The sequence below is a fragment of the Hibiscus syriacus genome, unplaced genomic scaffold, assembly GCF_006381635.1.
Source record: "Hibiscus syriacus cultivar Baekdansim isolate YM2019G1 unplaced genomic scaffold, ASM638163v2 tig00110652_pilon, whole genome shotgun sequence".
Lineage (NCBI taxonomy): Eukaryota > Viridiplantae > Streptophyta > Magnoliopsida > Malvales > Malvaceae > Hibiscus > Hibiscus syriacus.
Genome location: NW_024062812.1, coordinates 375,775 through 447,863, shown reverse-complemented (window position 1 = coordinate 447,863; position 72,089 = coordinate 375,775). Strand labels below are relative to the sequence as shown.

Genomic DNA, 72,089 nt, shown 5'->3' with positions numbered 1-72,089 from the left:
CTGCCCAACCTTTACCCAACCTGAAGTAACTCTCCCTAACAATACTTGTTATTGGGAGATATCGAGTCCCTTTTAGCATAGAGTTGATACATTCGTCAAGGTTGGTAGTCATATGATCGTAACGTCGACCCTCAACATCATATACTTGTGACCATCTCTCCCTAGGGATTTCAGCAGTAAAGTTATACACATCATCTTCGTATATTCTCAAATTTTCTAGCCGTGCATAGAAGTATGGTCGTAGTAAAGTATACCCTAAAAAATAGTAAAAATTGTTATTGAAAAATACAAAAAGAAGAACAAAAATGAAGCAGAAATAATTAATGTGAAATGACATATTAGTTACCCACGTTGATAATCTCTTTTTTGATCTTTTTTTGTTTAAACCTATTTATAGCATTAGATACAATATGACATATACAATATGTTGGATATACATGGGGAGACTTTCATATACTTTTCGGTCTAAAAATTATGCTTAATAACTAAGGCGGTCGATCTAAGATAATGCAAACCCCATCTTGAGTGACAACATGGGAATGCAAGTTGGAGAGAAAGAAATTCCAAGTTTCCTCTGATTCATTTTTAACGATGGCGAAGGCAATGAGGAAAATATTTCTGTCACCATTTTGTGCAACGACTATCATCAAGACGTATATGTAGAGCCCAAATAGAAAAGTCCCATCGACTTGAATCATTCGTTTGCAAAATTGAAAGCCTTTAATAGCCTAATTAAAAGCCACGAACCAACCACCAAAAATTCTCTTTCTAGGGATAACTTCTCCTGAAGCATGATTATAGGAAGAGTATAGTATCTAACAATGGTTCTAAGGATGAAAAATTTCATTGCTTGCAGTAAACGTGATAGCTCATTATATGATTGATCCCAATAACCATACAACAAGACCCTTGCTTTCTTTTTAGCCATCCATGTCTTGTAGTAAGTTATAATATAACAAAATGTATTACAAATGGATGTCATTAACACTGAAATGGGTACTCTTCGATTGTTTTGACCAAAATCTTGACATACGAGCATATGACATCTAAATGTAATTATTTGTGGGCTTGTGTCAATGAGCTCATTGTACATGCTTGTTGTGCATTGAACCTTGTGACTTCCCACAATATCTTCATTTGTAGGTATGATATTCATATCCTCAAGTTACAACCAACATCATGGTGTATACACCTTACGAAATATGTCTTTTGATCAGACTTCGCGACATAGAATTGAAGATGAGCTTTGATGCAGCACTCATTGATTGCTAGTTGTGCCTCCTTTTTTGTTTCAAATTGAGACCCAATTGTTAGCTCAGATAATCATTCATATGAAGAACCCCAGTGGGCAACACATATCTCTGGAATATCATAGATTTCAAGATTTCACATAGCATCGTAGTTAATGTCATGCATTGCAACTGGATGATGATGCCGATGCAAATCATGTTGAGGCATTTTAGGTTTAGGGTATGTTTGTGCCCAAACATTTGGAGCATTCTGTAATCTTTGACATCGTGAAATATCTGTCTCTCATACATCAGGCTCAATATCCAAACATTGTCCCTATGAAGCAGCGTCAAAAAGATCGGAATCACCAACTAATGGTTTGTCGTCATCTTCTATCACTAGAATAAGATCTTCATCATCCTCATTAAACTTAGCAAGGCTTTTATCGAACCGTCCAATAATGCTTTCATTAGCCGATGTCGATGAGTGGTAAAATTGTATTGACGTAGTGCTCTTCGATTTCATCATGGTCGTCCATCTTCGTCTACATTTTGTTATTCTTGATCCGATGTACTAAACATCACTCCATCACTTTGGTTTCCAAATTCGGGTGAAAATAATGGAGTATTCAAGGTATTTGACGCCATCATTAATATCATTGACTCAAATTACACACCGAAATCACCACAAGATTAACCGTATAGAACAAGATCCCATGGACCACTTACACTGTTATCTTGTGTCAAAAATTATTATGAAGGTGGCACTTCATCCCACGAACCTCCTACCTACTCCACTCGACTCTCCATCGAAGCTTAATATGTAGGATATCCACCATAACTTGCTTGAGATGGAAAATAAACCCCGAAAGCATAAGATAAAGATGCTAATGAAGATGATGATTTCTTGGCATATTTTGCCTTCATTTCCTCTAATTCTACCCTCTTAGTGTTGTTAAGTATAGTTTCCCATTTACTTCGTAATTTTGGAGGTAGGAAGAAACTGTGAAATCAAAATCTTCAGGTTGAATCTCTGAACTATTAGGCAAATGCAAATGCCTCTAATTCCATTGTGTTTTGTATAGAGCATGCTTTGTCGGTCAATTTTCCCTATGCTTCGTATCAAATTTATGGAATTCGTCCATGTTATATATCAACATTTTCATCGGTTAATGAAACCCAAATTGTAACACTCATTTCTCGTATATGTTTCTGTACACAAGTCACATATGTCACATAACTTTTAAAACATTCCGCTTTTGAAAACCAGTAAAATTTTGTTTTTATTCAGAAAAATTTTAATTTAATAATAATAAAACGTTCATTAACTTTTAATATATTCACAAAACTTAAAGTTTGAGCATATTAAATTTTACATCATCATAAGTCAAATACATTTCAGAGAATTATCATAAGTCTATTACATGCCAACTAATGACATCAAAAGTAGACATAATTGTCGTACAGTTACTGATGAGATGACTTGATTGGCGATGTCAGCTTCACTCCTTACTCAGCTCGTACTAATACCTAACCGTGAAATCAACATATGCTAAGTAATCACTTAGTGAGGCCTAATAATAATGAGGTGAATTTTAAAACATAAGTATATTATAACTATCAAAATACGAATTGAATATTACAACTCATTATAAATTCTGTGGTTTTTCACATATAGTGCCTATACAGTAATTCACAAACTCATTATGAATTACGTAGGTTGCACACATAGTATCGATACGGTAATTCACAAACTCATTATGAATTACTTAGGTTGCACACATAGTATCGATACGGTAATTCACAAACTCATTATGAATTATTTGGGTTGGACACATAGTGCCGATATGGTAATTCACAAACTCAGTATGAATTACGTGGGTTGCACACATAGTGCTGATACGGTAATTCACAAACTCATTATGAATTACGTGGATTGCACACATAGTGTCGATACGGTAAATACTACATATTCTTTAAACAAAATGCATCTATGACTATCATAACATATAAGCACATAATAATGCCTCACTATTATGCCCAAAATGTAGTCCGACTATTTGACGACTTTATCCTTGCCTTTCTGTTTGCTTGACTCAGTAGCTTGATTACGATCTACACAATCATCCATAATCACACATTCAAATATGATGTTAGTATACTTACTAACATTTATCCAAATTAATAATTCTTAAAAGTAATATAAATTTCTAATTCTATTAAAATTCACCCTAACTTAACATTTCAGACTGAATAGTATCGATACCCCTCCTATGGTATCAATACTTCTATTCTATGTTATTGATACCCACTTCGGTATCAATACCATTTTAGCAATTTGGAATTTTATTTCTGATTACGGTATCGATACCTTCCTATTGGTATCGATACCTACACTTCAGTATCGATACTTCTTTAAATCGGTATCGATAATGTTCATCTTAATCATCAAATTTAACCTTATAGTATCGATACTGTTCTTCCAGTATTGATACCCTTCCCCAGATTTTACCTCTTTTACTTCAAATTTTACACAAATTTCACCTAAATCTCTTACTCTTATTTCCAACCATACCATTAAACTCATTATCACTTGTCCCAACTAACTTACTTCCATAAATTTCTTTATAACATCCAAAATCTCCAAAGCACACTCAAAACTAAGAATCGCACCCAAATTTCAAACACGTTTTCAAACACTTCTAAGGTTCCAAATCTCTTATTTACCTCTTTGACAACCCAAATATGCCTTTAAACTCCAATAACTGACCTTATTTCATCAAATCACTTAAAAACCTATTTTATTAAATCTCTAATAATTCACTAATCTCTTGGTTTTATTCACTCTTAAGCTTTCCTTAAGCTTCTCAGCTTTACCATTTTCCCCTTATCCCCTTAATAAATATCCCAAATAAAAAATGAATATTAAATTCATTTCCTTCTGAAAGACCATAATGCCCCTCCATTTCTTCCATTTTTATTAATAGGTCTTAAACATAATTTCTTAAATAAATCCTTGTACTTTTCAATTTATTCAAATTAACCCACCAAATTTTAAATCATTTCACTATAGTCACTGACCTGATGTTTGAAGTATTACAATTCTCCCCCTTAAGGAAATTCGTCCTCAAATTTTAAAATATACCTGATACAAAGAAGTGTGGATATTGCCTCCTCATGTCCTCATCTCTTTCCCAAGTAGCTTTCTCTACTTTATTATTTTTCCAAATTACTTTAACTAGCGGAATCTTCTTGTTACGTAGTTATTTGATTTCTTTAGCCAAGATCCGCATTGGATCTTCTTCGTAAGTCAATTTTAGTCGGATCTCTATTTTCTCTGGTGTGATGATATGTGATGGATCTGATCGGTACTTCCTAAGCATTAACACATGAAAAACATTATGGATTTTGTCCATATCGGGAGACAAAGCTAACTTATAAGTTACTGGTCCGACCCTTTTTAAAATCTCATAAGGTCCAATAAATCTCGGACTCAGTTTCCTTTTGCGCCCAAACTACTTTCTTCCAAGGCGATACTTTCAGAAATACTTTATCTCCCTCTTGATATTCAATCTCTTTTCTCTTTAAATCAACATAAGACTTTTGTCGATCGGAAGTTATCTTAAGATTATCCTGGATAACTTTCACTTTATCTTCTATTTCTTTCATTAAATCAGGCCCAATTAGATCTCAATCTTTTAACTCAAACCAATTTAATGGTGTTCTACACTTCCTCCCATACAAGGCTTCATACGGGGCCATCTTAATACTCGATTGGTAATTGTTATTATAAGCAAATTCCGCTAAAAGCAAATATTTTCCAAGATCATTTGAATTCTATCATGCATGCCCTTAGCATATCCTCTAATACCTATATAGTTCGCTCTAAATGCCCATCTGTCTGCGGATGAAAAGCCGTGATAAAATTCAATCGTACCCAATGCCTTGTGTAAGGACTTTCAGAATCTTGAAGTAAACCTTGGGTCTCAATCAGGTACTATCGATACAGACACTCCATGCAACCAAACTATCTCTTTTATATACAATTCCACATATTTATCCATCGAGTAATCTACTTGAACTGGAATAAAATGAGCTATCTTGGTTAATCTGTCCACAATTACTCATATTAAGTCATTTTTATTGGGTGTCAAAGCTAGTCCTGAAACAAAATCTATAGTAATTGCTTCTACTCAGGAATGAACATCAGTTGTAGTAATCCGAAAGGCACTTGATGTTCAGCTTTCACTTGCTGACATGTCAGGCATTTTGTAATAAACTCTTATATAACTCTTTTCATGCAGACCACCAATAATGACTCTTCATATCCTGATACATCTTATTTCCGCCTGGATGCATAGTCAAAGGACTATAATGCACCTTAGAGAGAATGTCTTTCCTCAGTTCTTCATTATCTGGAATACAAAGTCTTTCACGATAATATAAACATCCATCGGTCCTGATTTCAAAATCTTTGCTCTCATTTTTTTTACTTGTGCAATTTTTGCCAAACATTTTCCATCTTTTCCTTGCAATTCTGTTATCCAATCCAACAACATCGGCTTTAAATTAAGCTCAACAATCAAGGTACCATCTTATTTTAGTGATATACGTGCATCCAAAGCTCGTAAAACTGTAAAAGTCTTTCAGCTAATTGCATCAGCTACCACATTAGCCTTCCCTGGATGATAATCGATGATCACATCATAATCTTTAAAAGCTCGATCCATCTTCTCTGCCTCAAGTTCAATTATTTTTGAGTCAACAAGTACTTTAGACTTTTGTGATATGTACAAATATGTCACTGCTCACCATACAAATAATGACTCTAAGTATTCAAAGCAAACACGACCGCTGCCAATTATAATTCATGTGTCGAGTAATTTTTCTCGTGAGACTTTAACTATCTCGAGGAATAGTCCAACTCTTTCTCTTATTGCATAAGCACACATCCCAATCCATTATGAGATGCATACTAAAAACTACAAAATCGTTACCTGACTCAGGTTTTACAAGTATTGGTGCCTCTGTTACAATCCTCTTTAACATTTCAAAACTTTCTTGACATTTCTCCGACCAAACAAAAGACACATATTTCCTCAGCAATTTAGTTAGCGGTGAAGCTAACATCGAAAAGTTCTTCACGAACCTTTGATAATAGCCAGCAAGCCCCAAGAAACTCCAAACTTCAGAAACATTCATTGGAGTTCTCCAATCCACTATAGCCTAAATCTTTTTAGAATATACTATTATGCCTTCTGCGGAGGCTATATAGACAAGAAAAGCAATATCTGCTAACCAGAATTCACATTTGGATAGTTTGGCATACAACTTCTCCTCTCGAAGAGTCTAAAGAACAATACAAAGATGAGCATCATGCTCATCTCTTGACTTTGAATACACCAAAATATTATCGATAAACACTCATTTCTTGTATATGTTTCCGTACACAAGTCATATATGTCACATAACTTTTAAAACATTTTGCTTTTAAAAAACCAGTAAAATTTTGTTTCTATTCAGAAAAATTTTAATTTAATAATAATAAAATGTTCATTAACTTTTAGTATATAAACAAAACTTAAAGTTCGAACATATAAAATTTTACATCATCATAAGTCAAATACTTTTCGGAGCATTATCATAAGTCTATTACATGCCAACTAATGACATCAAAAGTATACATAGTTGTCTTATAGTTACTGATGAGGTGTAAGCTGTAATCCTTACTCAGCTCATACTAATACCTACATGTGAAATCAACACATGCTAAGTAATCACTTAGTGAGGCATAATAATAATGAGGTGAATTTTAAAACGTAAGTATATCATAACTATCAAAAATACGAATTGAATATTACAACTCATTATAAATTCTGTGGTTTTTCACACATAGTGTTAATACAGTAATTCACAAAATGATTGTGAATTACATAGGTTGCACACATAGTGACGATATGGTAATTCATAAACTCATTATGAATTACTTAGGTTGTACACATAGTATCGATACGGTAATTCACAAACTCATTATAAATTATTTGGGTTGCATACATAGTGTTGATATGGTAATTCATAAACTCATTATGAATTATGTGTGTAACACCCACAACCCGTATCCAAGCCCGATGTGTCACATTGGCTTTTCAAAACATTACTTTTACAAAAGAATGAAGAATTTCAAATTTATTAAAATAATGGATTTACAAAACATATCAGAGTGTATACTATTCAAATATCTTAATTACATGCCAACTATATACATTAAACAAAATACACACTAATCATTTCTTTTCTGATATGATCTTCGGAAATGAGAGTTTAACATGTCTTGCTCCATTTCGCTTATCTTCTCGCTTTCCGAAACCAACGTGTGAAACACTCACACGCTAAGTCTATGACTTAGTGAGGCATATCAAACATATAATATTAACTATAACCTCTAACAATGAATGCATGTTTCATACTATCATATCATACAACCTCATATCCACTTTCATAAAATAAATACATACATACACAAATATCATCATATCATATATGAGTGTTTACTATTTCATATTCTTATAATCATTTAATTGTACACCACCTAGGTTATATCACATTCTTCTGTCATCAATTAAGTCGTTTATTTACATAATTCCTAATCATATAATTATGTTCACAATTTCACATATATTATCTCTTATTTTCCTTATGTATCTATTTAAAGTTTAACCCATAACTTCTCGTTACATATTCTATATCATATTCTTGTATACTAATTTCTTATATTCTATTACTTCGTTTTTCACATAAATTTGTTACATAAACATATATTTGCATAACTTATTGTTATTTAATTCCCCTAACATTCTCATACGATTTCTTAGATCCTTATACTAAATTTCATATCACTTAATAATTTAACAAGGTTAGATCATAGTTCTATTTAAACATATAAACCTTCCTACACAACTTATCTATTATACTCTTATACTTATTTATATACATGTTTCCTAGTTAATATACTATTTACTTTATCTCAATTTTCATTAATCATATAGTCCACCACCTTATTGCCTATATATATATATATACATACTTATAGAGTTCACTATATTTTTAATGTAATTACTTATAACATATCATATAAGTTTATTATATTCTCTTATGTTTAAATATATCACACCAATATACTTCACATAGAAACTATAACATTTGTAATAAATGAAACTCATACGGTTATATCCAAGTACTTAATCACATATAATAATCATATTAAGTTTATTTATTTTATCTCTTTATTATCCCATGTACACTTTGGAGAACTAAAGATACGTGAGTTCACTGAGGTTGTGCACTTATGCTGTCACCACATATCGTATAATTCCCACTAGGGGCACTTAGAATTTGTCCCGAATGACCACTATATCCCGAATGACCACATATCATATATGTCCCGAAGGACCACTCCTTAAGAACCATATACATAATACAATGGACCAAATAAGTGTACTGAAGTACCACATATATGTTCCACGGAATTACATATATGTCCTGAAGGACCACGTAGAACCCTTGACTCTTGGCATGTCAACTATACATCTAGCTCTTAATTCTCATACATGGACATTATCTTTTATGATAGTTCATTTCACTTGTTTCACATAACATTTTCATATGCACATGAAATCACTTAGCTTATTTTTCACACGACTCATGTCACATATTCACATCACATAGGCACATAGTCTCTTACACATAATACATTTCCATTTAATTTACATTTCTCATATAATCACATAGCCCATTTCACATAATTTCTTATGTTCATATCATATAACTTATATAATCACATGAATTATTTATATTAATTCACATGATTTATTACACTAATATGTATGCACACATATCATATAGCGTAGGCAATAACCAAATGCACACATATATCATGTCAAATATATGCTCATATTAATGCATTCATGCATTCTACTATAGAAAATAGACTTGTCACAAGTCTTATTTCCATTATACTTCATATACTAACTAGTATGCACTCACCTGGCCTCACTAGTTAATATTGTTCTCTTATTTTTTTTTCCTTGATGCCTAATACTTGTCGATTAATCTGGACTTTGCTCTCGATTGATATCTACACAATCATACATATAATATACATATCAATATTCCAAATGACATACTCTAATCTTTCATTTCTTAACTAAAAGGAAAGACAAATTTCATTTCTTGTTTAAAGTAGGTATTGGTACACTCTATAGGGTATCAGTACATCCCTTAACTGAGGTATCGGTACCCTACCTAGATATCGATACCCATATTGCATTCTGTAAATTTTTCATTTTAGATGGTATCGATACCTTCCTTAAGGTATCAGTACCCCTTGGTATCGATACAGTTCTTCATGTATCGATACCCTTTGAATGTCTTCATAAATTTTACTCTTGAGGTATCGGTACATGTTGAATGGGTACCGATACCCCTTGCCCAGAAATCACTTCCTAAGCCCGAAAATTACTTCATTTCAACTCAAATGCTTCATATTTCATCCCCTTTTATATTCTTAACTTACCTACACATCCTTAAACTCATTATACTCATTTTCACATCTCTAACCTCAAAATCCTATCATCTACATGGAATTCAAGAATCGTACCAATTTCTCCACTTGTTCTAAATTTAATTATATCACTTCATATCTCTTAATTTAACCATGGACAAGTCAAATTTAGCCTTCAATTTAACTTATCAACTATTCTTCAGATTTCATTTAAAACTCTTTAACTTAATCTCTCATAACTCTTTCATTCTTTATTTTAAAGCTAACTTAAGCCTTCCTTAGTCTTAATTAGCACTTAAGAATCATAAACCCAATTTAAATTCAATGAATAATTAACCAATAAGAGAACTCACCTTATCAAGCTTGGTTCCACGTTTGGAAGAAAGAAGAATATGAAGAGAATTCTGGAACTCCCCTTTTTCTCTTGTCCTCACCCCAGATGTAATATATATATCCTATCCAAAAAAATTATCTTGGTGGTCAAATGACCATTTTGCCCTTCAATATTTTCATATCTACCAATCAATCCTCATAAATAAAAAATCTAATTAAATCCTTAACTTTCAATTTTCATACTTTGATCACGAACAAAACTTCCATTTTAGTCCCTAACCTGGTTTTTGGGATGTTACAATGTGGGTTGCACACATAGTGTCAATACGGTAATTCACAAACTCATTATGAATTACGTGGGTTGCACACAAAGTGCCGATACGGTAAATACAACATATTCATTAAACAAAATGCATCTATGACTATCATAACATATAAGCACATAATAATGCACTCACCTGGTTTGCCTCACTATTATGCCCAAAATGTAGTCCGACTATTCGGCGACTATCATTTCCTTTCTGTTTGCTTGACTCAGGAGCTTGATTACGATTTACACAATCATCCATAATCACACATTCAAATATGATGTTAGTATACTTAATATTTATCCAAAGTAATAATACTCAAAAGTACTATAAATTTCAAATTCTATTAAAATTCACCCTAACTTAACATTTAGATTGAATTATCGATACCCCTCCTATGGTATCGATGTTTCTATTCTATGGTACCGATACCCACTTCGGTATTGATACCATTTTAGCATTATAGAATTTCATTTTTGATTACGGTATCGATACCTTCCTCTTGGTATCGATACCTATACCTCAGTATCGATACTTTTTTAAATCAGTATCGATATTGTTTATCATAATCTTCAAATTTAATCTTATAGTATCGGTACTGTTCTTCCAATACCGATACCCTTGCCCATATTTTACCTCTTTTACTTCGAATTTTACACAAATTTCACCTAAATCTCTTACTTTTATCTCCAACCATACCATTAAACTCATTATCACTTATCCCAACTAACTTACTTCCACAAATTTCTTTATAACATCCAAAATCTCCAAAGCACACTCAAAACTAAGAATCACAACCAATTTCAAACATGTTTTCAAACACTTCTAAGGTTCCAAATCTCTTATTTACCTCTTTGACAAGTCAAATATGCCTTTAAACTCCAATGACTGACCTTATTTCTTCAAATCACTTAAAAACCCATTTTATTAAATCTCTAACACTTCACTAATCTCTTGGCTTTATTCACTCTTAAGCTTTCCTTAAGCTTCTATATCACTTAAGGTTTCAAAACCAAACCATAGCCGAAAGGAAAAACCAACTTGAAGGAAATCTTATCTTTGCTATAGAGGGCACGGGGACAACGGGAAGAAGAAAAGAACAAAGTTTCAGCTTTTACCATTTTCCCTTATCCCCTTAATAAATATCCGAAATAAAAATGAATATTAAATTTATTTCCTTCTAAAATACCATAATGCCCATTCATTTCTTCCATTATTACTAATAGGTCTTAAACACAATTTCATAAATAATTCTTGTATTTTTCAATTTATTCAAATTAACCCACCAAATTTTAAATCCTTTCACTATAGTCATTGACCCGATGTTTAGGGTATTACACAAATTATTGCAAAACTCGATCGACGGCATGGATCTCAACAATTGTGAAATAGAGCAACGGTGTTACGGCATATCACGCCTCTTCTCCTTGAAAAAAGAATTGTGGTAAACACTGTTGGATCTCCGATTCAAAATACGAAAACCAATTAAACTGTAAAAATATTATGTTGGTATAGTTAAAGAATCAATATTATAAATATCAATGTTAATGGAAAAATTAATAATATTTACCGCATGTCTATTGGCGATATCGATCCTCATCCGAATATCTAATTTGGTTACACCCAACAACTTTGTATCCATTATTCGGTGTCGCTATCTAAACAACATAATAAATACAAATTAACAACTACATTATTTATTGTAATTTTTAAAATATTTTAATAAATACTATAAAATTTCAATACTTTAAATATAGAAATTTACCTTGCGGTGAGAGGAAACTCAATAAAAGCGAATGTAATAGGCGTAAAAAAGGGAGACGATACCACGCTCATGATTTGAGTAAAACTAAACAACCCGCTACATTCGTTTTTTTGTCCTCTAACCACTATGGTCGTCTTGCAAAGTTGACAATACAAAAAAAGCCAAAATCACAAAACCATGACTATATTGGCGACATATAAGGAAATCTTCCAATACCAGAAGATATTGGGTGTGCACCAAATTCCCCAATTTATCTGGTAACAAGATCCCTCCAATAAACGTCATAAGATATGTTCGGGGCTGCATATTTCATCTCTTGCTTGGTTGATTGTTTATCTACTCTAAATTCTTTTTCTAGTCACGTCATCCATATCCGCATCCCATTGATGACATTGATTGAATTCCCATTTCCCAATAAATCATAAATAAGCCTATCTCACGCATAATTTTTGCGAAGAACCAATGGCATACCATTAATCGGAATGCCAAGTTGATACGCGGCATCTTCTAATGTTATGGTCACTTCACTACAAGGAAAATGATACATATAAGTTTTAGGCCTCCAACGTTCAATCAACGCCGATATCAATGCCAGTATCACCTTAAAACCATAAAGAAATGTCATTAGATACAATCTAAATTGTTGAAGATAAATCACAATCCATTCATGTAGCTCTTTATTCGTCATTCGTCATTCCTCGATGATGAATGCCTCGTTCTTCTTGCTACAAATATAAAATTATAAAAATAATTAATAAAATTATATAATAATTAATATTATAATTATAATTATAATTTTTACAAAAAAATAAAATAAATAAATTTTATCGTAATCAACTTAGTCGAGGAAATATGAGTATCATCGAGACGTAACATTTCTTTTATAGAGGTAATTTCAACACAAAATCCTCAACAACAAAGTTTTTAATCTCAATAGAATTTTTCTCAAGTAAATAATCAAAACAACCCAAACATCTATTTATATTACACCACCCAACGGCTATAAACAACTAGTTTTTTCAAAATTCAAATATAGTCGTTGGAACTCGTCACAATGGCTATAAACATCTATTTATATTACTTTTTTAAATCTGTTTTATTAAGTAAAAACATTTTTTATTGGGACTCTATAATACCCCAAATTTTGACTAGTGACTAAAATGAAATTTTTGAAAGTTTAGTACCTAAAGTATATTGTTTAAAAAGTTTAGGGACCTAAAATTTAATTTTAAAAAAGTTATAGATTTTAGTTTGTAAATGAATGGTTTGGCTTAAAACGAGGATTTTTGTGAGAATTATATTTTCGGTACAGAATTTGTGTTGAAAGCTATAAAGCGATAAAGTTCGGTATTGAAATCGGATAATCGGATCAAACCAGAGTTTTATGAAAATTTGAAGGATGTTAGAAAATGGTTCGAAATATTATTTCCATATTTTAGATCAAATAAATTTAGCTTAGAACAATGTACTTTTTTAGATTTGATCGAATAGTGGAATTTTAGTGACTAAAATGCAATTTTTAAAAATTTTATGGCCAAATTAGAAATTCAAAACCAAGTTGGTTCATCTTTGACCAAAGAATATTTTAATGGAGAATATGGTAATGAATTTTGGTAAATTTTAAGATTCATTAATGGCAAAAATTGAAATTATCAATAATTGAATTTTAAAATTCAATTAAATTGGTTATATTGTCATGTGTATTAGAAAATGTCTAGAAAATTTTAGAATTCTTCTTCCTCCATCAGCTGCTTCCGTGAACCCCTTCAAGGTAAGAAAAATTTTCTTTTCATTTTTTGAGCTATTTTAGTAAGATTTTGAAAAAAGTTGTGAAATAGAAAATATTCTACATCAAATTCTCTATTATTTTGTACCAATATTTCATGGTGAATATGCTTATATGTTGAGATTGACATTTAGGATTTATGTAAGGTTTTGTGGTTTTGAAGAATTGATTAAGGATTTTTATGTTTTCGATGTTGAAGATTAATTTTCAAGCATGTGTGTGATGTTTAAAATCATGTGTAGAGCTTTGTATAGGATTCAACCATACCTATGGTTTTAGGATATTGGTTGAATTTTGTTTAATTTGATGTTATTATGGTTATAATAGCATGAATTTGATGTAAGGAAGTTGTATTCATGCTTGAAATTGAATGGAAATCAAGTCCTAGTCTACTAAGGGTATTCAGTCATAAGAAAGAAATTAAGGGGAAAATATTGAAAATTTTCCTATGATTTAGAATTGATATTGGAAGTTTTCTATGTGATTTGGAGATCAATTTGGATTAATTTGGAAGCTTGAAATAGAAAAAGGGGCCAATTTATAAGTATTGAGAATTGTGGGACATTATAGCATGAATGTGAGATTTGGAGTATTCAATGATAATATTTAGTATTAAGAATGTTGGAAAATTAAGTCGTAAAGTTGGTTGGAACCAAATTGCAAGTCCAAGAAATATAGGGACTTGATTTCAAGTTTTTAAATGTTAAAGTACATTTTGAGTAAAATAATACTATTTATATGTTGATTTTTAAGTTTAAATGTTGAGTTGGGATCGAATTCCAAGTTTATCAAATTGGGTGGTTGAAATTGAAAAGTTTAAGAAAGTTTAGGATATAAATTTGCAAGCTTTTAAATATTTAAGTGTTGATTTGAATATTTTATTAAGGTGTTGGAAATTTTATGTGATTAATGTGACAAGACCATAATAATGATAGCCTATTATGAATTTAATGGGAAGTTACGGTGAATTATAGAAAGAATTCATAATTAATGGATTGATTGTGCAATTAGTAAAAGTTGAAGGGTTGATAACAGAAATATATATTTTTGGAATTTAAGGAAATATTTTGAGAAGTTTGAAATTTTGATGGGAGTACGACTTAGTTTTATATTGATTCAAGTATCGATTTTATTTTTATCGAATTTTATATTTATGCTTAGATTATGTTAGTTTAATACTAACATATACTTTGAATATTTTATGTTATTATATGACATCGTCAGACCTCAATAAATATAGTGATTCAAGTAACCCGAAAAGAAGCAAAAAGTGTGGAAAATTGAGAAGATTATCAAGGAGGATATTCGACAGGAAGGCAAAGGTGAGTGCATTCAATTCGTGTTTGTGTTATTATACAATATTGGCTTGTGATGAGCCAGTGAATGAGTTACGAAGGTAAGAAGTGACTCCTAAGATTATATGAACTGTGATTCTAGCCGAAAGGTTCATTTATTAAGCTTACAAAATTATGAAATTAAGCTAAGGATGCTAATTAAGGAAAATTGTCTAGAAATTAGAATTTGAACAACGAGTTTAAAAATTCACCACAAATTATACAGAATATATTAGAGGATGCTCTCCATACCGTTAGATTTGTATATTAGTCTATCTTTGTTTAAAATAGACAGTGCCTAATTTCGAGGTGTACATAAAAAGATATGAATTTTTATTCAGTGATAGGTCATAAAACAGGGCAGAAGATTCTGCTGAAACAACTTCTATCAGTCAACTTTGAAAATTTGTTATAAATTTTACAAGTAAAACTAGACAGAGTGCCTTATATGGTTAGATTCTTATTCGAGTCTAGTTTTCATTAGTGCAAATAGAATAATTTTTCAGTATATTTATTAATACATAATAATATTTGTTTGAAGGTAGTGCAAGCTGCCATAACATAGAGTTTCGATAAATTACATATTGAAAGTAGTGGAAGGTAAAAGATATAAATCTAAAGTTTAGTGAGACTTATATTTTGATTTAATAATAATAATAATAAAGTGTTAAAGTGGGCACAATTTGTTTGTTTGATTATTATAGTCGAGGACGACCTGCGATAAGTCAACGTCATTTTATTTTCTAATTTGATTTATAAATTTTAGTATGAAATATTTCTATAAATTTATTTTCAAGTTTTATGAATGATTTTGGGTATGAATTGCCCAAATATGATATTTATGATGATGAATTCTAAATATTTATAGTTATAAGATGATTTTCAGTTATCAGATGATTTTCAGTTATCAGATGATTTTCAGTTATCAGATATTTTACAATTATCGTATACAAATTAATAAATTATTTTATGATGATAAATATAAACCCATTGTATGTTACATTGAGAGACATAGGTACATTTGGCATGCCATTAAGTGAGTACTTATCAGTTCAGCTTTGATACATTCGTGTATCAATGTTCAGTTATCAATTTAGCTTTGGTACATTCGTGTATCAATGTTCAGCACCGTTGGTTCTCATTCAGGTTATGATAGCACTGAAGTGCATTATATCTCAGTTTCAGTTATAATTTGGCACCGTGTTGTGCCTAGTGCGTACCTTAAACTCAAGTACCTTATATTCTTTTACATATATATTGGGCTATAACAATAAATGTGAAAGTTATGATAGTAAATGTGAAAGTTAATAGAATTGGAAAGAAAATATTGAAATATGTTCGAATGAAACGAACAAAAGTTATTTATGATATTCGATGTTGACTTGAATTTTGATAAAATAATGAGATGATGATTTTTCAGGTTTTCAGAAGGAAAAATGACTTGATTAGCCGGGTTTGAAGTTTTAGTGTTTTTATTTAAATTATAGTTGATTACTTATATTTTATGTTTTAGTTATATTTCTACCTCACTATGTTTTACATAGTGTGTGATGATTTTCATTCGTAGGCTCGAATAAAGTAAAGGTCGTGAAGTGAGGAGCTTGCCAGCATCTTATGCAAAATCAAACCCACCGACAGTATTAGTAAGACATCATAACTTTGACTTATTATTGGCATGTACATTATATTTGTTGGGTTACTTTATCAAATTTATTTTAAAAAGGGTTTGTAATAGTAATTAGAGTTATTTTTTTTTAGTTTTATCTAATTTTATTATTAATCGTATTTATGAGGGAATAAGAAAAATGTTATATTTTAAATGGTTTAAAATCAATCGGTATTAGGCGGTTGTATTTGGGTATAAAACAACATTGTAATGTCTAATTACTGATTGAAATCATGTTAATTTTCAATGATCAAACAATATTTTATAAATTTATATGATTAAGGAAAAAGTTTTTAAACTTAAAATGGAAATTATAAAATGAAACAAAATTTTTAAATATTTAAGTTCAACAAATGTAAGTTGAATTGATGTGACATATGTGACTCGTATTACGAGATATATATAGGCTAAGAATGTTACAGACTCGTAACGTGGGGATATATTAAATAAATTTGACCCGCGAGACCCACACCTGAGAATATTACAAAATAATATCTCATGAAACTTGTCAGACTGACGTGACGAGTTCCATGAACACTATAATAAATTATTGTAGTACCCACAATAAAAATATAGTTGTCCTATAGGGTTAAATAATGGACCCACTTGCATTATTTCAATAATTCTGCCCGATAATGATACATTTTTACTATTTAAAAATAATGAAAATTGGAAATATATTTTTGTATTAATGCTATATATACTTTTTAATTAAATTTAAATAAAATCATCATTTAATTATTTTTAAACTTAACCCACATTACAAACTTAAAACATAAATCAATCAGGATTGATTAATCGAGTTAGACGAAGTACTCAAATAAAAAAAAATGAGTGACAATATAAGAATTCCCTACAAACAATTTTTTATACAAATAAAAGTCATTAGTTTTATCGGAGAAAAATTAAAATTATAATAATAGTTTACAACTATAAGTGTAAATTAAACGCATAATTAAAATATTTCCTATAATAATTGACACAAAATTATCAACTTAAGATCATATAATGACCATATAAGAAAAATGTTGAAAACACATTTAAAAAAATTCGAACAAAATAAAGATACGAATAAATTTGACTACATCGGCAAACAAACCACAATAGGAGATCAAGTTATTGAAAAACCACCGATAATCGTGAATCAGAGTCGAGTGTCATGAAAAAAACTATCTCCAAACACAAACCGCATATCCAAATTCATCCAAGGGTCCAAAACAGTGCAGATCAACAAGATAACAGAAAACACCACTTTGATCAATCGAGACGATGTCAAATCCAACCCTAAAAAAATTAAACAAAAAAAAAGACCAAACGACCCATAGAAAAGATTGAAAACGTGTCAACATATAGAGAAGATCATGCCATAAAAGTAGATAGAATTGTACAATGAAACCAGAGTTATTAGAAATAAAAAAATAGACTGATATCAATCGAAAATCTTATTGATCCAAGCGGTAAGGACTAAGGAATCAGCCCTCAAATTTTGTTTCCATTAAGTAAATTCACAGTGACTGAGAGTAAAACTAACAAATTTTCATATTTCTCGGCAAAGGCACTTGTATATATATGGAGAGAATTTCCTTTAATAACAAATGCACCCAAAAATATTGAATGGTTCAAACATCTTACCATTTTCCCGAAGCCTCAAAATTCCTTCCCAAGCAAATCCCTTTAATGACTTTCCAGATTCTTTCATCCCATTATTTTTATTCTGTATATGCACATATATGAATAAAACAACATTTGCATTAATCATATTATTAGTATGAGCACTGAAACGTTAATGGAGAAACCGACGACTGGAAAATGTCGATGCAGAACCCAATCCTGGTACACTGTTTTCATCTCTTTCCTTTTATGGTTCACGCTCTACATGATTTACTTGTATTCTTCGTCTGTGACATATAGCAAGAGGGAATATAGTTTAACAATCAACAATGATACGGATGTTTTAGATTCTTCCGAGTCTTTTCGCCATGTTCTTAGAGATGACGAAACTGAGGATTCTTCTCGTGTTGGAGGTATTAATCTTGAAGATATTGTTGATGATGAGGACGAGACAGATTCCGAAACGGAGGAAAAACCTGTCGAGGACTTGTCTGAGGATGATGAAGTTTATCAGGTGATTCAGTCGTTGTTGACTGAAGAACAAAGTGAAACTGAACCTGTTGAGACCGAGATGAATTCCGGTAATGAAAACGAAGATGTAGCTGGTAATGAAGGGGTTAAAAACATGGATGAAGATGATAAATCGATGAAAGGCAAAAGAAAGGAAAAACATGCGACCACCGAACAAAAGAAAGGGAAAGCAAATGTTGCAGAAAGAAGAAGGGAAGACAATGCCGAGGATCGGGAGAAAGGGAAGGATGATCGTGTGGCGAAACGGAAAGTGGCTGCAAATCATTCAGAAAGACAGATGGGAGAGAATGTTGAAAATCGAGGCGCTAAAGGAAAAGGGGCTGCAAATGTTTTGGAACAGCAAAAGAAAGATAGTGCTGAGGATCAAGAGAAAAGGAACGAGGCAAAACGAAAAGAGACTGCAAATGTTTCGGATCGACAGAAGAGAGACAATGTCGAACATCGAGCGGCTACAGGAAAAGGGACTGCAAATGTTCTGAAACAGCACAGGGAAGACAATCCTGAGGATCAAGGGAAAAGGAACGAGACAAAACGAAAAGAGACTGCAAATGTTGAAACATTATCGGTTGTTAAGAACAAAACCGAGAGGACAGGGCATCCGAGGAGAGAAACCAGGAATAAACCTGTGGATTCATCTGACCCTGTCATGGAGAAAAGGAACGAGAAAGTTGTTGTGTTGCTGAGAATACCACAAGCTCGGTCGGATCCATGTTTAGGACGGTACATATACATTCATAATCTTCCCAGGAAATTTAACCAAGATTTACTTGAAACTTGCCAGTCGCTTAGTTTCTGGACAGATATATGCAAATGTGCATCAAATCTCGGCCTAGGTGCCTCTCTTCCTAGGGATGACAAGCTTTATTCAGGAACAGGCTGGTTTAATACAAACCAGTTCTTGTTAGAAGTCATTTTCCGTAACAGGATGAAGCAGTACAAGTGCTTAACTAAAGATCCATCGTTTGCTTCAGCGATCTATGTTCCGTATTATGCTGGCCTCGATGTCGGTCATTACCTTTGGGATCCTGATGGGTTTATGAGAGACTATGATGCATTTAATCTTGTCAAGTGGCTTGCATCAAGACCTGAATGGAAAAGAATGTGGGTGTAGAGATCATTTCCTTGTTGCAGGAAAGATTAATTGGGATTTCAGGAGAGACCCCAAAAACGAATCTGATTGGGGCAACGAGCTTCTGAATTTCGATAAATCGAGGAACATGCCAACATTGGTACTCGAGTCATGTCCATGGAACTACAATGACTTTGCGATACCTTATCCGACGTATTTCCATCCTTCAAGAGACAGTGAAGTGTTTCAATGGTAGGACAGGATGAGGAGACAGAAAAGACGATTCTTGTTCTCTTTTGCGGGTGCACGAATGTTGAAAATATTGGCAGTCGATGGCTGTTAAAATTGAATTCAAATGGGGTTGTTATTGAATTCAAATGGGGCTGCTTAGAATTCAAAGGTAGGTTGTCTAATTGTGTTGAAAATGGTAATGGTTAAATCATACAATTAGTCATTGTATTTTAGGGTAATTTCAAGATTAGTCCCTAAGTTTCAACTATAAATACCCTTACCCATTTAGCTTCAAAATCATCCCAAAATCATTTTCTTTCTCCCAATACTAGAGAGCTTTCTTGTGAGTAGTGAGTGTTTTGTAAACACCTGTAAATTTTCTCTCTTAGAAAAAGATATGCAGTAGTCCGGAGACATAAGCAAAATTGGCTGAACTCCGTTATCAATTTCGGGTATTATTTTTCCGCTTTTATTTCGCATTCTCACAAATCTGGTTATAGGGAAATTATTTGTACTCGTTTATTTCCCAACAACTGATAATCAGAGCTTTTGGTTGTGAATTTTGTACTTATTTTATTGAATTAACATTGGCTTGTGATGAGCCAGTGATGGAGTTACTATGGTAAGAAGTAACTTCTAAATTGTTATGTGATTACCATGTATGCATTAATACATAGAAATAGATGGATGCTATGTTATATGATTTATATGCTTAAGTGAAAATGCAACATATGATATATGTTATTTGACATGACATGCATGGTTACATGAAAGAAAGCTATGTGACTACATGTATATGTGAAAGAAGCTATAAGCTTATATGCACATGTGATATATGTGATATGAATTACATGAAATGATTTACATGAATACATGTATATATATATAATACATGTGATATGATATGAGATATATGATTACACATACATGTGGTATGTGACAGAAGAGAAAGAACAAGTGATACGAAATGTATAAATAAATGCCCATAGTATATGATACGAGAGCTATAGGTATAGTTGGCATGCCAAGAGTCGAGGGTTTTACCTATGTCTTTCGAGACATATGGACAGTATACCTATGTTCTAAGGAACATATGAACAGTTTACCTAGGTTCTTTGGGACCTATGGACAGTTGCCGAGGTTCTTTATGACCTCTGGATAGTTACCGGGGTCTGTGTGACCTCTGGATATGTCCTTCGGGACATTTATACGAGCTGTGGTGACAGCATTAGTGCACAACCTCAATGTACTCACATACCTCTATTCTCAATAATATACATGGGCAATGAAATTGAAAGACAAATGAAAGTGAAAGTGATAAAAGAAGGTAAGTTGCATGTGTGCATGACCTGATTGTATATTGTTATCATACCATAGATTCATGCATATTGATATGTAGTGATTCAATGATATGAATGCACATACATGAATTATATGTGTTATATGATGAGTATATGGTAAGTGGAAAGGAGTATTGATAGTGTTTGTATATGTATGTCTTTTATTTATATGAAATGATATATGGTTATATTATATGTTTTATATGCCTCACTTAGTCTATGACTTAGCGTGTAAGTGATTTACACGTAGGTACCAAGAACGAGAAGTGAAAGAATAGAAGTGGCAAAGACAGTATCACTACTAAAAGATCAGATCAGAAGTATTTGACAAAGTATGTATTTGGTTATGTATAAAGTGTTGGCATGTAATAAGTCATTAAGTACGAGCACTCTGATCAAGTCTTTATTTTGTTTTAAATAAAGTTTTAAATTTCCCGGGATTTTTCTTAAGAGTCAAGATTTGAAAAGTCAATGTGACACGTCGGACTCGTATCCGGGTCGGGTACGGGTTGGGCGTGTTACATTTAATGGTATCAGAGCTACGGTTTAGCCGATTCTAGGCTAAAAACGAAGTCAAAAGTGTTTTAAAAAGTATACATGCCAACGAAATAGTGAAAACTTCTGATCTGATAGAAAGTAAGTATACTGTTTTGCTAATAGAATGATATGATTGTATTTTATTAGATGTCTGGACAAGACAACTCCCGAGACGTAGCGGGAAATGATAGATTAGCTGAAGGTAGTAATTCACCTGCCCTGGCCAGGCAAGGTGAAGGACAGACACTTTCTGGAGTGCCTGTGCAAGACCAAGACGTTTTCTTTAGAACGTTAGACGCGGTGTTGATGCGTTTCCAATCTCCTGCTCCTTCCACTCCGAGAAGGAATATAGCAAAAGATTTAAAAGGATTAGGAGCTCCTGAATTCAAAGGTGAAGTTGAGGAGAGTCCTGTTGAAGCGGACTTTTGGCTCAATTACGTAAAGATTATGCTAGATGGACTTCATTGTTCTGATATGGAAAAGTTAGACGGAGTAGCTCCTTGCTTCGTGGACAAGCGAGAATATGGTGGACGAACGTTACTCTAAGAATGACAAGTGACCAAGTGACCTGGTTCTTGTTTTTAGAAGAGTTCAAACACAAGTATATAGGAGACCAGTTCATCAAGCAAATGAAATAAGAATTCTTGAATCTGAAGCAATTGGATCACACTATATATGAATATGAGTGTGAATTCAATAAGTTGAGTCGTTTTGCGGCTGAGTTAGTTCCAACAGAAAAAGATACATGCGAATGGTTTGTGGAGGGCTTACGCCCGAGATTAAAGGAGATGTTGATTGTGTTAAATCTGTCCTCGTTTCAAGAGGTAGTGAATCATGCAAAAGCTCTTGAAAGAGCTCAGAATGAACGTTATGGGGATCAAAGAGTTCAATCTTTTAAAAGAACGGGGCCTTCATCGAGTTTAGTATCACCCAAAAGAAGTAGAGATTCTGATTTTCGATCTCAAGCACGGTCAGAGTCGATGACATCCTCCGCTAGAGGATCAAGTCAGATGAGAGATAGACAGACTCAATTTGTAGAGTCTGGTGATGGAAGAGCACAATTGAGACATTGTCAGAATTGTGGAAGATATCATGGTGGGATATGTAGAATTAAATCTGGAGCTTGTTTCCGATGTGGGGAAATAGGACATTTCATGAGAGATTGTCCATTGAATGACAGAGAGCTTGCACAATCAGAACGATCTGTTTTGATGTCTCAAAGAGGTAGGGGTAGAGGTAGAGAAAGAAATCAAACAGAATCTTCTACTCAACAGGAGATGCGCTCCACTGCTAGAATATATAATCTTAATGATAATGAAGACTGTGAGGACCCAGAATTATTAGCAGGTATTTTTCGGTTGTATAGTAAATACGTTATGATATTGGTTGATTTAGGCTAGCATAATTACATTTGAACAGTAAATTGATGAGAGAAGTACTAATTTTAGTTATAAGTTAATTGTAGTAGTTTTATTGATATAAACCCATTAAGGTATAATGTTCAGGTATATAAGATTTGTGGTTACTTGAGTGGATTAAATAGCGTATGAGAACATGAGAAAATATATGGTTTAGTTATGCTATAAGGAAATCTTGATAATGAGGAATAAATAGAGAAAGATATGAGAATGATAGAGTTTAAAGAATCAAGTAGGATAAGTGTTATAAGTGGTGTTAGATTATTTATAGCATGAGTGAAAGAGATATGTATTGAGTAATTAAAGAGGACTGCATATAAGGATTGCTTCATATTGTTATAAAGTGAAAATTCGAGGACGAATTTTCTTAAGGAGGGGAGAATTGTAACATCCCAAACTAGGGGTTAGTGGCTAAATTGTAAAGTTTAAGAATTTGATGAATTAAGTAGAAGAATGGAATAATTCAATGATTTATTTGTAAATAATTCCTAAAAGTTGTTAGTAATTATTAAAGTAGATGAAGGGCAAAATGGTCATTGAACAATGATAATATTAAATATTAATAAATGGGTATTATAATATATGAGAGGTATGATTGAAGAGATAAGTTTTAGACTTATCTTCTTCATCTTCATCTTCTCTCAAACGTGAAGAGCCAGCTTGCAAAGGTGAGTTTCTTTGTTAGTTGATTATTTGCTAAATTTATGGTTGGGTTTTGATCATTAGATAATAACTAAGCTTAAGGAAAGCTTAGGTTATCTTAAGATTGAAAGATAAAGAAGTTATGAAAGATTAAAGAAAATGGGTTTTTAAAGGAAATTTTGGAAAAGAGTTAATAAGAGATTTTTAAGATGGAATTTGACTTGTCATCAAGAAGAATAAGAGATTTATGAAGTTAGAAAAGATTTATAACAAATTTGAAAGTTTAGTAAGATTCTTAATTTTAAGAATCTTGATGAAATATGGAAGATAAATATGATTTATATGGACATAAGTTGGTTTCAATAATGATAGTTGAGTTTAAAGTCATAATAGGGGATTAAAATAGAAGAATTGAATGAAGAATTGATGAATTTCGGGCTTGAAATGCAATTTCTGGACAAGGTGCATCGATGCACATTCATAAGTGCATCGATGCATTCCTTTAAAAGAAGAACATCGAATGCCTTTGATGCATCGATGCATAGATAATACATCGATGCATCCTTTTAAAATAAAAACATCGAATGCATTTTATGCACCGATGCACAAGTAGTGCATCGATGCATACCTTCATTGAAAGAGGAAATGGGCTTTTCTCTTAGCCTAAGAAGTGACAGTTTAGAATATATCAATTGGAATATTGATATGAATCTGTGTATTGTTATGTAGAGATAGAAAGTGATCCGTTTCAGGACAATTGAGGAATTAGAATCGAATTAAAGCAAAGCTAAGGTGAGTGCAATTTATTTTGTACTTATTTTATTGAATTAACATTGGCTTGTGATGAGCCAGTGATGGAGTTACTATGGTAAGAAGTAACTTCTAAATTGTTATGTGATTACCATGTATGCATTAATACATAGAAATAGATGGATGCTATGTTATATGATTTATATGCTTAAGTGAAAATGCAACATATGATATATGTTATTTGACATGACATGCATGGTTACATGAAAGAAAGCTATGTGACTACATGTATATGTGAAAGAAGCTATAAGCTTATATGCACATGTGATATATGTGATATGAATTACATGAAATGATTTACATGAATACATGTATATATATATAATAATACATGTGATATGATATGAGATATATGGTTACACATACATGTGGTATGTGACAGAAGAGAAAGAACAAGTGATACGAAATGTATAAATAAATGCCCATAGTATATGATACGAGAGCTATAGGTATAGTTGGCATGCCAAGAGTCGAGGGTTTTACCTATGTCTTTCGAGACATATGGACAGTATACCTATGTTCTAAGGAACATATGGACAGTTTACCTAGGTTCTTTGGGACCTATGGACAGTTGCCGAGGTTCTTTATGACCTCTGGATAGTTACCGGGGTCTGTATGACCTCTGGATAGGTCCTTCGGGACATTTATACGAGCTGTGGTGACAGCATTAGTGCACAACCTCAATGTACTCACATGCCTCTATTTTCAATAATATACATGGACAATGAAATTGAAAGACAAATGAAAGTGAAAGTGATAAAAGAAGGTAAGTTGCATGTGTGCATGACCTGATTGTATATTGTTATCATACCATATATTCATGCATATTGATATGTAGTGATTCAATGATATGAATGCACATAAATGAATTATATGTGTTATATGATGAGTATATGGTAAGTGGAAAGGATTATTGATAGTGTTTGTATATGTATGTCTTTTATTTATATGAAATGATATATGGTTATATTATATGTTTTATATGCCTCACTAAGTCTATGACTTAGCGTGTAAGTGATTTACACGTAGGTACCAAGAACGAGAAGTGAAAGAATAGAAGTGGCAAAGACAGTATCACTACTAAAAGATCAGATCAGAAGTATTTGACAAAGTATGTATTTGGTTATGTATAAAGTGTTGGCATGTAATAAGTCATTAAGTACGAGCACTCTGATCAAGTCTGTATTTTGTTTTAAATAAAGTTTTAAATTTCCCGGGATTTTTCTTAAGAGTCAAGATTTGAAAAGTCAATATGACACGTCGACTCGTATCCGGGTCGAGTACGGGTTGGGGGTGTTACAGTCGACCTCAAACAAAGTTCATTTGATGAGGCGATTATTCAATTTGCGGATGACGGAAGGGGCGTCAGTGGCTCAACACCTAAATGAACTCAACGCAATCACAACCCAATTGAGTTTAATGGAAATTGAATTCGATGATGAAGTTTGAGCTTTAATTCTCTTATCATCTCTACCAGACAGTTGGAATGCTACTGTTACAGCAGTCAGCAGTTCGTCGGGAAACAACAAATTAAAATTCGACGATGTTCGGGATCTGGTACTGAGCGAAGAAATTCGAAGAAGAGAATCGGATGAATCATCAACCTCCTCAACCTCCTGCATTGATCGAGGTGTGAAGACAGATTAAAATCAGTCTTCAAGTGAGAGATTGTTGAAAATATTGGCAGTCGGTGGCTGTTAAAATTGAATTCAAATGGTAGGCTACCTAATTGTGTTGAAAATGGTAATGGTTAAATCATACAATTAGTCATTGTATTTTAGGGTAATTTCAAGATTAGTCCCTAAGTTTCAACTATAAATACCCTTACCCATTTAGCTTCAAAATCATCCCAAAATCATTTTCTTTCTCCCAATACTAGAGAGCTTTCTTGTGAGTAGTGAGTGTTTTGTAAACACCTGTAAATTTTCTCTCTTAGTAAAAGATCTACAGCAGTCCGAAGACGTAAGTAAAATTGGCTGAACTCCGTTATCAATTTCGGGTATTATTTTTCCGCTTTTATTTCGCATTCTCACTAATCTGGTTATAGGGAAATTACTTGTACTCGTTTATTTCCCAACAACGAAGACCTGGTTTCCATGAATCATTCCGCAATGAACTCATTGATCAATGTCTTGCTACGAGAAGGAGATGCAAGTTCCTGGAATATGATAAAACACAGAAGTTCCACAAGGCAGCATACTTGTTAAAATTATTTCAAAGTTCCATCTTTTGCTTACAACCTTCAGGGGATTCTTACACCAGGAGATCGATATCTGATTCAATTGTAGCTGGTTGCATCCCAGTTTTCTTCCATCCAGGTTCAGCTTACGTTCAGTATATATGGCATTTCCCCAAAGATTCCAGTAAATACTCTGTGTTTATACCGGAAAGAGACGTAAAGTCCGGGAAAGCCAACATCGAAAGAATATTGCAAAGAGTTTCTAGAGAAAGAAGAGCAACTATGAGGGATGAAGTCATAAACATGATTCCATCGGTGATATATGCAAATCCATCTTCAAGATTGAGGAAAACTGAAGATGCATTTGATCTAACAGTTAAGGGTGTTCTTGACAGAATTGAGACAGTGAGGAATCAAATGAAGGAGGGGAAAATAGTGAATTATGAATTTGATGAAGAAGAGTCTTGGAAGTATTTTGCATTTGGGAAACTTGGGCCACATGAATGGGATATTTACTTTTCCAGAAAAAACGGTCAACATGGACCATAACTTTGATCCAAATTACCCTTTTGCTTAAATTTTTTTTTGAAGGATGAATGTCGAGTAGGAATAGCAAATGAAACTAGAGGAAGAAACATAAGGGTAATTTTGTTTATATTATTGTAAATTGTAGTAGTACCAATTTAGATTATGTGCCTATTGGAGATAATTATGGTCTATGGAGTCCAAGAAGTCTTTATCCTTCCATTGATTAGAGTTACGAAAATTTACATTATCATTAAAGCTTGTTTAATGTGTAAAGTACATGGAAAGTGGCCAAGAGGAACTCTTACAAGGTAAAATCGTTTGAATTCGGAGTCTAGCTCAAATGATTCATACAAGCTTTCTCAAACAACTATGAAAATAAATAGAATCTTCAATCAACGGTGGGTTTGGAGGGAAATGGGAAGAGCACTTTAATTCTGATTAAAAGTTTGACAAAATATAGGGCAATTCGGACATTATCCACATTTACCTAAGTTTCATGCATTATTAAAGAGTTTATCAGCAACAGATAGTTTGAAGCAAAGAAAAAAGTTTTGATTTAACATCAGATGCTTTGTACCCCAAACTGCTACATTCTGTGGGATATTTCATGAAAGTAAAACTTTAATCAAACATGTACATAACATGATAAAGGGGAAAAAGATAAGCTTCATGTTCTGTGAAATCGGAATGTCACACGGTGAAAAGTGAAAGGCAATTATAGGCAATTCTCAAGTAAGAGAGTTTTTCATTGTTTATCAAATCTAAAAGTTTCTCATTGTTTTCCGGAATAATGAATTGTTCCTCATCTAAAGAGTTGAATCCTTGGAATGTGACTTACAAACAGAGGACGCCAAATTGAAGATAAAATACGTATCAAAAGTGGGCCAAGCTATAGACGAGAATCCACGCCAACTGAATAGGAAAAAGAGGGTTTAATTAGCTATAAACATACGAAAGCTCCTTCTGGAAATATTATGCAATGCTGGCATTTGAACATGAAAGAAATAACAAGAAGTTATTATAGTACCAGAAAGAGAGTTATTGAAGCAAAAAGCCCTTCTTGGAGAAGGGTTGCATGTCCACCAAATTCTTCCTCGTCGATCTTTAGTATCATTGCATAATAACCATATATAATACCAGTGGATATGGCCAGAAATCTGCAAGCAAACAACAACAAATATTTAACTCAAAGTTCAGAAAATAATAAGAATTATATATAAAAAAGGCAGGTCAATGACTGCCAAGGTCAAATACTACTATTATTTTCTTATTGAACAAACACTAAGTGGATATCAAGACATTCAAGATAACTGAAGCTGGCAGCATAAACCCCTTGACATGAAATGCAGAAACCTAAAAACTCGCATGGTAATTTTAAAAATTGTTGGCACATGAAGACAACACCATAATCCTTTCAAAATTTCAACGAAATGGGATGGTGAGTGGTGACATGCAAATTTGATTCTCAACAAATGCAAGTGGAAATATCATGTATTTAACTTATCAAATTTCAAAGCATTGATGACAGATACTGTATTCAAAATTGTTAATACCTCTGAGGAAATATACATTAAAACCAAGAGCATGCACATGAATATGGACATTCTGCATTAAGTAGACGCAGCAGAGATAAATAATGAAACTCAAAAGGTGAAAGGGTCCATCCAGTTAGCAAATTGCACCATCATAGAGATTAGCTGTTCCGGATATCTAATAAAACACATTATAGGTTTGACGATGCTAAGATTTATTAGTGATTCATCCACAGGCAATCTAAGATTTTGCCAAACTCTAATCACCATAAATCAAGAGCACTAGTTCCGGCCAATTGCACCAGTGTAAATTCCAAAAGCCCAACACACAAGGCTCCTGATATATGCAGGGTCATACTAAGTGCATACCTACCTCCCATCACAACAAGGAATCTACATAACTAGTGAGACTCACCAAACTTGGGACTGATTCAACTATCTAATACAAATCCGAAAGCATTGCAATTTACTAATGTAAGCAACATGAACCTGAGAACTTACATGAAGATCCAAATGCCTCCGGCCACTGGGATTGCTCCCCATAATAAACCACAAAAAAGAGCTACAACTTGTCGAATCCAATGCAATACATCTCCTAATTGATCCTGCTTCAACAATCAACCAAAACTCTTTATTATTTTTGTTTTCCACAGCTTACCCAATTCAAGTTCATTCAAGATAATCCAATCAATTAACGCCCCCTTTAACAGGAAAAAAAGAAACCCGTTAAATTAAACTACTTACAGAACTAAATAAGCACAATTAAGAGCATAATTAAATTACAAATGACTGTAATTGCAGTTGACCATTAGTGTATCTGACTCTAATTAATAGTAAAGCTTTCAAATAAAGTCAACAAATTAACGAATAAAAAGAAAAGCAGATTATTAACCTTGTCCAAAGAAGCTTCTGGATCTAATAACTTGACGAATTGGAACGGAGAGAAGTGACCGTTTTCGTGTTGTTGATGCTGCTGGGCATTCAATTTACCTGATTTCGCTTCTTTCATAGTCATTTTTTCCCTCATAAAAAGTTACAAATATAATATAAGTAAAACAAAGAATTCAGTATAAAAGAACTCAATTTTTTATTAATTTAAGGTTAGAATTGAATTAGATAGGATTTTCGAACTAATTCGGTTAATCGATCAAACTGAATTAGTTCGGCTAATTCAGTCGGTACCGAATTAGTTTGGTTAATTCAGTCGGTCACCGAATTAGTTTGGTCGATTAAAGGTTAAGAAAATTTTTAGAATTCAGTTCGAAATCGATTAATTAACCGAAATTAAATTTTAAATATATTATATATAACATATGGGCTTAACACAAACCATTTAAAACTCAATTAATAATTTAAGATTCAATAACTTTTAAATCTAAATCAATATTAATTAAAAAATTTATATAAATTTTTATTTTATAATTATTTATTATTTAAATTAATTACAAACTGTTTTTTTAAATTAAAAAATATTAAATATATTATATATAACATATGGGCTCAGCCCAAATTATTTAAAACTCCATAAATAATTTAAGATTCAATGACTTTTAAACCTAAATCAATATTAATTAATTAAAAAAATTATATAAAATTTTTATTTTATAATTATATATTATTTAAATTAATTAAAAACTGTTTTTTTAATTAAAAATATTTAATTTTATATAAATTAAAAAATTTCAGTTAATTCAAAAATTAACCGAATTAACCAAAATTTATTCGGTTCGATTAATATTTTCGAAAAAAGTTCAATTCAGTTAACGATTAAACAAAATTCGATTAATTCAGATAATGATAATTCAGTTCAGTCGGTCACCGAATTAACCGAATAAACAACCCAAAAATAAGGTATCGGATGTGGAGAATTGGTCGATCTAAAGACTTAAAGGCAGTGGATGGGACGTCGTGAAGAAGAAAGAGGAAGATTATTTTATGTTCTTTCTAAATTTCTTACAATATTTTATTGAGAAAATAACATCATTGACCAAAAATGCCTTATAATATACGATTTTAATCAAATTTTTTTGAATTTGTCAAAATGACCAACTAAATCGCAATGCGATCGATAATTCGCAATGCGATCGATAATTCGCAACACGATCTCCGGTATCGCAAATCAGTTTCCAGATTCGCAACGCGAACTTCGACTATCGCATTGCGATTGACATATTCGCATTGCGATAGTCCAAGTTCGCGTTGCGATTTATTTCAAGTTCGTTGCGATAGTCAAAGTTCTCGTTGCGATTTATTCCAAGTTCGTTGCGATAGTCCAAAATCGCAACGACGGTATTGCATTTGTTTCTTAAGAATTTTCTCTAAAAAGATAGTATTCGCGCGGACGTGTCGAAGACATGTATTACCACGACCACGACCACGACCACGACCCGAGACGAGACGAGACGAGACGAGACGGACGGCGGCGGCGCGCGAGAGTCCCCCTTGTTCTTTATCACTCAACAAGGAAGTGGGAAAGCAAGCCTTAAATACCATTCCCAATAGTGTTTCCAATACTATGTGGGATTAAGCCTTAAATAGTGATATTATTTTTGAATGTTTTGCTTAAAATTGCAATAATCGCGATTGATTGTAGATTGACTTTTAATTATGACATAAATTGGTTGCTGATTCAGTTGTTTTAAGGCAACTAACCTATATATTAAATTATATATATTAGAATAAAATTATATTAAAGATTCAAAATTAAATTTTAATCCAAAATATTTAAAAAATATATATAAATTAATATTAAATCAAATTTATTTCAACTAAAATATAATACATAATTTTTTTATATTATCCATTTTAAATTAGTGTAGATGTTTAAATAGAGAATTAATAAATGTATTCTTTTATAAAAATAAATAAATAAATTTGTGATATAATTATCCATATCTTATTTATTGAATCAATTAAAAAATAAAATCTTTAAAATTAAATTCTAATTGTATTATATATTAAATTGGATAATTTTTTTGTTATAAAAATAATTATTTATATATTTATTATATTTTATCAAATAAATTTAAAGAAAAGTATTTTATTCAAGAGAAAAATATAATTTTAAATTATATCCTATATTTTAAAAAAAATTAAATTATTATAATATTAATTTTATATATAAAAAATTCAGTAACAAACTAACAATACATTAAATAATTGAAGAAAAGTCATATCGAGGATTTAGATGGGCCAAGTCCGGCCCACGTTTCTAGATGTGTACGGTCTACCCATTCAGGAAGTGAAGTACAAACGCCGAAGTCCGTAGTTTTGTCTTTGACCAAAATTCAAATATATTTCTCAGATTCCCCACAATCTTCACGAAGAGCGAGCGAGAGATTTTACTAACATCCCTATCAAAAAAATAATTATAAATAATAATGTTTACTAAAAATATTTTGAATTCCGTCTCTTATCATCCATGCTTTACTAAAATTACAGATCCTATCCTCCTCTTCTTCTTCACTCCCAAATATTTTCTCAAATCCCTATATCCTGAATTCCCTTTTCTATTTTCGTCCCTCTGCTTCGATTCACTGAATAAACAAAATTCAATTGGGCTTTTAAGTTTAATTTATGAACATATTTTAGAAAGGAATTTAAAGAGATGGGAAGTCCAAAGAAGGATCAGAATAAAGGGTTTTTCGCAGCGATGACATCGGGTTTATCTCTGTTTGGAAACGCCATGCACAGAACTGTCAATGGGTAAATTCCAAATTCGAATTTTCAGAACAGATAACCGACGGTTGCAATAATACGATTCTTTTTTTAAAATTTTCTAAATTTGTTCCATCATTTGTTAGTTTAACTGACTTTACATTTTTTTAATTGGTTAATTATTTTATTGGAATGTACATCGGTTTCTAACCAATATATTGTTGTTCGTCTGGAAATAGTTAGCTGTTAATTTTAGGTTGACAAAGCGGAAAAAACTGTGCGGGGGGAGGGGTTGGCAATTAATTTGATATTTTAGTTCATTTGAAAGCATAAAATTTCAAATTAAGACTGCATGTTTAAGATTCCTCTTTTACACTTTCCTTTCTGAGAAAGAAAGGCAAAAAAATAGATGAAATGTAACGTAATAATGCAATTCAATGGTTGTTAAAATCTACTTGTTTTAGACAATGTTGTTCGGTTCAATTCTACTTTTTCTCTAGGGAAATCAATCCAGTTATGTAGTCATTTCATTTTCAAACAAGAGTAAATGTCAATAACATCTACTTACTACTATCAACTTGAGGGCATTGATTTCCCAGTTTCATCCTGTTACTTTATAGATAGGTTAGTTGCTTCTGTGGGGGAAATCTAGTTATTTCAGGTTTCTTTTTTCTGAAATTGTCTGTAAATGGTGTATTTTGCAGGTTATTTATTTATTTAATTTTTAACCTACTTTTCCTGGCGTCCTGCTTTATGTGGAAACTCAATCTGTGTCTTGCTTTTTATCACCCCACTCCGTTCCTTTCTTGCGGTAGCTTTTCAAATTGGCCGCTAAATTGTTGTTAATGGAATTTCTGGTTGGTTGGTAACTGCTCATACAACTTGGATGGTTTTTGGGCAAATTGTCAGAATATCACTATAGTTGTCACAAATCAATAACTTTATCTTGGCTGTTAAAGACTGTTGATTGAATAAATCTTGTATGCTAGTTGTAGAAGTTTTAGTTAGTAATTTACTACCTCTTGTATTTGCAAACTCCATTATTCATATTAGAGATTAATCATAAAGCATGTTTTTATGCACTTCTTGAGAAAGGTGATCAGATTATTGGTTTGGATTATTTCGTAAGTTTAGAAATTCCTTGCACATTGAATTTGCTTGCCACTTGTCATTTTGAATTATAGGGATAATTCATATATACGATTTGATTCCTTCACTTTTTAGTTACCATCATTTTCCTGTTATAAAGGAGGCATTATATGTTTTTCTTTTACTATGTTTTTCAGGTTACTCAGTTATGAGGGAGTGGAAGTTATAAATCCAGAAGGAGGAAAAGAAGATGCGGAGGAGGAAGCTCAGAGAGGAAGATGGAAGCAGGAGGTATGCATCTTTATAACCATGTTTTTAGATCTCTCTTTTATAGACCAAGTGTACAGATGCTCTTATTCTTTCTTTGCTCTCTCTATCCGTGGGAATTTTTAGCTATGGTTGAGTTACTTTCTTTCTTGCCAATGTTTATTTTAGTATTAAACTGAGGTTTTTTTTTTGAAAATTAATATTTGGAGATGGAAAGAAATAGTTCTTTGTATTTGTAACTTTTTCTTTCTTTTGGGACACGGAGATGAAGTTAGGCATTCTTTAATTTCACTAGTTATAGATTAGAAGCTGATGTTTTATTATTATTGTTAGGAGCGAGAGAGCTACTGGAGAATGATGCACAAATATATAGGTTCAGATGTTACGTCCATGGTGACACTTCCTGTCCTCCTATTTGAACCAATGACTATGCTTCAGAAAATGGCAGAGGTATGTTTTACTTTGCAGAGATTTGTTAATTTCTATGCAGCATTTTTCTTTTCCAATATGTGATGTGCTATGCCTTTTGCAGTTGATGGAATACTCCTGCTTGTTGGACCAAGCAGACGAATTTGAGGATCCCTATCTCCGACTGGTATATGCATGTGAGTATGCTTCGTTAATTTTATTAATTAATTAATGAGGCAAGCTCTAGTTTGTAATTAATGAGATTCATAATCCTGTACAGCATCATGGGCTATATCTGTGTACTATGCCTACCAACGTACATGGAAGCCTTTTAATCCTATTATTGGGGAAACATATGAGATGGTTAACCATGGAGGGATAACATTCATTTCTGAACAGGTGACTTTCAGCATGCTTTATTTCAATTTTATATATCTGAACATACTATGCCTTCCTTTCCATTCTCTTTCATGTTCTGAAAGCAACATTGTGTCACGTACGTTTAGTTTTATCAATTTGAGCTCATCCAAAGGTTAGTTGTGTTATCATATCAGGTCAGTCATCATCCTCCAATGAGTGCTGGGCACGCTGAAAATGAACATTTTACTTATGATGTCACATCAAAGTTAAAGACAAAATTTTTGGGGAATTCTCTTGATGTTTATCCTGTTGGAAGGTAATATTAGTGCTATTTTCTGTAAACTATCTTTCCCCTTATGCCTTCTTCTTTCTCTGGTATAGTTATGGTTAATATAATAATATCCGTTGGAAGGTATTACTCATGTAGGTTATTCTTTGCAGAACACGTGTTACTCTTAAAAGAGATGGGGTGGTTTTAGATTTGGTGCCTCCCCCGACCAAGGTTAACAATCTGATTTTTGGACGAACTTGGGTTGATTCCCCAGGAGAGATGATCATGACAAATTTGACTACTGGGGACAAAGTTGTGTTATATTTTCAACCATGTGGCTGGTTTGGGTATTCTCCGTAACTTAATATTATTTTTTAGACAATTCAAGCATTTGCTTTATTTGTCATTCAAATGCTGTATACCTTAGTATGTTATATTTTTTGTCATTCATATGTGGGTTCTTTTTAGTGGGTGCTCTGAGATGAAATTTGATTTGAATGTTTGACTTGCATCACGTTGTGCTCCCATGTAATCTATTCTTCTGTCTGACTCTGATGCGGCTCTGTTATGCAGAAGCACACTCTATATTAATTAATTTGTGCAATTCATAACGATCAGATACATACGTTTTATGTAATTTGATCGGTTGATTTCTCCCTACATTTGTTTCCATGATTGTCTGTGTTTCTAATATGCTATTATGCTCCACTTTACATCAGCTGCATCTGGCTAGTGATGAGTGTTGAATTGGAGATTGATTTATGGCATTATTTCATTGCAGAGCTGGTCGTTATGAAGTGGATGGTTATGTTTATAATGCTGCTGAGGAACCAAAAATATTGATGACAGGGAAGTGGAATGAGTCAATGAGCTATCAGCCATGTGATATGGAAGGGGAACCCCTTCAGGGCACAGAATTGAAAGAGGTTCTTTCTTATAACATTTTTCCTCACTATACAATAGTAACCATATGCTTTATTTACCTATTCTTTATAATGTTAAGTTGATGCATCTTTTTCTTACTCCTAGCTGCTTATGAATTATGGCTTCAGGTTTTAGTTTTCCTCAGAATGTATATCTATGGTGGTGGCTAGCCATCTTAAATTGAATCTATCCTTGAAATATTTCTTGATGCATTTGATGTTTAAATATTTTGCAGTAGTCATTTTGTTTTGTCAAAGCCTTCGAGTCTTCCTAACCTAAATGTTATATGTGCAAATGCAGCCCTTCTGTTTATGTGGTTTTCTGATAATTTTACCTTTCATTTCATCTCATCAACAAGACTAATCGCATTTGTGACTTCTTTATTGCTTTTGGCCTGCAGGTTTGGCATGTTGCTGATACTCCGGAAAACGACAAATTTCAGTTTACATATTTTGCACATAAAATAAACAGCTTTGACACTGCCCCTAAAAAATTGTTAGCATCAGACTCTCGTCTGCGGCCTGATAGATTTGCACTTGAGAAGGGTGATTTATCCAAGGCTGGTGCTGAGAAGAGCAGGTCTCCCCCTCCCCCCCCCCCCTTTCTCACTCACACGTAACAATAAAACTTGCTCTAAAGTTTTTTCATGCATCCAAAATGTTTAAAGTGAAGCTGTCAACATTTGAAATGCAATGGAAGAATCTGTAGCAATTATGACATGTTTCCCTCTTGCATGGTATAATGAATACAGTAAACTAGGTCTTAAATTCTAACCATGCACTATCCTTATTTAATCTCACCTTGCCAATGCCATTTAGAACACAAACCTGCTTGCTATGGTCATGCAAAAATACTTGCAGCTATAGTTTTGATGTTGATACCTTGATCAACAGATGCATAAACTTCCACTAGTGTTGTAATTTTTAGAATTTTCAAAGATGAACCCTCCATCTTGATTGACCATTCACAAATGTTCAAAGCAAACAAAGTATAGTGGTGGCTCTTCAATAGGGGGTTGCTTTGTTTGTATCTTGATCAGAAGAAATGAAGATAGAGAATTCAGTGGAAGATAATGAAGTTTATTCTTTATTTCCCCTTCTGCCACTTCAATTATTTTTTCTTGTATGGTTAAATTAAAAGGAGATGCTAAAGATTAATAAATTACATAATTACTTGCCTCCTATGATTAATTTGCACCTTTTGATAATTTTTTTCAGGTTGGAAGAGCGACAGAGAGCAGAAAAGAGGACACGGGATGCCAAGGGCCATCAGTTTAACCCTAGATGGTTTAATTTGACAGATGAGGTATCAGCCACACCTTGGGGTGACTTGGAAATCTATCTCTACAATGGCAAATACACTGAGCATCGGGCTACTGTAGATAGTTCAGACAGCATTGACGAGGCTGACATTGCTTCGATTGAGTTCAACCCATGGCAGTATGTTAACTTGTCGACCGAATAGGTATTGGTGTTTTAATATATACAATTTAAACTTTGCAGTTAGTAACATTTTGGTGTCATATTAGAAGGAATATGTTTTCGGCATGTGTGCGTTGGTTGTTCCCCATACCGTAATCCCATCATAAGCCCCTGAGTGGCATCAGTCAGAATAGATGGATGGAAAGGATATGCCCTTTTGTTGAGTTATACTTTCCTAGGTGGTAACTGTTATCCAAAATTTCATAGCAACCTTGCTGATTTACATATCTGTATATATTTACTATCAAGTGATACTTATACCGTATGGCATTTTGAAGTGTTTACGGTTCCGGTCGCTGGTATTGTGTTGTTTACTTTAGTAATGACATGATTATACAGCAACTTTAGTCACTTGGCTTCTACATAGTTATAAAGAAATTGCATGCTGTAATTTGTCATTATCAAATATTTGATTATAAACACAAGTCTGGAGAGAGATGCTAGTATAGTAATAACTTTGAATATGTTTGTGAATCTTGTACCATGATGAGGAGATCCGATCGATATACACAATTAGCTTGTTGTTCCATTGCATTTATCTGCTCAGGCAAAATCATTTGAATTCAACAATGCCCTTTAAACCCGACATTACACCCAAATCATTCGACAATCTGGAATATGTATATCTATCTATATACCCTCTGTTCCATCAAAATACTATCTATATACACACGCACGCATACTATTCTTTAAGATTAACACAAAAAATGGGGAGTCAAAGCTTCACTAGTTTTAAAATTAGTGGAGACCTATGAAATAATTAAATCAGAAAATATAATCGGGGGCCGCTGCCTTATATAAAAAAAGTGGGGTTTTTTCTCTATTTTCCCCCCTTTTATTTGGTAATAGGTTCAAGATGAGAAGTAAACCCATTGTGTCGTAAATTCCCAAATTGCTTAGAATTCTGGCGATTTGCTTTCTTTTTCTTGCCTGTTTTGAGAAGAAAGTTTTTGTTCAAGATCCCAAGAGTTTTTTTCTTGCTTGTTGTGAGATTGTAATTTGAGATCCGTCTTTTTTAGAGTGATTAACCAAATTAATTTGGATCCTTTTAAAAAACTATTAACAAACTTAACATTTATATGTTTTGATGAAGATTCCGTTTATGTATTGGTGAAAGGTGCAATGGAAGAGAAAAAGCTGCAAAACAAGATTTGTGATCCAATCACACCATTTTCATTCAGCTTTGCTCATTGCTTTTACGTCAAGAAATGCCAAGATTCCTTCAACCCTCTCTTTGAATTAAAACTATATTTACGCGGCTTTTCTTCTATAAAGTTGTCATTCAACACACTCCATTTCAACTGAACAACAAAAGCATTTTTAAAGCCTTTTACTAATATTTTAGTATAATAAGGTCCCAAGTAAAAAACAATAGTTAAATTGTGACGGATGCCACTTTTATTTTCGTCCCATCTTAATTTGATTATTGAATTTTTAATTATGTTATTTTAATATTTATTATTTTGATAGAAAAAATAATGTTTAGTTTTTATAAATATTATTCATTCATTTTTATTTTTATTTTAGAAGAAAAACAAACCCTAAAAAGTTTATCAACCTAAGAATCTAATCAAAATTCCATGCATGTTGTTGTCACTCATCACCATCGCCGGTAGTTGGATCTTACAAATTTTAGTTCACCATTTTTTAATCTCTTGAGCACAAATCTTAAATTTACTTCATCAGAAAATATTTTGAACTTCACAATTTGATCCTAAGATCTTTTCCATTTTTTTCTTACACGATCTCAAATTACATTGCTTTTACTTTCTAAATGAGTGAAGTTAAATTCCCTTTTACAATAGATGAACACAATAACTAAATGCGGTTGGAAAATTGGAGACTTGTAATTAGTTTTGGTTAATTAATTACTAAAAGATTATTCAAAAAGCAAAGCATTTTTTTATTTTATTTTTCTCGACGAAGTCCAGCAACTGAGCTAAAGGAAGAAGTTTATGGTGGACAAAAAAGTAGCCATAAGAGAGCCTGCACTAAGAAAAGTCAGCTTAATAAAACACATTGGTTTTCGACTTTTTATTTATTTCCAAATAAAATTAAAGTTGGACTAGAACTGGATTATGATCCACATTTATTCAGCTTCTACTGTTTTTACAGCAAACTAAATAAAAGAAGAGTGATACCTAAACAAGAACGGGACAAAAGCCGAGTAAAGTAAACAAAAAGCAACAGGAACAGAGTGAAAGCGTGTATCTTCTCTCCCCGAACCAGAGTCCATCGTCAAAAACAGATGCCAACTCCAACCACGCGAGCTTTTCCGGACAGCCACCAAAGATTCATCGTACCATTCTCTGTTGCCGCATTCGAAACGACCCACCTCATAATACAAACAAATCTCAAGTGGAACTCAATAAATAAAATTATGAACCCTGCAAATATATCACGAAAGAGAAAATAATAAATAAAATCGAAATTGAAAAGTAATATATTATAATATTTTAAGCAACAGATCCACCCAATAAACTGGACATGCACATGCAAATGCTCTGCATGGCTGGTCCTTCTTGTGCTTAAGAATATGAGCTGTAGCTGGCGGTCTAAGTGGAACTCAATGATTTTCTTTTTGTGTGTGTAAAAATATATATTGTTATATAAACAAATTTAGTCATGGCACTGTCACATGAATAATGGATGGTTATAATTTAAAATTATTTTAATCATGTGATTTATAACTAAAATAATGTCATGGTCCAAAATCCCTCATATGGCCTCGGTGAGAACAATGTTCAAATGACTACTGCCTTCGCTCCCCTGTTTGTTGGATAAATGAAACTAAAACAATTCCTCTTCACATAAGATTAAACTATTCTCTCTACTACATTTACTCTCACACCCTTTATATACCATTTTTTTTATAATGAAGATGCCATCAATATTCATCTTATGACGAAACTATTTTATTATATAGTATTATTTGTTAATATATTAACATTCATTAAATTAATTATAAAACTCATTTATAAAATATTAAATTTATCTAAAGGCATCCATTAATGTAAAGAAACAAAAGATAAAGATCCTTAGATTAGTTTGTTACACCTACCATAAATTTTGTTTTATAGCTCAATGAAAGTAAAAAAGAATGCTTTTTTAATTTAATTGACATTTCCTAATTAATTGTTTGTCTTGCACCAAAATTATTTTTTTCGCTATTCACGACAAAAATATTTATGTGGGATCCGCCGGCGGTATAGGACCCGCCACGAATCCCCATCCCTTATCCTCGTATTTAACGGACGTTTTCCACGTCTCGGCAACGTTTAGAATTGACGGGAAATCCTATTTCACCGTCTGAAGTCCCTTGCGCCATTTCGATTTCAAAAAACAATTATTATTATTCTTAAAAAAAAAAAACCCAGCCACAACGTTGTGGATAACACGGACCAAAAAGCGACCAATGGTTGCCTTCCTTTTCCCACGTAGGATTAGTGTGTTTTTTCTACGTGGCACTCATGTTTTTCGTTTTAAAAAAATATGGTTTACAAATTTCTTCTAAAAAGCCGAATAAATAGAAATATATTTAATATATATTTTTATTAATTTTAATTACATAAGTTTAAGATATAAATCTTACACTTAAATTAACAGATTAATATATATATATATATTTAAGAAATCATTACAAAGAGTAAGTAAATAAATAAAATAGAAACATATGGTTTAGATCTATTGCCCACGTGATAATTAGCTGCTTCATCGTCTTAGAATCTGTAAACGGTAAAAAGGAATATTCTCCTAAATATATTTTTCCTTTTTTCCAGTACTTACAGATATTGCTTATCTATTTTAAACTGGTATGAATATTTGCCTTGTAAATATAGTTAGAAAATTTAATGTAAGAATTTATGTTGTGAAGTAAGTTTGAGCCAAAAGTTTTCAAAATTTGAATAATAATTTACAAATTATAACATATTAACTCTTTACTTAAAATAATCTGAGTGGACATGTCACTAGCTTACCAAACTTCAATTATTAAAACCAAATCCTAAGTATAAATATAAATAAATCACTCTTTGTCACCCCCCGGTTTTCTCTACCGTGTATATAGCCGCTGACCTTAAGTTTTCTCCACGTGTCAAAATCCGAGAGGAACGAAAACACCGGTGGGTCGTCCGATAAGGAAGAGTCGGTTCTTTAGATGGTTCCTTCCTACCGGTCATAACCGGTGAGAATTATGGCGACTACCGATAGGTCCGGTAACCAGGGCTCAATGGTATAATGCCTGGGGTTTAAGCAAAAATTGGATGGTTTTCAGAGGGTTTTGGCGATCAGAGCGAGAAAAGGAAAAAGAAAACAAATCATTTTATTTTTTGGTGAGAAAAATTAATTGTCAATTTTCAGGGAAAATCCCGAATGGCTTTTGTTGAAAAAAACACAGAGAAGATTTCCCTTTCGTCTTCTGGAGGAAAAATGGGGTAGATAATAGAAGTATTGTTCTTTTTTCTTTCTTTTTCCCCGTCCGGGAAGAGAATTTTCATTTTTTACTCCTGCGATCTTACGTTTGGTTGCGAATTTCATTTTTTGAGCGAAAAGTTCATAGTTTAGAGGTGAGATTTTTTTCTCTGATCTTCCTTTCCCCGATAGTTTTTGGTCTCTTGTGTTTGGTTACCTAGAAACGGTGAGAAAGGGGAAGGAAAAATTTGATTTCGGTGGTAATTCGAGGACAAAGTTTTTAAATTATCCCGGAGTTTTAATATTTTAAGCTCACAACTTTTAAGCAATCAAATGCCCGTTCTTTTCTCTTCTGTTTTCAGTTTTCTTTTGAATATTCTTAAAATTTATCACCTTCTAACGTCAAATTCTTCTTTTTTTCGACGAATTTGGGTAATAAGACATTTGATCTGGATTTTTTGTTTACAATTTATGGGAAAAGCTGAGGAGATGATCGAAGATTCTTTTTTAACAGTTTTTTTTAACAAGATAGATCAAATCTCCAGGGTTTTAGATCTTAAAAGCAAATTTTATCTAAATTACAACGAATTTCCGGGGTTGACATCTGAGTTGGTTATTTGGTTTTTAATTCTCTGTGTCAGGGTTTTGTTGTGGTTAACGAGGTTTCCTTTCTAACTGGAATTTGCTCATTTCTCTTTACTTTCTCTCCAGCTCTCTTTTGAATTTGCAAATTTTTTGATGTTTTGAACAGAGAATTTGGAAAATGGAAAAAAGAAAAAGAACTTCATGGTTTTATGCATCTGAAAGTTTGATGTATGGATTTTCCATTTGCGATCAGATTATGTGCAGCTTTTTTAAGTTAACTTCTTAATAGTTGGAGGGGAAAATTCGGCGTGACATGAAATTTTGCTATGTCTTTATTATGTTTATTTACTTATTTCTAAAATGGTAGTAGTTTTTTTTGTTAATTTAATTACATAAGTCATATAGATTAACTCTTACATTCATCTCGTATCAGGGTCTAAGTTTAGTCTAGAGACATTGATTGATTTTATTTCTTATATATTCAGTCTCTTGGAAATTGATTCAAGAATGCTGTGAGTTGCATATGATGTGTTCGATGTGATGCAATTATTGAGACATGGTGTTGCAGAAGAGGTTGGACTATGGATTCAGTGGCTATCAGGTGCCTGCTATTCCTAGAGCAACCAGATCACCCAGGGTAAAATATTTAAGCATGATAGTGTAGTATTTCATATTTACTTGATATTCTGATCCATTTTAAATCACTACTGTTACTCCTTTTTTTTAGAAAAGAGTTCCATTTATAAAGAAAGTTGAAGGCAACCAGATAAGTGCATTTGATTTGCTTGCCACTGTAGCTGGAAAGTTATTGCTAGATAAAGAAAGTGCTCCTGCTTCAAATAATTCATGGAGTGCTGAAGCTGAAGATCAGTTAGAAATTGAAACAAATACCGTGAAAGAGGAAAGGGGGGATGGAAATCAGTCATTGAAGCTAGAAACTTCCAATCAAGACAGCTCTATTGCTGAATTCTTTGTTTCTGAACTTGTTCCGCAAACTAGTGATCCAAACAATAGTTCTAATGAATCCCCTAGTCTTCGAAACGGTGCCCTCATGGCAACTTCTGATTGCTTAGAAAGATTTGATGCTCAGAAGTTGATGAATGGAAAAATCAAGAATGAAATGGGAGGTTTGGCTTGTAATGTAGAGACAGGTCCCTCATTGTGTGGAACATCTGGTGATTGTATTAAACCCGCGTCTGAAAATAAAGTGTCGACGGATGAGGAACTGTACAGAACTGATAAGGCTTCGATTGGAGAAGTGACTGATAAGTGTCCCTTAGAGGATGCACTGGTCTTGGATGTTAAACCCTCTGCTCTAGTTAGTTCAGACACTAGTATTCAGGCGTGTTCATATGGGGACCACAATCCCCTTGTTCCTTTTCCCAGAAAATGGGATGATGTAAATGTAGTTAGTAGAGATGATGATGAAAAATCTAGTCCCCTAAGAGAACCATTTAGGTCAACCCCTCATATTGTAGACCGAAGAATAAGGAAGATTCTAGCTTCTAAATACTGGAAGGTATCTCCGAGGTCGAAGAATGTGATATATTCCAATTATGGTATGTGGCTTCTTGTAATCAATATCATCAGAATTTTGGGTATATCATATGGTACCATTTGTAGGATATTTACAAGTGTGTAACTTTTAATTAAATGGATATCTTGATTTTCCAGATAAGAACTTGAAGTCTGGTTACCGCAATAGGAGTGGTTATAAGCGCTTAAGAGCTGGAAGGAACTATCCTTTCAAGAAGCGGAAGTTTCTTTACTGTAGCTCAGAGTTGAATTCGGATGGAGGAACCGGCAGTGAAGGCATTTCTGATTCACCTGAGAAGAACAACACCAAAAAGGCTTCCATTCTATATTCAAATATGCATGGAGGTGACTTAAAGACTTTTCATCTCTAACTATTAGTTCCGTTTCTTGGTGTTTATTGCTAACATAAGCATTTTGCTTATTGGTTCTAAACCTTTTGCAGTCACCAAAGAATCATCTTCACTAGCAGACCAACACAAATCATTCAACTCTAGGGATTCCAACGGTATGAGAGCCATTGATGGAGTGGTTCATATGTAATTCTTTTCACTTGATTGGTGTTTGACATTGAAAGAGGTTCTTACATCAAGATGTCTTTCCCTTTACTCAGTGAAGCTCAGGATCAAATCTTTCAGGGTGCCAGAATTCTTTATTGAAATTCCAGAGTCTGCAACTGTTGGTTCATTGAAGGTATAATGATCTATGATTCTGATAATTGTGGTAGAACGTTTGACTGCTGTTCCGTAATTTGATAGCAGATTGCTTAGAGATATTTCTTGGATTTTTCTTGGGTACATTTGGACCTTGAAGAATTATGTCTGTTCTATTAGTGTCATTATCAGCATTTGTATTTCCTTCTTAGAGCACCATCTTATTTCAACCCGCTATGGATGCTTGGGCAGTATCTTTCATAAATTGTAATTCCACTGTCTGGTCTCATCTACCGGCTTGCTTGGTCATTACATTCCCTCTAATGATGTGAAATTGATCTGTAGAGGACTGTAATGGAGGCAGTGACAGCGATACTTGGAGATGGATTGTGTGTTGGTGTACTTCTTCAAGGAAAGAAGGTTAGGGATGACAATAAAACTCTGCTGCAGACAGGAATTTCTTGTGATAATCAGATGGATGTTCTGGGTTTTAGTCTGGAGCCTAACTCCTCTCATACTTCCCCTTTGTTATCCCCTGGAGGTTCTCCCTTAAAACTTCGCCATGACACTCCACTACTTCTAGCTAGGTAATCAAAATAGTTTTAGCAGTATGGTCTCATTTTGTTGTTTTCTAGAGCTAAACACATAGAAAAGAAGATTCTTTTTTTAAACTAAGTGGTTTCTTTTTATTTTTGGAAATAAGGATAATGTTGCAATTACTGGCAACTATCAGAATCTTGATCTTCTAGGATCTACCTGCTTCCTTGAAGAGGAGGCCGACTGTTTGTCTGATAATAGTATTCTCATTCAAGAGTTGTTAGCCTTGAAGAGGTGGCTGACATTGTTTAATTCAAGATTCTTATTCATCTCTCACAAATACTCTTAATCATCAGATCAAACAAGAGTTATTTGGTTACTGTCCAGATTCAGTTTATGATTTAATACTGTTTTTTTTTGCCAGGAATCCGGCAAATCCTGGTTTAGTTAATCGGGTTACTTGCGATCCCTCACCCGAGCCTCGCATGCCTAATTCAACCAACTTTATTGAAAACTATAATAATTTTGTATCCTCACCTACTGACATGTTTGACAAAAGCACAACTGAATCTAAAGAATTGGTAGTTGTACCTGCAATGAGCATGGAGACATTAGCTGTGGATCCAGCTCATCAGAAATCCAAGCAATCTGTTGTTGCACAGCGAAGAATTCGTCGACCTTTCTCTATTTCTGAAGTTGAAGCCCTGGTTCAAGCTGTTGAGAAACTTGGAACCGGAAGGTATGCTTGAACCTAACGAAGAAACGATGAATAGCAGTTGAACACTATCTGAGTATTTGAAATTTGCATCTTTGTTAATTTCTATCGATTCATCATGATACCCAATCAGAATTTTGCGTGAATTCTTGCTCCAAAGAAAAGTATGTAATCAGAACCCAGAAGATACTTCAAATGCCTTTTTTTTTACCTACTTGTTCATTACTTTACTTGCAGGAGTGTCCTGGATATAACTTAGAAACTGTGGGCTTATTTATGTGGTTAGACATATTTTCATGGGTTTAATGGCTTTATCAATATGCAGGTGGCGTGATGTTAAATTAAGAGCTTTTGATAACGCGAAGCATCGCACTTATGTTGATTTGAAGGTAAGGACTTACTTTCATAAAACCACTGCAAAGCTGTTTGTCCTTATTTGGCTAATCTCTTGACCTGCTGAATGCTGATGAATCTGCTTGTCATTCATTTCTGGTTATCATATTTTCATGCCTTATGTAGGATCATTTGTTGGTTTCCAAAGGTTCTTTGTTTAAATCTTTTGTTTGATATACAAAAGGTCTAGTTTACAGTTCGGACCACCACCAGGGCTCGTAGTTGCTTATACAACAACAGGTTAATGATTAATGGTTTTTACAAGTTTTTATCAATTTTGATCTTTATCTGTAAGATAACTACACTACAAGAGATCTTAATATTGCATGATTTCTCGCTATAACATATATATATATATATATATATATATGATTTATCCCTTCTCCAAAGTGACCTAATGCAAATTTATTTCTTTTGGTTTTACCTTAATACAATTGTATATTTATAACATGGCTATTGGCTTGTTGGAACTTTCTGCTGCTTTTGGTCTTTCAGTAGGAAAAGGGAAATAAACAGCATGAGTTGTTTCGTAGAGTCATCTTGGTAGGTAGATCAAAAGTATTTTCATGTGTTTGTGATGTTATTTATTGGGCTCATGCAGGATAAGTGGAAAACACTACTGCACACGGTAAGGATATCCCCGCAGCAAAGGCGGGGAGAGCCGGTGCCCCAAGAACTCTTGGACAGGGTCCTAAATGCTCACACCCACTGGTCCCAGCAGCAGCCATTACCGGAGAGCAGCGTTGTCTATCTTAATTCTACTATGATAGCTAGTAGCCAATGTGATGTTGACGAAAAAATCTTAGGTTGATGATGGGTTTAGGAAACATTGTCCATTACTTTTTTTTCTTAATGATTTCTTGTATCTGTATTATGATTAAAAAAAAGTTATGCCCATGATGACATAAAAGTAGCAAGAAATCTATGTAATATTTTATGGTCTGCTCTGGCAATGACGATACTTGTCCCTTTTGTAAATGGTTGATGAAATAAAAGCTTGCTGGCCTATACATATGACAAGTTCATTCCCAAATCGACAAAAATAAATAGAATGATGATTCTTTGTCATCTAGAATGGTGAGGAGATATACCATTTATTAGGCTAAGGTCAAAATATTCCTTTCTGGCAATCATTCTCCTATTGGTTGATGTGAGCTTGAAATTGCTAAAACAATAAAGGCATCGGATAAGTAAATTGGAAGAAGATTCCCACTCTTATGGCTGAAAATAAAATGGGTTGGTTTTCTTCTCTTTACATATTTTCCTTTTATTTTCTCAGCCTGAAAATGTCTGATCTTTAAAAGAGATGAAAGCTGAAAGGATTTTGTTTTAATGAAAAACATTTGTTTTTAAAGTAAATTATTCATTTGTTTTATTTATGGATTACTTTCTTCTGCAAATAAATTCATACATTATTCAGATTAATCATCATTAACTTGGACTTACAAAAACATATCATTTTATATAAAATAAAAGAATTATTAAGTATAAATTATTAATACATCCAAAGTTACTTTAATACTTTTATGATATGAACAAAAACACGGATAAATCAGTTATCGGAGGAATTAGTTCAAGCGACCATTCTCAAAACAATTAATATGGTTTTCAAAGCCCAATGAATGGTAAGCTCAGCCCTATAGAAAAATGCTTACTTTTTTGCTTTACTCTTTTTTCGGGTAAACTATCCTAAATGTTGTTGGATTTCAAGGTTTGTACCAATTTTATTATTTAATTTTAACACTAAACTTGAATTTTGAGTTCAATTCAAGCATTAAATCATTAAATTACTAACAGTCCAATGACGTGACAATTTGATATTAACGTGAAAGTTAAAAATAATTTTTTTATTTCACATCATCTGTTAAATAAAGTTATGATTTTTTTTTTTTTTTTAGTCTTCGGAAATAATTATTTTTGTATTTTATGCATTTTAGACATCGACTAACTTGTCTTATTGTCTTATACCATTTTATCAGTTTTTATTTTCTCAAAATCTTTTTAAAACTCACAAAATTAAACATAAAAAATTTATCATCTTGAAGAGTTTAACGACTTTGACTGTTTGAAAATATAAATGATAAGAAGCATTCTCCTAAAAAGATAAATAAATATATCTAAAAGTTAATCTCATTAAATGACTGTAAAAAGAAATTGAAATATTAAAACATCAAAAATTAAAATGATTTTTTAATTAATTTTTAATAAATTTCATGAAAAATATTATTGTGAATAACCTTTTTTGTACACAAAATTTTAGTTTAGGTTAGGGGTGGCTCCCCAATCAGGGTCAGGGCATACTTAAAATCCAATTGGGATTTACATAGGACATCATAGATTGTCCACCAAGAGTGACGGTGGTGAAATTCGAATTTGGCCTTACAATGCTCGAATTCCTGAATCTCAACCACTTGTGCCAACCATTGTTGGGATGACTTTGTCAAACACAATAATTTATTAACCATAAAAAGAATCAACCGTAAATTCATTTGCAAAGCATTGATTAATATTGATGTTATAACTTTAAGGGGTTGTTTGTTTGGCTCTGAATGAAATCATTCAATGTTGAATGATGAACTGTTCAATATCCAGACTGTTTGTTTCTCACCTCTGAATGATTCAGTGTGACTGATTCAGCAAAACATTGTTGAATGATTCAGCACAAAAGTACATTCTGAATGATTCAGAGCATTATCAAACAACATGTCACATTCAAGCTAATTCATACAGAGCCTCTGAATCATTCAACACTTAATCATTCTGAAATAAACAAACAACCCTAATCATATTAAATGATGTCTAAACAACCCCCTCCAACTTTGTCAAACGCAATAATTTTGTTGTCACCATTTTACTCTTCCTTTCTTATTTTATGGACATTTCTTCGTGGCTATAGACCCATAATAAAGCTAAGCTATAGACCCATAATGATGCTATCCACATCATTATTTAGTGATGTCCTCATCAACACATTAAATGTAATTAAAATAATCAAAATCTCGTTATACATTATATAATATAAACAAGTAAGATCAGTGTAGTGGAAGTGGAATTAATCAGATATATGAGATATGAATAATGAAGTAAAAAAGACTGAGAATTCAAACTGGGCGGCCATATGCTTTTTCAAGTTCAATTAACCTAGCAATACCACCGTTTTATATATATATATATATATATATATATAATAATAATAATAATAAAGTGAGTGTAATCTTCTGTGGCTCGATATCTGATGTAGGAATGATTCAGGACAATCAAATTAGGTGATCCTCAAAGTCAATTTAATACCCTTCCTTTTGTCCTTTAATAACTCCGTTGAATGCCTGTCTGTTCAGCTTGTTATTACGAGGCGACTGTTGGGTTTGGTCTTATCTTGGACTTTCAAAGAAGGTTCAGACAATTATTGCTTTTGTAGTAAAATTATCAGAGCCCTGAGTCGTCATCTTCATTCCAACATGGCTCAGAATCCTGTTAATGGAGCCAAATCAAACAACCATCTCGTTCATGTTGTTTCATCGTCTTTGGGTTCCTCCGATTCTGATGGAAACTCCCCATATGGTAATGAAAACATCGATTTTTCCTACGCTGTGTTGAACTTCATAAATGATGTGCTTATGGAAGAAGATGTCGAGGGCAGGCCCTGCATGTTGCAGGATTGTTTAGCTCTCCAAGCTAAGGAGAAAGCTTTCTATGATGTTCTAACTCAGAAATATGATCAGCAAGAGAAAGGGGTGATTCACACGGAATCACAGAAGAAAGTCTGGAAGCACAAACTGAACGGATCGATGGGGAATGAATGTTCGGATTCCTCAGAAGAAATGAGGAAAAGCAAGCATTTGGCAATGGCTGCTGAAGATTCATACGAGGAGCACATGTTCGACGAGGTTTTCCTTGTTAAGAAGGAGAATGGTGTGTCCTTGTCTTCATGTCCTCTTTATGAAGCATCACAGAATAGAGCAGCCAACACTAAAAGAAGATCCCCTGCAAAGAAACAAGCTGGTAGTGGAAAGGAAATGGTGGACTTGTGGAGTCTGCTAAGCCAATGCGCACAAGCTGTTGCCGTTTATGACCAAAGAACTGCAACCGATCTACTTGGTAAGATCAGGCACTATTCTTCTCCTTTTGGTGATGGAACCGAGAGGTTGGCTTATTACTTTGCCAAGGGTCTCGAAATACGCTTAAGTGGCACCGGGGCAGCTCTATTTACCCACATTTCCACCAATGCCACATTGGCTTCTGACGTCTTAAAAGCACACATTTTATATGTTTCAATTTGCCCTTTCAAAAGGATATCAAATTTGTTTTCCAATCGAAACATTGCAAAGCTAGCAGATAAGGCAACAACAATCCATGTTATTGATTTCGGCATTGCCTACGGTTTTCAATGGCCTTGCCTTATCCAGCGCCTCTCAACAAGGACCAGTGGACCGCCTAAGCTTCGCATCACGGGGATTGACTTCCCCCAACCCGGTTTCCGGCCTGCGGAAAGAATCGAATTGACCGGCCGTCGTTTAAGAAGATGTTGTGAGAATGTTAATGTCCCATTCAAGTTCAATGCCATAGCAAAAAGATGGGAAACCATCCGAGTCGAGGAGCTAAAGATCGAGAGAGACGAGTTGGTCGTTGTTAACTGTATGTACAGGCTAAAGAATTCCCCGATGATTCGGTCATGTTAAACAGTCCAAGGAACATGGTCTTGAAGTTGATCAAGAAAATCAATCCGGATCTTTTCATCCACGGAGTTGTTAATGGTAATTACAATGTCCCATTCTTTAACAATCGATTTCGAGAGGCTTTCTACCACTTCTCAGCAATGTTCGACATCCTGGAAGCCAATGTAGCCGGTGAAGATCCAGATAGATTGCTAGTTGAAAGAGAAATGTTCGGAAGGGATGCCATTAACGTTATCGCATGTGAAGGTATGGAGAGAATCGATAGACCAGAAACATACAAGCAGTGGCAGCTGAGGAACAAGAAAGCTGGTTTCAGACAGCTTCCATTAGAGCAGAAGATATTGAACAGAGCAAGGACGGTGTTGAAATCAGACTACCATAAGGATTTTGATATTGAGGTAGATGGCCGATGGATGCTTCAAGGATGGAAAGGGAGAGTAATCCAAGCGCTTTCTTGCTGGAAACCTGTCCAGGAGTAATCCGCTTTAATTCTTCTATTTCAGTAATATATAGATGACCATTTCTGTATTACCAATCAAAGTAAAATAACATACTTTACAAAGTTTAATCTAGCTGGTTTATGTAGTCATGAAATATCTAGAACTTGGGTTTTCAAGATTTCTTTTTGAGTTTTGACCCATCCAAAAATCTGTGATATGAGCTATTATTTCTATGCTTGGAAGCTATAAACAAAAACATTAACGCGTTTCCTTATCAGCATCAAACTACAGTCCAATGCAAAGTTGGTTTTATAAATTATATACTAAATGCTTTGTTTGAACTTTGGAAAGAGTTTCTTTTTGTTTTTCACACATAAAGATTCAATGGCGCTTTCAGTCTCTAATGGGATGAGATATGACACCCTTTCTAATTCCAATGCCGCATTCAAATAAAGCATAAATCAAGTGGGTAAGATTCATTGAATCGGTATTTGGAATATTATTTTCCCACTTTTTCAGCTTTGATTGAACTCAGATTAATCTGAAAATTACTGAGCTCATCTTCAAAATGTACGAGTGGATCACCCAACTTCATTTGTTGGCTATCAGTCATCTGCCCATCAACTTATCAATTTAAGCACCGAGAATCACTGCAGAAAGAATCTAGGGGCGTTCTTTCTCAGTCACCCTGCTCTTCATTAGGTATTTGGACTGATTATTCAAACGATTTTAGAGATAGAATGTAAGATTTTATATCGAATTTATTAAGTTATATTAGAAATTTAAGTAATTAACTATAATAAGTATATACAAATATAGTATAACATAACATCAGTCGCTGGATCAAATAAGCCATTCTCCAACGAAGTCAATTTGCTCCTTGACTTTGATGACACCCATAATCTGTCTCAAAACGGTGAGTATGAGGTGGCGGCTATTCCGCCATAACTGTAGTTTCCTCGAAGGTTCACTCACAAAAGCTTATCAGCTTGACCATTATAAGTAAAGAGAATTTCCAGTTTTATTTCTTCAGACAAGGAAATTATATAGCTTCTTTACTTGGCTCATTGACTAGTTGTTCTCAGTTTTGGTTCCTTCATTTTATATATTTCCCTTCTTGAACCAACATTCATTTTCCCTTCAATTTTTTTACCTTCAAGATGAGTTTCCAAATTAATATGGATAGCCTTTTCCAAGATATTATCGAGTTCAAATTTGATCATGGCTCAGTGCCAATGTTTACAAATCATGACCTTGTTAATATTCCTGATGGTTCAGCTTCACCGCCAGGCACGAGTTTTCAAGGACATCGGCTTGATAATATTCCTTTCGCCAATGAAATGCTTAAATACATAAACCAGATGCTAATGGAAGAAGATCTGCAAGAAAAGTCCTGCATGTTGCAGGATTGTTTAGCTCTCCAAGCTGCTGAGGAATCCTTCTATGATGTCCTAGGCCACCAATATCCACTTCCAGTTGAACCTATCTCTCTATTCCCAGACGATAATCCAACTCAAACCACACGCATTGGTAGCATTAACAGCCATATTACTGGTACCGACTCGGTTACATGGAGAGACACCACGGCTGAGTCATTTAGGGAGTCCTCTCCCACTGGTGATTTGGCTCCACAAAGCAGCCTATCACCATTAAGGTCGAAGGGAAGGAAAAATTATCGGCGCGAAGATGGTGACTATTTAGAAGAAGGTACTAGCAGCAAGCAATCTGCAATTTCACTTGAAGATTCAGAACAGTTGGAGATGTACGACGAGGTACTGCTTTGCAAAGGTGAAAATGAGGACTATCTAAAGTGGTCTCTTCATGGTAACTCGCAGCTGAAAGAGTCTACCAATGGTGGAACAGTGTCACGCAGGAAGAACAACGGGAAGAAGAGAGAAGTGGTGGATTTGTCGAGTCTCCTAACTCAATGTGCACAATCTGTAGCCATCGATGACCAAAGAACTGCCAATGAGTTGCTGAAACAGATACGTCAACACTCTTATGATACCGGAGACGGAACCCAAAGATTGGCATATTACTTTGCTAAAGCACTTAAAACTCGTTTGGCTGGCTTGGGGGCACCATCCTATTTACATCTTCTAAGCAACAAGACTTCGGCCGCTGATGTCTTGAAAGCTTACGGCGTGTATGTTTCAGCTTGTCCTTTTAAGAAAATGTCGAATTTCTATGCAAATAAAAAGATCATGGGAGTTGCAGAAACAGCAATCACGCTCCACATCGTTGATTTCGGCATTTGCTATGGGTTCCAATGGCCTTGCCTTATCCGGCATCTCTCAACAAGGTCCGGTGGACCTCCCAAGCTTCGTATTACCGGAATTGAGTTTCCCCAACCAGGTCCTCGACCTGCAGAAAAAGTGGAAGAGACAGGGCGTCGCTTGAAAAGGTATTGTGAGAGATTCAATGTTCCATTTGAGTACACCGTTATAGCAAAGAAATGGGAATCCATCCGACTCAAAGAACTAAAGATTAACAAGGGCAAAGTGGTGGTTGTTAACTGCATGTATAGGCTAAAGAACCTTCCGGATGACACAATGGCTTCTACCAGTGCAAGGGACACTCTTCTGAAGTTGATCAGAAGCATTAATCCGGAGTTATTTATCCATGGAATTGAAAATGGGACGTATAACGCTCCATTCTTTGTCACAAGATTCCGAGAAGCACTCTTCCATTTCTCTGCTAAGTTTGATATATTTGAAGCTAATGTTTCTCGAGAAGATCCAGGAAGGATGATGTTTGAGAAGGAAGTGCTTGGAAGGGACGTTATGAATGTCATTGCATGCGAGGGCAGTAAGAGGGTTGAAAGACCAGAAACGTATAAGCAATGGCAAGCGAGGACTGTGAGGTCCGGGTTCAAGCAGGTTCCTTTGGATAAGGAGCTGGTTAAGAAAGTTAGGAATTTGGTCCAATGTAATTATCATAGAGATTTTGGTTTAGATTTGGATGGCCACTGGATGCTGCAGGTATGGAAAGGGAGAGTTATTTATGCCCTTTCTTGTTGGAAACCTGCTAGCAATGAACCGTGATGAAGTTCGCATAAACAAACAAACCTCAAGCTTGTCACCATTACTTGTTGGAAACCATTACTTTCTTCAAAAGCTTATTCGATTCAGTTATTACCATTCAATTTGGTGAAGTTTGTAAATTATTAACTGCTAAAATGAACAAATCTGAAAGTTAAAAAGCTGATATTTAATAATATGACAACAAAGTTACAGGCTTTTGGGAACATGAAAACAAATATTAATGTACTCACTACATTGAAGACAATTTCATAATACGGATCACTGATTAGGCTTTGGTGGCCTGAGAACATTCCAGTCGAGCTTCTCATGCTTTGATTGCTTTTTGGAGGAGGCTTTGTTGCTTCTTGGTGACGATTGAATAGCTTTACCATTTTTTGGTGATTTATTCGGATACACTGGTTTGGAAACCATGTCGACCTGTTTTCTCTTAAGGTCTCCATTGCCTTCGTGTTTATCGGTGCCAACTTTTGAGCAGTCATTTGCTTCAGATGCAGATCCATTCTCGCTGTCGCAATTCAAGGACAAAAGGTCAAATAAACTATGCAACTTGTGCAAACCTGTCTCTGACGTGAACTAAACCTACATGTGACTAGCATTTCCATCTCAACATGCCCATATTTCTTCCATTCCAGGCCCCTCACTAATATTAATTAGGATTTTCGTTTAAGAATTAAGCATTTGGATTAACATCTTTGGCAAAAGGGTACGACCCAATTTATCATTTTCGCCCAAATCATATTTTCGTCATCAATTTAGCCCTCGAAGTTGTCCAATTGCATCATTCTATATCATACCCCTCACTTAAAACCCTAAATTGAGAGTTTTAAGTTAGAGATTAAGATTAAAGGTTTAGATGTTATGGGGTTATAGTTTAGGGTTTAGGATTATCAATTTAAGGTTTTAAGTTAGAGCTAGGGTATAGAATGATGCAACTAAACAACTTTGAGGACTAAATTGATGCAAAAATACGATATGGGCGAAAATGATAAATTATGTTTACTACAGGGCAAAAGTGACAACATCTTTCATGTAAGACTTATATACGACACAAACAACATAATAATTTTCAAAGATTTTCAGGAAATACTGGAACATTAACACCAACCCTAAAAAGAAAAAGAAAGCCTACCTAGAAGAGGGTCTTCCACCACTGGCATCTGGTCTACAAACATTTAATGCTGATTCGTTCAATTTCTACCGAGACAAGGCATTCAAATGAGTACAAAAGCTCTTTCAAAAAAGAAAAAGAAAAAATGACAAAAGCAACAAGAGAACCACATTAAGTGAAAAGTCATCATCGGGCAAAATTCTTAGGCCACTTGACCTTGATACTCACATCAATAGAAGGATTGAAACTTTGAAATGACATGCGCCCAACAGTTGCTCCTGGACGAGGATCCCCTTCCATAATTACCACACTGAATGTTCGCAAACAAGTTAAACAAGTTGAAAATAAGAACAGTCAGGCAAGTAGTATAAGTTCAAGTATCAACTCCGACGACCAGCATTGAAAGAATATTCAACTCCCGGGAAAAAATATATATCAACTGTCCATTCTCTTTCTGTTGCCTTTAAGTACAAGTTCATGGAACATTCTAGTATAACCTATATGCAATCATGCAATCATATTAATGCATAATAACGCCAAAGGCTTATATCATATCATAACTAAATCTAAGCAATCTCTGAAGAAAGAATAATGTTTAATAATAGAGATTTAAGATAATTCATAAACAAAGAGTGGAAATTTAGGTACCATTTTCTAGTAATAGTACTAATTCCTTCAGGTTTAACCTCTTCTTCCTTTACCACTTTCTCCTCTCTGTGAGCTGCCCTTTGCATGAACTATTATTGCATGAAATAGAATTAAAAAATCAGAACTCAAACATGTTAAAAGATAACAATATTTTCCACCTTGGAAAAAAAAATAAACGAAATCCAGATGAATTAAAACAAGGCCAAGTTCAAATTTCAAAAACCCCATAAGAAACAACAGAACCTATAAAAACATAAGACTTCTTCTCTTTTGCAAATTCAATAGAAAATCAACAAAACAATAATATTATAAAAGTAGATATATCAAAAAATACACAAATATCAAGGAACAAAACTACTAACAAAGAAAAGAGTTTCGTGCTCTTAGATTACCTTCAAGCCCCTCAAAGTACTGGAGAGCTCTCGCTTCGCCATTTAAGAAGCAAAGATTGGAATTAAGATTATTTGAATTGCTTATTTTCCCTCTTTTGGCTACAAGAAGGGAAAAACGTTGAGTACAGTATTCTGAAGGAGGGAAATAGGAGGAAAGGAAAACGAGGGCTTAGGGTTAGGGAAGGGAAAACACACTGTGTTTTGTTCTGTTTTTGTCGGAGTTAATTTTAGGGCTGTAAATTTTCTCATTCTGGGGCTGATGAATTGAAACTTTGGGTCTCTGCAGCACCAATTGACCCAATCTAGATGGGTCATTGATGGATTCAAATTTCATAAGGAAGGACCTTCAAGCACTACTTTTGCGGCTGAACTCGATTACGGATTATGTTTGATTAATGCGTTAATTGTGCATAAAAACTCCTTTTTAAAAAAATAAAAAACAAATTTTACTTTCATACAACCAAAATAAGAACTCCCCAAAAATTTTGTTATTGAATAATGATTCAAAAGGTCTTGTCTTATATACGTTAAAAATAATTTTTTTTATTAATCAAAGTTGATTATAAGCAGTATATATTATAAATATTCTCAATCATTTAACAATAAAGATTTAAAACACTTTTACAGTCTATATTACTTGAACCTGAGACTTCTAGTGTTAAACTTTAGGTTTAAATAAATAAAATAATAAAAAGTTATTATATTTTAAGTATAAGTATAATATAATAATAATGATAAAAATTAGAATATATTTTATTTAGATCTTGAAACAAAAAAATGTATATTAAATTAATGTATATGAAGATATATTGGAAAATTAAGAAATAATCAATCCATTTATAAAATATATTGATCCAAAAATGTATGAATCTCATGTGAATATTAAGATGCATCATACATAAATGAATGCTACAAATTTTAGAAAAACTACATAAGATTATCTGAAACAAATTATTTCAGCCTTCCTATACATGCAAGTATATAAATCCCAAGTTATAAGTCTTATAACTAATCTATGAAAAGTTAAAATCACATGAGCTGCCATCCACACTAAAATACAATGAGTACTTATTTTTTTCTATTATAATTAATAGTAAAAAGAATTATGTGAAATACTTTCCTCTTCACGACCTAATATTTTTGGACAATTGTTTCTGCCCCTTCCAAGAAATAGGCCACACACGAAGAAAAAGGGAAAAAAAATAGTATAAACGTAACTAAACTATGTTTTATTTCATAATTCTTTTATTGATCGAAAATAAGACGCACATCTGGATTTCGCAACTAATGTCGACGGCTTGAATAATGTACAAAGGATACAATGTTAAACAGCAGTCCAGAATGGTCGGTCAGTACTGGCTATTGTATAAAACAGTCGCGGAAAGTAGAAACAATTTATTGACTCAAATGTACATAAATTAGGATAACCTCAATGACGGATCAAGTTGGGACAACCTGAGGAACAAGGGGTTCAGATCCATCATCGTCCGCAGCTCCACCCTCTGGGGTTTGCGTGCTCTTAGTTTCTTCATCTTCAAACCCTTGCTTAAATCTTTCATAGTTTGTAACTTCACTCGATTTAAATGGTCGTTCTCCCAAAGCTCGAACTAGATCATCTTGGTGAAGAACTTCCTTTTCGAGCAACAATTCGGCAACTTCAGCTACTTGATCTTTGTGTTCCTCTATAAGATGCACTGTTTTTTCATATGCCTTGGCTACCCACTCGCGCACTTCACTATCGATGATAGCACCTGTCTTATTGCTATAGGGCTTCGACATCTCAAGCCCATCTTCTCTTTGAGGGAAAGAGAGGAGACCTACCTTGTCACTAAAGCCATAAACTGCCACCTGGGCATAGGTCATCTTAGTCACCTTCTCCAAGTCATTTTGAGCACCGGTTGATATCTTTCCCAACAAAACCTGAATCACGGAGGAAATTCGATTTAGTTTTCTAGTTCTAGTCTGTGCCTCAGTGTTGGAATATTTCGGTATTCGGAATATATAACATGACAAACCAAAAACGGAGCACTCAAGTAAATATTTTGATGAATTTGAGTTTCTATTTGCACTCAACCATACATGGAAATAGAAAGTTTCAAATTTACCTGTTCAGCTGCTCGGCCACCGAGGGTCATGCACGTCATATCAAAAAGTGCTCTTTTGTCATGAGAAGGTTTTCATTTGGAACGTACTGGGCAAATCCAAGTGCTGCTGTACCGCGAGGAACAATTGTCACTTTCAAGAGGGGTTCAGCATGTTCCAAGAACCAGCCTGCAACAGCATGACCTGATTCGTGATAAGCAACTGTCTTCCGCTCAAGTTTACTGATTACCTGATTGATACCCAGAAGAATCTGTTATTAGGGTGGATAGAAGAAAAATGGAGACATAAAATAATGCTGTAAAGTTATCAATCACTACTCTGGACATAACATGCAATGCAATGATCACCATCTCATAATGACTGATAAAAGTTCAATGTTAACTGAATGAAGACATAGGTTCTAATATCAGGGATAATAGATAATCACAGAAAATAAAAACAACTATAATATAATTACCCTGTTCTTCTTCTCAAGACCACCAATGATCCTGTCTATAGCAGACTCAAAATGATCCATTGTGACCTGTGCCCCTTCACTCCTTGCAGCAATTAGAGCAGCTTCATTACAAACATTTGCAATGTCTGCTCCAGCAAAGCCAGGAGTGAGAGCTGCAAGTCTTTGAGAGTAATATGATGGCTCATGATCGAGCTTTATCTTTCTCAAGTAGACCAGAAATATCTGTTCACGGCCTTTAATATCGGGTTTATCTATTGAAATCTGACGATCAAATCGCCCTGGCCTCAATAAAGCTTTGTCTAAGATATCAGGCCTATTAGTACCAGCAAGCACAACAACTCCCGAAGTAGTTCCAAATCCATCCATTTCTACTAGTAATTGATTAAGTGTACTTTCACGCTCATCATTAGAACCTGAGAAACCGCCACGACCTCTTGCTCGACCAATCGCATCAATCTCATCAATAAATATTATACTAGGAGCACACTGCCTTGCTTCTTGGAACAAGTTCCTCACCCTGGATGGTCCAACACCAACAAACATCTCCATGAATCAGAACCTGATATAGATAGAAAAGGTACACCCGACTCACCAGCAGTAGCTTTTGCTAGAAGGGTCTTTCCTGTACCTGGAGGACCCACCAACAGAGCACCTTTTGGAATTTTAGCTCCTAGGTCCTCGTATTTCTTTGGGTTATTAAGGAAGTGCACAAATTCCATGATCTCTTGTTTTGCCTCATCACAACCAGCAACATCTTTGAAATAGACCTACATAGATAAGAAGCAGAAAATATTGGTAAATAATGACCGAGTACATTTTCATATTCTAGCAACACAAAGAAAAACAGGCAAACGAGTTTAGGTAATAAAGACAGAAAACTGGAAATTTTCAGATTCTGGTTTTTACTTTAAATGTAACAGGAGTTGAAACAGAAGACTAACCTTATTCTTGGAATTTTTGTCCACTTTGGTTATATGGGCTTTTCCTACGTTGAAAATTCCACGGCCACCCTTAGCACCACCTCCACCAACACCGAGTCCGCCTTGCATTCTCCGGCCCATATAAATAAGGGTTCCAAGAAGTAATAATGTGGGTGCAAACCTCATCAACTCCTGGTACCAGATCACATCAGAGGCATATGTCACAGGAACATAATCATGTGGGTCAATTCCTAAAGCTTCTTGGGCTTCTTCCAACTTCTCCTCAAAAGACTCAACACTACCAATAGTGAAGAAGCATTTGTATTCACCTCCATGTCCTCTGACAGAAGTACCATTAGCAGGACCTTGGAGAACATCATCACTTGTTTGATTGTATGGTGTGTTCCTCACATACACTTTTGCAACTGACTTATTAGAAACAACTATATGGTCAACTAAACCTGGCTCCAGAAGTTTGTTCTTGAGCTCCTGGAAACTAATCTGCAAGAAAGATTTGCATAGCAATCAAAGCTTAGAAAATACATGAACCTTTTTTATTTTTTTTGGTAAACAAAAGAGATGAACTTTGCTTATATTTAGAAGCCAAACAAATGTGGAAGTAACAATACAATATTCAAACTAGCAACGGGCAGTGCTGACTCTATGCATTTTGGTCCATTTAAATCTTCTATCCATCTAATACTAACCCACTTATATATGAAGAAAGTAAACAAGGTGAAAAAAAATTGGGAGTTGCTTACTTGTTGCTGCTCAACAGTCCAGGGAAACATAGAAAGAAACAATGCAAGAACTAACGAAGGTACAACCAAAATTTGAAAAAGCCTCGTGAAAGTTTCCTGAAAGTTCCATTGGTCATCTGTGTTGGGATCCTCTGAAATTGAGAAAAAATAAGTAAAAAATGTTAAAGTCTATATAAGCTATATCTTGCAGGCACTTTAAGAGTATATTCATTGATGATACTTATATACATTAAAATATTAAAGGTAAAGGTAAACACACTGTCATACTTAAGTAAGCAACCTCAACATAGTATAAGCCTACAGGGCTAAGAAAATTATTCTACGAGATAATTTCAAAATCATATCTTCCTGCTTCTCACACAACATGATTGCAAGAGGGAAATATAACATACGACCCCAACTGTTTCTATCAGAAAGGATGTCAAACCGATATTTTCATGACATCTCTGTGAATTGACATTGATAGCATTGTAAAACTGATTTGAAATAAAGGAGGGAGATATGGACTCACCTTTGGAGTCAGATTTCTGGTCATTTTGCTTTGGAATTTCCTTCTTTTTCTTTGGGTAAAAGTTTTCATAATCTGCAAATAATAAAAAAAGACAAGAACAAAGGTAAAAATTGTAAGTTCGAACCAACACAAATATCCAAAATTTCTAAGTCAATCTCTTCATTAACAACTCAAACTATCAATATGAAAAACCAATGTAAAATATCCTCAAAATGCTAAAACCAGAGCTTGCTTAGCACCTAAAATTTAAGAACAGTACATGTCATCTAGAACAAAATAAAACTGACTTTATTCCATTTCACTCGCCTCAAATTACTCGAGATAATTCAGTTTTGCTAATAACAAATAATAAATGTAACATTCATTAACACTTGTTAACAAATTATATAACCATGAAAATTCGAAATAAATAAAAAAGTTCATATGTGGCTTACTCTTCTTCTTTGGGGCTTCACTTGAGAAAAAGCGACGGATTTTAGGGTTAGCAAGAACGAAATTTAAATCAGACAAATAAGCCTTTGAAGTAAACTCCCTTGCAGCCCCTATTGAAGATAAATATCCTCCCAAATACCCTGATTGCCCGATTAGTCGATCTACGTCTCCGCTCAAACGCGGCAAGCTCGGCGACGTTCCACCGGTACTGCCACGTCCATCGCCACAATACAACAACTTCTATTTTTCAGAAAACAGATAAATAATCGTAAAAAAATAATAAATTGAATGAGAAAAATATATTAAACAAAAGAAAGACTTACCCTTGAATGAGACGATCGGGAATATGATCGGCCAAGCTTAGAAAAAATCATAATTCTATGATTGAAGGAAGAAAAAAAATAAATCAAAGGTAATATAAATCAAGAAAAAATTGGGGGAAAATATTTTTTTGGATGAAGAAATAATCTTAGTAAACAGCGTCAGCGTGTTTTCGGGATGGATTTTAAAGTTAATAAAAGAAATGCTTTGTGTGAAATTTTTTGATTGAAAAGGAAGTTGATAAATAGGAATAGGGTGTGAACCCGACTTTATTGGTATGGTCGTGGATTTGTATAGAGAAACAAGTGGATTTGCTTTGTTTCTCAATAATAATAATAATGGGTAAAGTTTTAAAATGGTTACTTTTGTTTTATTTTTATTCATTTTTGTCACCGGTTTTAGAAAATAACTTTCTTACATTATTGGTTTATAGCGCTTTGCTCATTGAAATATTACTTGTGATCAGTACGCAGGGCCGGCCCTAGGCCAGGGCAGGTACTAAACTCATTGAAATTTTAGGTACTAAAATTGTAAAATAAAATAGAGTAATCTATGAATTTAGTACTTAAACTATTAGTTCTGATACATTTTGGTACTTAAACTTTTAAAATTTTTAAAATCATATTTAACGTTTAGTTTTCATTTCATTTTAGTATCGTCATTAAAAACTTAACGCGTTTAGTACCTAACTATCAGTTATTGTTTGTTTTAGTACCTAAATTTTTTTTTAAAAATAAAACTTAACTTTAAATTTTGAATGTATACTAAAATGAAATAAAAAAGACTAAAGTTTTTAACGGCGGGTACTAAAATGAAACAAAAACTAAACTTTACGTATGGTTTTGAAAAAATTGAAAGTTTAAGTACTAAAACAAACCAAAACTGATAATTTAGGTACTAAACACGTAATTTACTCAATAAATTTATATTAACGTTAATAAATTATTCTTCCATAAATACTAATTTAATATTTCTTTCTCAAAATTCAAAAAAAAAATTAAACTCTTTAATTTTGGTCTTTCCAAATTCCTACTATTAATTCACCAAATCTCTTTCCCGATTTTGATATCAATAAAAAAATTTTATTAACATTATTTTTTTCAAAACTTAGTGAGAAGAAAAAAATTTAAGCATAATTAACATGCTTCTTTTTTCTTTCATGTTTCACGATTCATTTAAAAATTATTATTCTCATTTTTTAATTTATCATATTTCTCTCAAATGTAAAATCACAATTGTTTATTATCAATTATGGTGTTTGAATCATATTGAAGATTGTTCTTAAAATTCTAGGTAGACCACATTTTCAAATTGTTTCTTTTAATTTTATATATTTTCAAATTTTAGATAAGATCGTTCTTTTATTTTCAAATGTTATGTTATGTATTGAGAAAAAATATATTGAAAAACATTGATGTTGATACTGTCATCAATGTTTTTGCATAAAAAATGATCGAATGTAATATTTTTTATAAGTATTTGTATTCTTAAATATATTTTTTGACATCTTTTATATTGTAATGAATTATTATTTTTAATTTAATAAAAAATCTAATAAAATTTTTATATTACATATTTCTTATTTTTTTATATTAGAGGCCCATTTTTTATTTTCGCCACGAGCCTACAAATAATCAATACCGACCCTGTCAGTATGATGATGTGATATGTTAATAAAAAAATTAATTTGGTTCAAGTGTTAGATAAGTAATTTAACCCTTTGGTTGATAACAAGATATTTTTTTATTAAATTCAAGAGTTAAAATGATATTTTATCTTAAGTTATATGATTAAATTAATATTTTATATAAATTTATAATCTATTTAAAGTTCAAGGTTAAATTAAAAATTAATTCTTTCCATTAACGTTTCATATAATCAAACTAATAGCATTGAACATCTCATTATCCAAAACATTATAAATCATTAACTTAAATGACAAAAACGTAAATGCAATGAAAAAAATTATATAAACTATGATTTTAAAATTTTTATTTTAAGACCATATTTGATATTATGGTTAACAAATATTTTTAAAAAACATGAAATATCTATTTTTAGATATTATTGTAAAATAAAAGCAAATTAATTTAATACTATTTAAATTTATCATTTATAATATATAATAAAGCATATCAATTTAATTTACAATGATAATTTTTTTATAACTCATTAAAAGGGTGAAATGTTTTTGAAGAGATTTGAGAATGGAAGAATGTCAAAGGTTATGTGATTGGCATGAAGGGGTGAAAAAATTATTTAATCTCAAATGTGATTTACTTATTAAAAAGTTATAAAAATATTACTTTTGCGATGGATTTATAAGTGTCTTTTTAGAGTTTTTTTCATCCAAAAATTAAACATTTGAGATAGCCTTTTAGTATAAAAACAATTTTAAAATATTCCCAGACAACTTAAAAGATCAAATATCAATTTTAATATATTTTTGTATTAATTATAAAACTTGTGAAACGTGATCAATGGTGTGGACCGTAAGGTTTAGGTAGTAAAAGAAAGGGCGAAGTAAAAAACAGTCCATCGATTATGGAATTGTTTTATTGAATTATCAAAATATTAAAAGTTACAAACAATCATTTAACTATTCCTATGTTTTAAACTCGTCTCTTTCATTAAAAAAAATGATGATCATTTAGGCTAGACATTAACTTGCTGATTATGATATAATAAAATTATTATATAGGCATCGTCGTTACTTTCAAACATTGGTTCGACGACATGATGTAAACGAAAAGTTAATTCACAACATCAAACTCAAACAATTATGAAATCATATTTTATCATATCACAATCAACAAGTTAACGTCTAACTCAAATAACTGCCAATTTTTTAATAAAAAGAACGAGTTTGAAATATATAAATAATCAAATGATTATTTTATAACTTTTGATAATTATCGACTCAACAAAATAACATCTTATAATTAAAAAATTATTTTATAACATCTAATAATAAAAAATTAATAAAATAATATCTTATATTCAAGAAATTAATTATATATTTTATCCTAAAAGAAAATGATGTACTCTCAACTAGCATGTATTTCACTGTACGTGGGTTCCGATCATCGAGAGTTATATTTTTCATTTATCAAATGCTTAAATCTATTTAATAGAAAATTCAGCCAATGGGCATTGGTATACCGAAGAAAAACATGATGGGCCATTGTGAAAGTAGTTGGGCTGAGGATCCGTCTTTTCCCGCTACTAATCTGCGAATTGTCGATAGCTGCAGAAAGATTTCTGCATTTTATCTCTAAAGAAGACAACAAATGTCTCACCGTAGATTCCCATAACTGTTCTTTTTGCACCTCTATTTGTTCAAACAATCCATGGAAACTGCCACTGCGCTGTTGCAGTCGACAACAGTCCCTTTTGGCTTCAATTTGAAAGACAACCGAATAATTTCTTGCAGGCATTTCAACAAACAATTTCAAAGCAAGGGTTGTTATTCTCAACAGAGCCTCAGACCTATCCGAAACGCATCAAGTTTCAGTCTTTCACCGTCACCGCTTCGGAAAACAACAAGAACCCAGTTTTTGTCTCCTCTCAAATGCTCATTTTCCAACATTCCAAGCCCAGATTCTCGAAACCCTTTGCTTGAACCCTCAAAAACCTCTCTTTTGATTCAGTCAAATCAGCTCTTTCTGAGTTAACTCCTATAAAGATTGCCAAATGGGCTGCTATTGTTTCCCTTGGAGTTGCAGCTACCAAATGGACTGGATGTGGTTTTTAATCCTTTCTTTTGAATGTACTTCAGCTGGAGTTGGTTGTCTGGCCATGGTTTGTAGCTATTATCCTTGCTTTATATGGTTTGTATGCTTTTCGAAAGCATTCCATTGGTGAAGCAAGCATTGTAGAGCAACTTGCAATTGTTACTTCAGTATTCACTTGGCTAACTCTAGTACCCCATTCTTATTTCAATGGCTAGCTTGAAGGTTGGCCCTTTATCTTCTTCTTTGTATACCACTATTTCTTTTTCTTCAATGTCAGTGTAAGAAAACGATTGTACGGAGATTATTATGCCCGCCCACATGATCCTAAGTGGGATGTGAACCCACCCAAATGGTATCGTCTTTTGTTCTGTGTTGGAGTCATGGTTGGGCACTGGCTTGCTGCATTTGAAGCTCCAGAGATGCATCGAGTTCCAGGAGGTTGGAGCAACATTGAACTGTGGATGCTGATTCTGGTAACTCTTTTGATGCAATATAATTCAACATTGTATCTTGCAAAGTATTCAGAGAAAGTAGTGGTGCCAACTGCTGTCGTCCAATTTGGGCCATACAGGTGGGTTCGGCATCCGATATACGCATCTACAATGCTTTTATTTTCAACTTATTGCCTTGCACTTAGAACACCTCTTAGCTTGTTGTTCGTTGTAGCAGTTTGTTTGCTGTATTATGAGCGGAAAGTAAAATTGGAGGAGGTTCTAATGGTAGAGTCTTTTGGAGAGAGTTACTTGGAGTATGCGAGTAAAGTTAGGTGCAAATTCATACCTTTTGTGTGCTAGCGGCAAACAGGTATGCAATTGTTAATTTTGCAATGTAATGAAGTTATCCGACTGTTTGAGCTCTAGAGTTAGGGAAGTGCTAAACTGTGCTTGCTGAATTTGTTGTTGCTTTTTGGTGATTTTCATATTGGGTGAAGCTTTCTTTGTTAATTGAATGTTAAGATCCCCCCTAACATTTTGAATCAGATGAATTGACCAGTTGATTATGATTATTAATGGAAAATGCTCTCTCACTTTTGCCAAGGTTGCAAGCTATCTGATTCAGTATTTGTTATGGAAAAATAGTATTTTATTTCTTTTGAAATGTTCAGTGAGCTCTGGTGTCCTTTTAAGTTCATTTGGCAGAGTTAAGTTCTGCACACGGATGTGATCTCTGGATTGGTGTTTAAGAAGGAATCCATATTCGAATGGTTACATTCTTAAATAAGGACTTCGGCAATGGCTGGATCCTGTGGATGTAGGAACTGGAGTTGTGCCTGTGTTTGATTAGGTATATTCGTATATAAGGAAGAATAGAGAATGATCATTTGAGGAAATCTAAACATACTGTCCATTTAAATCTTAGGCAATAACCGGTTTAAAATTACTGAAAGGTGCTTTAATTTGTGATCATACCACAATTTTGATCAATGAACACAACTGGAATATAGATGAAGGTATTAACAGCAAGGCAACTGGAAACACAAGAAAAGGATCACAAACCAAAAGAAACAATGATAGTATTCTTGTGGGGTAAATGTTGGTCTAAGGCAGGATACCTCACATTAGGTCATTTGCACCGTATCACTGCTAATTGTCTCTTCTGTATGGTAGTTAGGAACCATAGAAGTATATAACATGAGATGTGAAATTAGTTTGCATACAAATATAACCTTCTGAATGCCATGCTATGGAATTTGAACCATCTGTTTTTGACAATGGGATATAATGCTGGCTTTTCATGATTATTGACTAGCCTGCAAACCATTTAAACTTCTTGTCTTGCAAGAATATTGTTTCCAGATCATTTTTGAAGTCAACTGAACTTCCATCTTTATCCTTCCTAGAAACAAAGAACCCATATCCTTTTGTCATCCTGTGAGGATGATCTTACGAAGCCATTTCGCATCATGTGGTTGCCTTTTGTGAACAGAACCTATTAAAGGCACATAGTTGCTGCATGAACTGACTTGCTTAGATCCTCCCTCTATGTTAGCAACAGGTGACCAACGTTCCAGTGGTTGATAAGGTACTGCAGATTGTCACTATGGGACATGTTCAGACGTAGGAAAAGTTACCCATTTCGTACTAGTTTGACGGCCAACTCATCTATGATGTGAACTACATAAGCTAACCCTTGTTTTGTACAGCGTATTTTCCATCATATATATGAAAACGCAAGGTAGAAGCAATAACGTTATACTCTAAAGATACTTGTGGATTATTTATTCTGCAAATAGTCAGGTCGACTAATTTGCTTCTATGTCCTTGCATGTTGCATTTTTCAAGCACTTCAAGACAATTGTAACTGGTCCTCGTATGTATTCTTATCTCTGTCAAATAATTCATCCAAGGATTCCCAGCCGGTTCTCCTTATTGCATGTCTTTCCTTTAAAATCTTTGGGAGTTTGTAATTTTCAAGCTAGCACTAGTGTCATATACATATCTGCAAAACTTGATCTCTCACAATGCATTTCACATTTCTGGTTTGTAAAATGAGCTTTCTAGATGAGTAGATGTTTTCATATTATAACTGCCATATTTTTTTTATCAATTTCAAAATAATAGTACGTTCTTACAATGTCTGGATTGACTTTAGTTTTTCTGCATTGTAGCAATAGCATTTAGGCCAAATTTTTTTTATAAGTGCGCCCTTTCATTCTAATTTTTATCAAAGCCTCGGTGATAAAAATGTAGGCACACGGAAACATGAACGAAAACGTATATCGGGCCATACATCCAAGCGCAGCCCCATTATGTTATCCATTTCATTTCGACCCAAACCGATTCAAGTGCTAAATCCCATGAAGTGGAGGTTTTGGAGATTTCAGGGTATGTTTGGTTCTAGAAAATAATTTTTATTTTTTTGAAAAGTAGAAACTGTATTTGATTAATATAAATGAAAACCTGAATTCAAAAATAAAAATATTATATTTTGTATCTAATTTTTTAAAATATAGATGAACAAATAATTATTTAATAATTAAATTAAAATATAATTATTGAAAAATTCATTACATAAATTTAACATGTGAGTTATAAAAATATAAAATAATAAAATTAATAAGAAATTTCATAATACGATAAGAAATCCAACCCTTAGTTTTACATAAATTTAACATGTGAGTCATAAATAAAATACAACAATTTAATTGAGAAAAAAATAAATCTAACCTTTTGACCAACATAATTAAATGTTGATCGTCACGACGCTTACGTAACAATTCACAAATCTTACACGACAATCTATAATGTTGATGTGATAGTTCACGATGCTATTATGATAGTATAAGATGGACGATGATGTAGTAGATGAATTTAATTATTATTTTTTAACTAAGTTCAAGGGCTTAATTGATATTTTTAGGAAGTTTGAAGACATGTTTAATTTTTTTTAAATAAAAAATTATTCATATTCAAAACATAAAATATAAATAATTATTACGATATTTAATATATTATATATAAAATATAAAAATCAATTATTAAAAAAATCAATTTAAGGACAACATTGAGTGTACAAAAATTCCTTGAACACATCGATGGACTTAATTGCTTTTTTTAATATGATATTCAGTTAGCAGTTATATTCATCGTCCAAAATACATAAATTTAATAGGTGAGTTATAAAATTTTTCTATGATATTCTGTTAACATGATAATATACGAAAAATGATGATTATGTAATAAATTGACTTAATTACTTTTTAGTTAAATTTAGGGGCTTAAGTGATATTTTTTTAGAACCAGACCCTTTGTTTTTATCCCAAATTTCACTTAGTAGGAAAAAAACTCATCAATGGCGTAAAACAAAAAATCAGAGAAGTTATCATTTTATTAACAATATAAAATAAAGTTATAGTAATTGAAAAAGTCAAAACTGAAATGAACTCTCTCTGGGCACACGTTAGCTGGACTAATGAGACCTCATGACTGTTCCTTCGTTGTTGATTTCTCTTCTTTCTTCGGTGATTCTAAGTGTTGTGCGATGGATTCTGGTGGAGTCCTTGTATTCAATGGCTTCGAGCTTGGATTGAAGGAAACTATTTGGGGGAATTGAAGAGCAAATCCTGGATTTCTTTCCGCCTGAGGTATCAGAGGGGATTTCCACCGTTAAACCTCCTGCTGCTGTGTTTGACGAGGGAATTGTTGAATGGGGTCACTCGATTGTGGGATAATTCATTGGAGCTGCTCTGAATTTTTGCTCCATGCAGAGGGTTGCTGAGATCTTGTGGGGGGAAAACTCGACAGTGAAGGTTAGTTTAGCAAGCTCGAATCTCTACATTTTTTCTTTCTCAAACAAGGACATGAGAGATTGGATCCTTGAAAACGGGTCGTGGCATGTGCAAAACAAGCCGCTCATCCTAAAGAAGTGGGAGCCTAATTTACAGAGGCTCGATTTTTACTTTAAGTGCATTCCGATCTGGATCCAATTGTATAATGTGCCCCTGGAGCTTTATACTAGATTGGGTATCAACTACATCGCGAGTGTTGTAGGGCATCCATTATACATGGATTCCATCACGACATCTAAAGAGAGACTTGAGTGCGCTAAGGTTTGTGTTGAGATTAGGGTTGGTGTAGTGATTCCTGAGATAGTTCAGGTTGTGTTGAGTGATGGATCTGTAGTGAGGATTAAGGTTCATGTACCTTAGTTGCCTAAGTTATGCTCATATTGTAAATCTTTTGGTCATCAATCTAATGTCTGTGCAGAGGCATCATCTAAGAACAAAGAAATTCAAATTTGGAGAAATAAAGCTAATCCTACTGAGGTTAATATAAAGGAAAGAGTAGTCACTGCCAGCTATTCTCCTTGCCCTACTGGTTTCAATCCTGATGTTAGTATTGAGTGCTCAAGAACTACTAACCTACAGGGTGGTGATGCTGTAGAGTTAACTGTGAAGGCCCTTCAAGAGCATATTGTTGTTGCTCCCTTGATTGGTGTTAATCATGTTGAGTTGGTACAGGCTGATGGAGTGGCCAAACTGACTGTTACTGTTGATATGGAAGAGCAGATGGTTAGGAAGGTTGCATCTAGAGGTGGACATCATGATCCCCATAGTAGTGATGCTCCTTTGATTGATGTGCTGGATCAGGTTATTCAGAATGTTACTGATGGAGCAGCAGACCAGTTGGGAGGGAACAAGGTAGAGGTAGCCATGATGATCCTCTTGCTGGTGGTGTGCAGGAATCCTTATTATAGAAGAAGAAAGTTAAAGGGATAAAAAATGAGAATGTAGGGTCTTCTAGCAAAATGGACTTAATGGTAGGTGGAAGAGGCTGTGACACTAGGAAGCCTCGAGAAGATACTATGGGAGTTTCAGTGATGCTTAATGAGATTAGAACTAAGAAAAAAATATGGTTGAGAAGGCTAAGGGAAGTGTGATAGGTACTGGGGTTGGTAATGGTGGTCCTCCCATCCTTGCTTAGATGATTATCTGTTTTTGGAATGTGAGAGGCATTAACAATGTGCTCAAGCTAGGTAAGATTCTTAAAAGACTGGAGAATTTAGGGGTGGATATTGTGTGCTTCATGGAGACTAGAGTTAGGAGTAGTAATGTTCCCAAGGTGGCTGCTATTTTTCTGATGAGTGGAACTTTGAGACAAACTATCAGTTTATTGATGGTGGTAAACTCTGGATTTTGTGGAATAAGAGACTATACTTTTTTGTGATTGGAGGATGTGACCAAGCTCTCTCCATAAAGGGTGATATCTCTGGCCATAGAGTTGTAATTACTGCAGTCTATGGAAGCAATAACAGTCAATCTAGAAGGGGACTTTGGGATTATCTAAGGAGTCTGGAGAGATAGATAGGCTATAGTTCATGGGTGTTGGGAGATTATTTCAATGTTATTAT

At 33.5% G+C, this 72,089-nt stretch overlaps 5 protein-coding genes, 1 long non-coding RNA gene and 3 pseudogenes across 8 annotated transcripts; 6 read left to right on the top strand and 3 right to left on the bottom strand.

Moving 5' to 3' along the window:
• The first annotated feature begins 18,749 nt into the window (after positions 1-18,749).
• LOC120137137 lies at positions 18,750-27,898 on the top strand (annotated as a pseudogene).
• A 509-nt stretch (positions 27,899-28,407) lies between these two features.
• Positions 28,408-30,481, bottom strand: LOC120137126 (respirasome Complex Assembly Factor 1-like). The gene is made up of 4 exons (XM_039152965.1): positions 30,302-30,481; positions 29,911-30,014; positions 28,905-29,034; positions 28,408-28,789 (listed from the first exon to the last, which is right to left on the bottom strand). Exons 1-4 carry the CDS (start codon positions 30,434-30,436, stop codon positions 28,751-28,753), a joined length of 408 nt encoding a protein of 135 aa, XP_039008896.1. The 5' UTR covers positions 30,437-30,481; the 3' UTR covers positions 28,408-28,750.
• Positions 30,482-33,016: 2,535 nt separating this feature from the next.
• On the top strand, positions 33,017-38,140 carry LOC120137158 (oxysterol-binding protein-related protein 3C-like). The gene is made up of 10 exons (XM_039152981.1): positions 33,017-33,114; positions 34,353-34,446; positions 34,756-34,872; positions 34,955-35,027; positions 35,111-35,229; positions 35,385-35,506; positions 35,632-35,808; positions 36,243-36,387; positions 36,786-36,964; positions 37,603-38,140. The coding sequence occupies exons 1-10, from the start codon at positions 33,017-33,019 to the stop codon at positions 37,847-37,849; spliced, it is 1,371 nt and encodes a 456-aa protein (XP_039008912.1). The 3' UTR covers positions 37,850-38,140.
• Positions 38,141-42,094: 3,954 nt separating this feature from the next.
• Positions 42,095-47,580, top strand: LOC120137157 (telomere repeat-binding protein 5-like). 2 transcript variants are annotated; one of them, XM_039152979.1, is made up of 10 exons: positions 42,095-42,312; positions 43,347-43,498; positions 43,589-44,420; positions 44,536-44,742; positions 44,840-44,902; positions 45,008-45,087; positions 45,393-45,634; positions 46,009-46,323; positions 46,625-46,688; positions 47,294-47,580. In XM_039152979.1, the coding sequence occupies exons 2-10, from the start codon at positions 43,418-43,420 to the stop codon at positions 47,501-47,503; spliced, it is 2,094 nt and encodes a 697-aa protein (XP_039008910.1). In that variant the 5' UTR covers positions 42,095-42,312; positions 43,347-43,417; the 3' UTR covers positions 47,504-47,580. The 2 variants fall into 2 exon arrangements, with proteins under 2 accessions (XP_039008910.1, XP_039008911.1); XM_039152980.1 differs by lacking the exon at positions 42,095-42,312 and adding an exon at positions 42,337-42,431.
• A 2,459-nt stretch (positions 47,581-50,039) lies between these two features.
• On the top strand, positions 50,040-51,897 carry LOC120137169 (annotated as a pseudogene).
• A 902-nt stretch (positions 51,898-52,799) lies between these two features.
• On the top strand, positions 52,800-54,852 carry LOC120137128 (scarecrow-like protein 30). Its single transcript, XM_039152969.1, has one exon. The coding sequence runs from the start codon at positions 52,969-52,971 to the stop codon at positions 54,850-54,852; it is 1,884 nt and encodes a 627-aa protein (XP_039008900.1). The 5' UTR covers positions 52,800-52,968.
• A 145-nt stretch (positions 54,853-54,997) lies between these two features.
• Positions 54,998-57,223, bottom strand: LOC120137156. The gene is made up of 5 exons (XM_039152977.1): positions 57,001-57,223; positions 56,609-56,697; positions 56,189-56,270; positions 55,982-56,046; positions 54,998-55,357 (listed from the first exon to the last, which is right to left on the bottom strand). The coding sequence occupies exons 1-5, from the start codon at positions 57,040-57,042 to the stop codon at positions 55,111-55,113; spliced, it is 525 nt and encodes a 174-aa protein (XP_039008908.1). The 5' UTR covers positions 57,043-57,223; the 3' UTR covers positions 54,998-55,110.
• A 1,057-nt stretch (positions 57,224-58,280) lies between these two features.
• Positions 58,281-62,655, bottom strand: LOC120137173 (annotated as a pseudogene).
• Positions 62,656-66,302: 3,647 nt separating this feature from the next.
• On the top strand, positions 66,303-68,586 carry LOC120137165. Of its 2 annotated transcripts, XR_005517414.1 has the most exons (3): positions 66,303-66,810; positions 66,909-67,043; positions 68,166-68,586. It is a non-coding gene; the product is annotated as an uncharacterized LOC120137165 (long non-coding RNA). The 2 variants fall into 2 exon arrangements; XR_005517413.1 differs by lacking the exon at positions 68,166-68,586 and having other exon boundaries at positions 66,909-67,156.
• The last annotated feature ends 3,503 nt before the right edge of the window (positions 68,587-72,089 follow it).

What these genes read in the sequence shown, in the direction of transcription:
- LOC120137126 (XM_039152965.1), bottom strand. Translation starts at nt 30,436, where the DNA reads ATGAGGGAAAAAATGACTATGAAAGAAGCGAAATCAGGTAAATTGAAT. An exon ending in GGAGGCATTTGGATCTTCAT is followed by an intron (nt 29,035 to 29,910) that starts GTAAGTTCTCAG and finishes GTTTGCTTGCAG; the next exon opens with ATTTCTGGCCATATCCACTG. An exon ending in CTTCAATAACTCTCTTTCTG is followed by an intron (nt 28,790 to 28,904) that starts GTACTATAATAA and finishes TTTCCTATTCAG; the next exon opens with TTGGCGTGGATTCTCGTCTA.
- LOC120137128 (XM_039152969.1), top strand. Translation starts at nt 52,969, where the DNA reads ATGAGTTTCCAAATTAATATGGATAGCCTTTTCCAAGATATTATCGAG.
- LOC120137157 (XM_039152979.1), top strand. Translation starts at nt 43,418, where the DNA reads ATGGTGTTGCAGAAGAGGTTGGACTATGGATTCAGTGGCTATCAGGTG. An exon ending in ATATTCAAATATGCATGGAG is followed by an intron (nt 44,743 to 44,839) that starts GTGACTTAAAGA and finishes AACCTTTTGCAG; the next exon opens with TCACCAAAGAATCATCTTCA. An exon ending in ACTCCACTACTTCTAGCTAG is followed by an intron (nt 45,635 to 46,008) that starts GTAATCAAAATA and finishes TTTTTTTGCCAG; the next exon opens with GAATCCGGCAAATCCTGGTT.
- LOC120137156 (XM_039152977.1), bottom strand. Translation starts at nt 57,042, where the DNA reads ATGGCGAAGCGAGAGCTCTCCAGTACTTTGAGGGGCTTGAAG. An exon ending in GTTTCAATCCTTCTATTGAT is followed by an intron (nt 56,047 to 56,188) that starts GTGAGTATCAAG and finishes TTGTCTCGGTAG; the next exon opens with AAATTGAACGAATCAGCATT. An exon ending in GGTGGAAGACCCTCTTCTAG is followed by an intron (nt 55,358 to 55,981) that starts GTAGGCTTTCTT and finishes GAATTGCGACAG; the next exon opens with CGAGAATGGATCTGCATCTG.
- LOC120137158 (XM_039152981.1), top strand. Translation starts at nt 33,017, where the DNA reads ATGGGAAGTCCAAAGAAGGATCAGAATAAAGGGTTTTTCGCAGCGATG. An exon ending in GAGGAAGATGGAAGCAGGAG is followed by an intron (nt 34,447 to 34,755) that starts GTATGCATCTTT and finishes TATTATTGTTAG; the next exon opens with GAGCGAGAGAGCTACTGGAG. An exon ending in CAACCATGTGGCTGGTTTGG is followed by an intron (nt 35,809 to 36,242) that starts GTATTCTCCGTA and finishes ATTTCATTGCAG; the next exon opens with AGCTGGTCGTTATGAAGTGG.